Raw genomic sequence first — 72,089 nt, forward strand, 5'->3', positions numbered from 1 at the left:
AAACACTTAGACTACACATATCACACATATGTAAATAAATTAGTAAAACACATATTACGGCAAATCCCTTCACATAGGGGTTGCCACATGCACAACAATCATGTATTTACAATCAATAATCATGGCGAGTACAAATCCAAATTCCATGTTCATTCAAGCATTTCAACAAACACATGGAATGCGTTATAAATCAACATAGTCTATATATAAGCATATGTACGAAAAACCTCGTATCTAAGCACATGTGATAGCAATCAAGCCAGTCATAAATCATTACTGACATTGAAAGCCTTGAAAACCATAACCTAAACATTTATAGTCCGCACCTTTCGCCGGTAGACTCGTAACGAATTCAGTTTAAACACTAAGTCTCGCCTACGGCACAACGGCAACCTATAGCATGAAATAGGTTAGCTACTTCAACACTTACTCTATTTGAATCCCTAAAACAGATTTGGGGTTAGGATTTCTTACCCAAGAACGGAGTCGGAATCACCGGGATAGCGATACAGACAGCCTGATTCGGCACGTGGAGCGATGGGATCGAGTCCCAGGAACTAACTCTCACTCTCTCTCTTCTCCTCACTTTCTCCCTTTCTTTTCTCTCTTCTCTCTCCTAGGGTTTATAGAATTCGTATGGCAAGGGAGAGAGAGGGTTTAAGGCCCTTATATAGGCCCAAAACTGATGGGAATGGCCCCAGGGCCATGGTATACTTAGGTTATAGTCAAAGACTGGCCGCTTCGGTCCAACAGATCTGTTTTGGAGGCCCCTTTTCTACATGCGGTCGGACTTAAGCTCCCTGACATTGGATCTAGGTCAGGTTAAGATCTCGGCCCGATCGGATTTACGGAACAACCGCAGTGGACCAGTTTCAGTTCAACTGTCACCGCCACTCGATCAGGGCCACAAGTACACTGACCTGCGTATGAAATTTTTCCTGATCTGAGGGTGTATTTGGGTCAAATTCTGACGGTCTAAAACCTTAGAATTGGCCCGCTAGCGAACGACCCAGTTTACTTAAATCTGAGTACATTTTCTAAAGATATTCGCGTTTCTCACACACTTCGCTTCGGGCTAAAGTTGTGCGTTTCTGGATACTATCTAGACTTGATTTCAAAGATGGTCGTCAAGCCCAGTAAGGCGGTCGTATTTGTATAGCCTCGTGATAATCGGACTTTCGACGTGAGGTACAGGTCTGATACGGAGTTTCGGTGTGCTCCCGAGAGCAACCGAGTTTCGAGATTGATTCTAAGTTTTTAGGCAATGTAGCGTTAGCGATCCTGCAGATTTTGGGTCATACAGATCGTATTTAAAATGATTGGTGCTAATTTCATAGATAATCTAGTTTAGCACCTAATTAATCCACATCTAATTTCTAAAGGATTTGGTCCTTAGTGATTTCTGTCTGAAGTGGTACTCGGGTTTTTGTACGAATTTTTTCAAGACATTACACTTATCTTATAGGAGTTGTATTTGGGTGCGACTTTATTTTGGTGTTGGTTGTGTGCCAAATTCAGGCCCCGATCCATCGTATCAGATTGTGATTCATCCTAATTAAGGTAGGTAAACATCTAATCCCTTAATTTACATTTAATTATGGTCATATTCAAGTCATTAACCGTATGCTTGCACTTTAATTTAGGCTTGGAGCATTTTCTCAGAATTTCAACGCTAGGGTCATGCTCGAGTCGAGGAATCCCGACTCTAATATGATGAAACAACCTTCAAGCTTTTCTTTAATATTTTTTATCTTACAAAAGTCTTTATATTTGTATAATTATTGTAAGACCCGTGTCCTAGTCCGTACCGTTCCGTTAGCTTCCGCAGTCCTTCCGGTCAAATTCCGGCAACCTTCGCACCGTATCCAACGATTGCGCGCAATCCTAAGCTGAGTCCTACATACTGAAGTCAGCTTGAACCAAAACTTATATCTTAGCGACCGCGCCGTTGCCGTTGGAGCTCGCACACCGAACTGATACCCAGGTTGGAAGATGTGGGCCCACGTTCAATTTGAAGAAAAAGCCGTGCGTACGAATTCCGAGAGAATCTCTACTACATATCCCATCAATCAAGTACACATCACACATCAAGTCAAGTACAAGCAACCCATACCCTATCCCTACCTCTCTCTTACACAAGCTACCTAAAGTCAACCCTCACATCACTTCATCCATCACTCAACCCATCACTCCATCACCTCTTATCATTCCCATCACCTCACACTCTCTCTCATTTCTCAGTCTCCCAAGCAACTCAAAGCTTCACACGTCCAAGCATTCCCAAGTTTTTTCAAAAACATCAAGTGTGGCCCACCCTCTCATCTCTCATCCACACCATCAAAATTCCATCAACCACCATCAAAAGAGAAGGCAAGGAGCATAGAAGGCTAAGGGAGCAAGGAAGGAGGCCTAGAGGTGGGTGATCCTTGAGTTTCTACCGTTGATTTCATGATTTATGTGGGACCCAATTTGATGTATGTGTTGCAATCATATGAGGGACCCATAGTGGTGGGGTACCTCCATCTACACCGCTCATTTCTCTCTCTCTCTCTCTCTCTCTCTCTTTCTTTAGTGTGATGTCTTGTGGCTACCATGTGCAAGGTGATCTTGGCCGCCCGATCGTGAGGCCCACCTTGTAGTGGGTCCGTTGAACGGCTAAGATGAAGGAAGACACAAATATCATGTTGATCCAACCGGTGGGCCACGTTTATGTGGGACCCACCTTGATGTGTGGGTCAAGTACAGGTGGGACCCACCACAATGATGTGTTTACCTATGCCGTCCAGCGTCCCTAGACGCTGGACGTGGCTAATATGGAGTGTGTAAACTGACATAGGAGTGTACTAACGAGCTAGCCAAAAAGAGAAGGAAGTGGTGGGCCACTTATGCAGGCCCCACCTTGATGTATGTAATCAATCCAAGCCGTCCATCCTTTTCTTCAGGCCATTTTTGGCGTTGAGCCAAAAATTTGAGGCCAATCTGACTTCCTGATGGGCCATAGTATGGACAAAAGAACTCTCACCATTAAAATACCTCCCTGATGTTCTTGTATATCAAAAATCATCCAATATTAGTCTTGATAGGTTTGTATCGAGCCACATAGACCATTGGCTGGGTTGGATTTGTCTGAGGCGGGCCCCACCTACCAAAAACACAGGAATTATGATTTCAAAAAAGAAAAAAATAAATAACAAGCTGTCAGTGGGCGGGCGGACGGCTTGGCAGGGCCCTCACGGCCCCAGTTGTGGGCCCCACCGTGATGCGTTTCGAACATCAACACCATGCATTTGATGGGTTCCCTCGGACCAAGGGGCCACCCCAAAATCAGCCGTTTACGAAACTCAGGTGGACCACACCATCTAAAATCATGTAAAGACATGCCTAAAACATATAAAATCACTTGGTGGGGCCTGTCTGAAATTTGGATGCTGCTGAAACTTGGTTTGAACCCCCAGTCAAGTGGGACACACATAATGGGTGGGCTGGATTTGCGAACCACATTCTAGTGGGCCCAGTTTTCCCAGGTCCATATGAACTTTTTAAATAGGTTGGATGTCAGATAAATATCATGGTGGGCCCAGGTCACATGTAACCTTATCAAAGGGTTTGATGGAAAATAAACATTACGGTGGGCCCCAGTCCCACCCCAGGTCCACGTGACTTTATGAATAGTTTGGATGGCATGAACATCACAGCGGGCCCTACCCAAGGTCCACGTGACCTTATGAATAGATTGGATTGCAAATAAATATTGCAGTGGGCCCAGTTTCTCCCCTGGTCCACGTGGCCTTGTGAACAGATTGGATGTAAATAAACGTTATGGTGGGCCCTGGTCCATGTGACCTTATGCACAGATTGGATGTAAATAACATTACAGTGGGCCAGGTTGGGTGGAAAATAAACATTACTGTGGGCCCCAGGTCTGAGTGACCTTATCAATGGGTTGGATGGAAAATAAATATTATGGTAAGCCCCACATGGGACCCACTTATGTATGTATTGTAATCCACACCCTCCATTAGTGTGGGCTCCACCATGATGCATGAGTTTCACCCCAACCGTCCAACCATTTTGGAGATTATTTTAAGGCCATTGATGAGGCCCATCTTAATGTATTTGTGGACTGCCCACTAAGGCCCACTTGAGATATATGAGTCCATGGTTTGAGACCCATTTGATGTATTTGGGCCCTTAGGTCGAGGCCCAACAAGATCTATATAAGGCCCATTGCAATATGTGATTCACGACAGGCCGTGCCTTGGGAGCAATGATGGTTTGATGTCCACATTGTAAGGATGATGTCGATTAAATGTCTGCATTATCACTCTCTCCCTAGGGCCCATTAATAGGCCCATGCCTGTAGCATATAGGCCGTCTAGGCCCATCTTTGTTTTGATGAGAGCCCATCACCACATAACATGTATAGTAAAGATCCATGATTCATGATCATACGCATCATATGTATGCCTGATATAAGAAGTGACTGATCATAGCATATGCCTTTGGGCAAATCATTTATGGGCTCCTTGACAGGTGGAATTGCCCCACATGAGCGCTCGATATGCGCAGGATTGTTGCATGTCTGATAGTATGATTCATGCACTTGCATTAGTGTGATTACTGTATGCCCTAGTGACATCAGGGCCTTAGCCTCCACAGACACATCGTGGGTGGCTGGATTGGATACCGGAAATATTGTTACTAAGCATCGGGGCGCCATAGATGTCCCTGGGTGAAAATTTCTAAACCTGATGGTACCAGAGGATGACTCCGATGTCGAGACCGAATGGATATATGAGCGCACGAGGGCCGAATACCAGAAGGCCGCGTCTCCCACTGTGTCGTGGTCAGTTGGAAAGAGGTGTGGCCTTACTTGCCCAAGGGTAGGAGGCAATATTAGGCTGAGTTCGACCAGCTCGTGAATAGGTCCTCTATCGACATGCCGGATATGTGTTGGCAGACTATTGGCCAGACAGATAGTGAGGTTTCTTACGCTCACTTGGACTGTACGGCTAGGAGAGCGGTAGTGCCACTTGGAGTGTACTAAACCTCGGTGATTATCCAGAATGAGAACTGTACTGATACATGATGAGGATTGACATGCTTGAGTTGCATCTCGCATCGCACGACTGTGTTATGGCCGATAGCATTCATATCTTGCACCACATAGCCTTGGTACGGCTGATTGCATTCATGTACTCATCACCATGATTCCACATTACTCTGACCTTGCATTCTGAGCACACCTATATTGCGTATACACTTACACCACCTTCTAAGCTTTTTATAAGCTTATGCACGATTGATGTGTGCAGGTGACGTCAGGACGTAGCGGTAGCCTTGTCAGAGTTGGAGCGTGCAGTCGAGCTTTTGGAGTTCCTGTTATTATCGTCATCTTGTATTTTCCTTTTTCACGCCTTGTACTCAAAAGTTCTTTTATCATAGTGGATTTTGTGATTGTATTTTTGTGGTTATTATTCGTGCGTTATGCTTGGTTATGCTCATTACAAATCAAACTGATGATTAGAAATCCTCCTTGTAGCATTCCAGGATTGGAACCTGGTGTATGGGTGTCGGGAGCCGAGAATGGGGTACTACGGAGGCTGTCGGCGCTGGATTCGGCGATCGAAAATTTTGTGAGCCCGGTTTCCGAGTTCGGGGTGTGACAATCATGCTTATTAAACACTGAATTATGTGATAACCCTTTTGATTTATGCTACATGTGTTAATCCTAGGATTGTTGGGTATGAATCATGTGATAGCTTGTATACTTTCGTTAATTTTAACATTTATTACTAGAATCCTTAATTTTAGAAATCCGTGTATAGGCACATAGCATGTTCAATCATTTATATAGGTTAATCCACACACGCTCACTTTTTATAATGCTAAAATCATTTTGATATAACTTACTCCACATGATTTATGTGATTGTGAATTTTCAACATGCCTAGCATAGTTATATGGGTTGTATGTTAGTATGTTTGGAATTATGAAGTCGGCAATTGGAATACATTGGTGAAGTCCAGAGGAATTATGGCGATTGCGAATTAACCCTTGTGACTCGGACTACCCCTTTTGTGATTCATATGTTTGAACACATATGAGATTGTACCTTGAACTATTGGCCTTCATGTGTTTGGATTAAATAAAATTGGTTGTAGACTTATCATCGTTGCGAATGATCATACCTTTTTGGCTTGTCTTGCTGGCTTTGTTGGGAAGAACCCTTTTTGTTAGATGTGCATATCTTGCAATAATATGATCTACGTGTTGAATCATGGTTAGCCACTAGTTGTCAAGTCTTATTAAATGGTTGTTTGCAAATTAGACTAATAAATATTAGATTAATCATGCATTTATGTCACTTGTGCATTATCTAGTGTCCGGTTGACTGTTTGAAAGACCAGAGTATTGTTTAAACGACCCTCAAGCTGGGTCAATTGTTTAAAAGACTCCGTCTTTTATATTTATATAATGGGTCGACTATTTAAAAGAATCATTCTCTTGCATTGAATGGGCTAACTATTTGAAAGGTCCATTATTGGTCCGACTAGATGTGCATCCCTATAGCGAAGAATATGTGCTTGCATCCATGCAATTAAATGAGATATATGATAAACCATGACTATTTTGTAATTTTCCTTCAAAACTATACTTGAATAATATGTCGACCGAGTAATATTGATGGTATTTATCACTGAGTTAGCCACTCACAATCAATATTATACATTACACCAACTAGGTAGTGCAAGGGTAGATTGAGGAGGAGTTAGCAATCGAGGAGCCCATGCTTTAGTGGCCAAATCTTGGAAGCTCCTCTTTAACCTTCCAGTTTTCTCTTTCCATTTATATCTTATGACTTTGACTAATGTGGGTTTATGATTCCCTGCTTTGGGACCCTTGTGAATGTTACATTTACCTTGTGAAAATTGCTTTTGTTGACAATGTCATGATTATCTTTACTTATCTCTAATTATGCTATTAACTACATGCTACTTCGATTTGTTTTGAATGATGGGATGAATATTAATTTGACTAAGTACACGTGTGGGAGGTTTTCCCCACGTGTGGCATTCCTAGACGACATTCCGATTTATGCAGCCAGAGCATCATACTCCAACGTCGAAAATCGGGGCATTGTCCACATAAGTGCCAATGCACTCAACTGTTTTAGTGTTAAACCCCTTAGACACAGGATCCAAGTCATCGTACTCGGGTGCTAGGTTCTAGGGCTTTACAACAACCCCATGCAAAGAGGTGATTAATACTTGGTTTTCTTTCCATCCACAATTTAAATAGTATCTACTGACAGCCTTAGTCAGAACACGATTAGAGATGCAAACCATTGTCTTTAAGGCATCACCCCATAGTGACTCTTAAAGAGTTAAATTACTAATTATGGGCCTAACAACGTACGTCCTTTAGGGTCTTGTTTTGTCTCTCAGGTACACTATTATGTTCTGACATTCCATGCATGGTATATTAAGCGATGATGCCATGTTCTTTTAAAAATCTAGTGAATGCCCTTGGATTTTGTCTTGATTCGTCATGATTGTCAGGGTATTCACCACCATGGTCAAATCTGACGACTTTAATCTGTTTGTCAAATTGATTCTTGACCTCGGCTTTAAAGATTTTAAACATATGCAAGGCATATATTTATCATGTATTAAGTATGGGTACATATAATGATAAAAGTCATTTATAAATGTGATAAAATACTTTTGTCTATTACAAGAAGTCATAGGGAATGGACCGCATATATCTACATGTATCACTTCCAAGATACCAATACTCCTAATGGCATCCAACGTTTTTATTCTTGTCTGCTTTATCTTTATGCAATTTACACAGATTGTAAAGTCTGTGAAGTCCAATGCACTTATATATTTTTTTTAATAAGCCTCTTAATTCTCTCGAAAAAATGCAATCGAGTTGCTTGTGCCATAACACGGAGGAACTCTCTTTAATCAATTTTCTTTTCTTATGTCAACATTCATTTTCCCATTCACGTGCACAAGCCTTGATTGAAGGTTCGAATTGTCGAGGTGTAACTGGTACATGTTATTTACTAATGAGCCAAGGCCAATGATATCTGAACTACGTGATAACATAAACTTTCTATTCTCATATAAGAATATATATCGAATAGCATCGAGACGCAGTATGGAAATCAGACTGCGCTGTATGGACAACACATAAAAAGTGTTGTCCAGGTCCAACTAATGCCCTAATTGCAACCTCAACCTATAGACCCCTGCAACCTTAACCTCCGCTTGAGTACCATTGGCTATGAGAAAAAAGTGTTCTCTATCTATTGGATGATGACTCCTAATGAATTTATGCATGGAATTGCAAACATGAGTCGTGACACCTGAATTGATTTAACACGATTTTTTTAGTGCCTCAATTAAATTTGATTCCATGCCAATAAAATTTTTCTTCTCTAATAGTTCATCTTTCATTTTTTTTTTTTAAATCATAAAAATACATATAAGAGAATTGCAATGTAATTGTTGGCCCTTGTGGCTTCCTTGGACGGGGCCTTTCCGTCCTTGAATCCTGAAGGTGAGGAAGAGAGGAATCGATGTAGGGGCGTTTTCACATGCTCATTACTATGCTTAGGTTACGGTATGACATGTTTATAATTTGTTTGACCATGCCTGGTTTCTTTGGCTGTGTAATACCTTTCCAATGTGACTAGAATAGAGTATTTGAATGTTTTGGAGTTGTCACCAGCGGACTAGGCATAATGTCATTACCATTGGCTAGGTTAGAAATCATCTCCATTCTTAATTCAAGTGGGCTACAAAATTAGAAACAGTACGTGATAATATACTTACTCTCTTAACCATTCCCCTTGGTATGGCCCACCTGGATCATAAATAGGCCTGATATTTTTGTCCATTTACCTAAATCTTTGTGTGACATCCCTTGGATAAAGTGGCTTTTATAGAATCATCATTGTGGTCCATGTAAGAATCAATGGTGGACATCTCTCTCAATTGTTTCCTTTTATGTCGCCCTTGTGAATTACAAGTCAGCCTGATTTTTTAACCCGTGGCTTAAGGTAGGATTTCATGTGTAATGGTAAGAGTAGATCTCACACACATCATATTTCATCCTATAAAATTCAAGACCGCACCTTCATGTTTTTTTTTCCCCTAAAGCTCTCCATGGGAAGAGGGACGGACATCATTGATTTCTATGGGACCCATTATAATGATACAAGTAAAATCCACTCTGATCATTAGATGTATACTACTACACTGTGCTTGTGGAAAAACTATCAAGCTAACCAGTGATTTAGGTGGGCCACTGAAAGGAAAAGAGTTGGGAGAGATATGTCCACGCTTTATATTTATAGGCCGTTATTATTATATAAAATCCACTCCAACTATCCGATAGAAAACCAAAAATTAGGCCTGAGTACCAAACATCAGTCCTATACATTATTCAGGTGGCCACACAAAGGAAAACATTTTGGAGTTTAAGCATTGCCCTATATACTGTTTTTTCAATCGTGTGATAAACCTGAAACACGAATGGGAGTGATGTTTCGGGACCTAGGTCTGAAATGAGTTGACACATCTTGTGGTCGGAGTGGATTTAATATAGACACAATGGTGGGACCCACTTGAGTCGGAAACCCTAATCGGTTGGCACATTACTCGAAATACTAAACCAAAGTACAATACAGGAGCATCCACCACTACACTGTAAAACACAAAAAGAACCCTAACCGCCGCGGGGCCTCATTTCTTTCTCTCTCTCAGCAGCCGCTCGTCTCGTGTGCGAACGTCTCTCTCTCTCTCTCTCTCACTGTCAAGGTCGCCGGTGATTGCAACTTTTCCCGCCCTTCCGCCGCCGCCCCTGTTTCACAGCCCACGCTGTCGAGATCCCTTCTCCCATCACCGTGATTCCGGCACCGTAACCCTCTCTCTCTCTAATATATAATAATCAAACCCTTTCCGTTCTCCTGTTTTCTTCCTTTCGAAAGAGCTCTGTTTTTTCATATCTGCAAATCTCTTTCCATCTCTCTATTTTAGGAGGTCTGAATCTTACGCCTACCTTTTCAAGTATATAATCATCGGAGATACTGGTCAATTTTTTTTTAATCGGTATTTTTATTATTATTTTTGAATATTTTTTTCTGCATTGTTCTCATTCATTGAATTGGATGGAGTTGCAGTATATGCATTTGGGATTGGGTTTTTATCATGAAGATAATTGATGAGTTTTTTGTGGGTTTTCTAATTGATGGGATTGAATGGCTTTTCATGTAATAAATGACTGGTCTATGTTGATGGATTTTAATTTTTGGCAATGTTATGAATCTGGCATTGTTTTTAATTCAATTTTTTTTTTTTTTTTTTTTTTTTTTGTTTTAAATTTTGGGGAGAATTTTCTTGGTATTCGTTGAATTTTCTGCAATCTTGGAATTTGAAGGAAGTTTATGAATGTAAGCGTGTTTTTAGTGTGGAAACATTAGTAGGTTTTCCTCTGTTTTTTTTTTTTTTTATCTGAATGAGTAATTTTATTGGATATTTATTGAATTGGCATAGCTGTGAGATCTAAGCATGATATCTTACTTCAAGGCCGTGATGTGTTTTAAGTTTTTTTTTTTTTTTTGCATTAATTATATGGAAGTTTGCATTGTATATGTGTTGAATTTTAATGCAATGTTGGGATCTAAACAGGTGTTTTCCAACCCCTATGGAAGCCTTGGTAGGTTTTCCAAGTTTGTAATTACTGTGCAAGTTAAATTGGTTAAAGATCCAATGGAATCTTTAGGGCTGTAGAATGTCAACAAAATACATAAGAGAATTCCATATATTTTGTTTTTTTTTTCTCTTCTCTTTTTTAAATACAGGAACTTATGTTCTCCAATTCTTTTTACCTTTCACGAAAAAAATGCATTTTTTTGACTGAATAGTTTGTTGCTGGTATCGTTTCTAGAATTTTGCCCCTTGTTTGATTAGGACTTCTATTAAGCTAGGTATTTGGGGTAAGTGATATGAATCGTTTTCCACCAATTATTATCACTGGTTTTATTAATGCCAAAGCTTTCTTGACTCCTCATGCTCAGTTCTCACTTTAACCCATGTGCTCAAGTCTTAAGACAAGTTTTTTTTTTTTTTTTTTTGTTTCTTCCAGTGCTTGCTTGTTGATAAGTTTATTATTTCCTTCTTTCCAATTGAACAAGCAAAGATACTCGGCTCATTATTATAGTCTTTTGTTTCTTGCTTTCTTTTTTATCCACCTATTATTGCACTTTTCGAACACATTTGCAAAATATGATATGATCAGATGATTCTATTCTGTTTTGTCACGGTTATCTCTTTTGTAATTATATTTCTCTTGATTTTATGGGGTTGAACTTTTTTTTCTTTATGCAATTAACCTTGTGCAAGAGGAAAGTTACATCCAAGTTTTACCGTTTGGCTTGACACTGTTGCGTTTCATTTTCTATTTCATAAGAGTGGGAAAATCATGCCTTCTACTACAATTCACTGACAAGTGGTTCCAACCAGTGCATGACTTAACCTTTGGCGTTGAATTTGGAGCCAGAATGATTACAATCAACAACAAACATAGAAAGCTGCAAATATGAGATATGGTCCGTAATCTCATCTCTTTTTATGGAAGATGGTTGCAGGATGAATCTTTGAATGTATTTTCTTTTAGAGATTTTCAATTCAATGTCCTTGCTTCATTGAACTGTAGTAAATCAACAACTTTTTTTAAAAATCTATTTTTGTTCTTTATGTTGATTTGTCTAAGTGGTTCTTGTTGAGATATATTTATTCTACCCCTTTCTTGCTATGCAAATAGGGATATTTCCCTATTTGCTCAAACTTTGTAAAAGGTATTAGAACATGCCTTATGGTGGCTGAATCAACCAAAATGCCCATGTCTACCTTTTCTTTCTAAATAATGGTGGAGTTGAGCATTCTAGGGTTCATGCAGTGTGTAGGACATCCATCAATTCCTATGGGTGCAACCCACCATGATGACCAGACAAACAAAAAATTAGGCTGATCCAATTATTAGGTGGGCCCCTTCATCCAAATGCAAACTAGTAGCATCCATGGACAACCCCGTCCATGCACCCTTGGCCCCAAACGTGGATGGAACATAACCCAACAATCCTCCCAAAATGGAAAGATGACACCATCAAGACAGTTGTCCTACAAAGAGAAAGATAAGAGAAGTGGACCAGCAATCCATGTTCAATGGGAGAGAAGCCAAAGATTTTATGGCTAGAATCTCCAACCATGGAGCCTTTTGGGGAATTGTCCATCCAAGGTGAGGGCCATTAGATCAATGTGGTACAAAAAGTTCATCAGCAAAGAGGTTAACCTGTTTCAAATATACAACATGGATTCTGATAATGCAATGGATTATGTGGTTCGTCAAATGCTTCTTTAGAATGCTAAATGCCTCTTTAATCAAATGAACCACATACTTGTTTTGTTTCAATATGGCTTGAATTGAAAGATAGTGCTTGTTTTGTTTCAGGAATATAATCCTATTCGTTAAAAGTCCACTTCTCCTATTGCAGATAACAACCTGCTGAATCAGGTATAGTTGTGTGCCTACCTACAGTCTTGCTTAATTTATATTTCTATTGCTTTATTTATATTCTTTCGTAGAATTCCAACTTGTAACTCCACCGAACCCGCTCCGTCGTAAGATATTACGGTGCATGATGGTTCCCAGTAGGTTAAGTTGGAAGTTGTTATATAAAGTTGGTTAGATATCTTTTATTTTTATAAATGTTGTTAATAATTAGTTGGATAATGAATGGTACTTGTGATTGAGAGAACTCACAACATTGACTTTGATTCTACTCGCGGAAATGGTTAAATGCATTTTTAATCGTGAATTGACTTGATTATCTCATTTGTTACAGAATGTCGTCATTAAGTAACAAAGCATGGATGAACAAACGTAGGTTAAGTCCAGAATATTTGGATGGACTAGTGCATTTTATTGACTTTACAAAGAACAACGGTAGTAGATTTGATCATTATTCGTGTACGTGTGTGAAATTGGAGTGGGATGTTCACTTTTGGAGAGGTTCATGAGCATTTGCTCATTAACGGTATTGATAAGTCATACACATTGGATTTTTCACCGAGAAAGTCTTGCGAAAAGTAAAGAGAAACCATCATAATGATGTTTGATGATCAATTTGATGATGTATATCCTAGAATGGATGAACTTGTTAATGATGCATTTAGAAAAATTGGAGAACATGCTCATACTCTTATGAATGATCTTAGAAGTACTGAAGATTATCATGAAGACTTTGATGTATAAAGATATAAGGGTTTATTCAATGATGCAAGACAGTCTTTGTACTCTTCTTGCACTAGAGAACTCACAAAATTATTGGTTACTGTCGAGTTGTATAGTTTAAAGGCTCGTAATGGTTGGTCGGATAATAGTTTTAATGCTCTTCTTCAAATGGTTAAGAAGTTACCAGTAGGAAACACGTTGTCAGGGAGCACATATCAAGCTAAAAAGATGATCAACTCATTGGGAATAAGTTATGAGACTATACATGCATGTTCAAATGATTGTATTCTTTATTGGAAATAGTACAGATATAAACAAAATTGTCCAATATGTCATACATCGATATGAAGGTCAAATTATTTGGCAAAAAAGGGTGGAGTTCCATTGAAGGTTTTGAGATATTTTTCTCTGGCACCAAGGCTACAGAGGCTATACATGTTAACATTAATGTTAAATATAATTTTAATATTATCCTATATATCTTTGGCTAAGAAAATTAATAAATAATCATATTTTTTTAAACTTTATTTTGTAGTGTGCTATGGATAGCGGATCAAATGACTCGGTATTCCCAATCGAAAGAATACAGTGGTGTTATGCGGCATCCATCTGATTCATCAAGTTGGATGGTAATAAATACCAAGTGGCCAAGTTTTGTTGATGAATGTCGCAATGTGCATTTAGTGTTTGCGACTGATAGATTTAACCCATTTGGACATCTCAATAGTGTTTACAGTTGTTGGCCTGTCACTATAGTGTCCTATAATCTCCCCCTTTGATGTATATGAAAAGAGAATTTTCAATGTTAACAGTATTGATAACAAGTATGAAATGATCGGACATTAATGTTTACCTACAACCGCTGATTAACGAGTTGAAGGATTTGTAGCTTAATAGAGTATCAACGTATGATTCTTATTCAAAGACAAATTTTAATTTGAAAGCTATATTAATGTGGGGAATTCATGATTTTCTTGCATATGAGAATTTATCAGGATGCGTTACACATGTACAATATGCTTGCCCTGCTCGTGTCAAGGGTTTTGGTTTGTCCAAAATCTTATTGGAATGTGCTAGGCACCTTAGATAGGACAAGACATCAAGAGAATTCTCCCTCTAGAGGAAGGTGTTCTAAAAATACAAAAGGTGGAGGCGACCTTCAAGAGTGTAGGAGGATAAATTGAGGTGCTAGGAAGGATAATTAATATGAGAGTAAGCTTTTGGGAGATCTCCTAAAGGTTCAGGTTTGAAAGGATGGGATTTGTTGAAACGTTAAAATCCTATGGTTTCTTAAGGGTAGAGGATTAGTCATGTCATAAATAAGGGTTAGGTTTTTTTTTTTTTTTTTTTAATTTTAGTTTTTAATTTTTATAAAAAATGTTAGGTTTGTTCTGATTAAGGTGCCTAGGTGCAATTTTGTTAAGATTGGGTCAAAGAAAAAGGAATTTGGGTTTTTTGATTTTCATGCAAGGACATTAATGTCATTTTTGAATTGTCCTCAATATGCAGACCCACTCGTTAGTATTTTGATAAGATCTTGGCACTCAGTTGTTGGTTTTTGGGGATCTTTGGCTTGTTGGAAGGAAACTTGATAGACTAGTGATTTTGGTTTGAGGTAAGCAATTTTCTGAGATCTCAGTCCAGTTGGTCTTCCCCACTCCTTTTGGTAATTCAGTTGTATGTCGAAGTTTAGAGATCAGATTGGGCTGATTTTGGGCTTGATGTATGGATCACTAGATGGATTTCGCAATGTTATGAGGAATTTTAAGAATTAGGTTGGGGGAGTTGGAGCAATTGGAGTTTGAAGGTCTAGAGTTTAGGGAACAGGGTTTATCGAAATCGCGTAAATGGGATTTTCGCTTCGCGAAATCATGTATATAGAAAAAAGTTGAGCTCACCAGGGTGCTTAAATTGGATTTTCGTGCCCTAGCGAAGCCAAAAATCAGAATGATGTGCAACCTAGACCTAGGTAAGGTTGGATTTGAACCACTTGACACTTATTCGGTAGGCTTTTGAGGGTTCTATGGGGTCTATAGGAAGTTGGGTCCAAGGTGAGGGGCTCCTAAGCTCAATTCTTGAAGAAATCCAAGCAAATGCAAGATCAACCACTAGATCACTGGTGGTAGGATTGAAACAAATGCTATAGACCCCCCCACGAGGTAGGGTGTCTACATGAATACAAATGATGCTTCAGATCTTTCTACTGCTAGAAGGGAATCGAGTCACCAAATCTCCCTTTGCAAGACATGTAGTCTAGTCAAATGATAAATATCCTTCTACAATCAATGGCCTTGGCAAAAGAAGAAAAAAGTTGCAAGCCTATGTGAAGTGCCATTACTTTAGCTTCAATGTAGTCTTTGATCTTAAAGGTCTTGAGTGCCCCACAGAGAGCTCTCATCATCCCCACATCATTTCTCCCCCAATTTACACACGTGCACGCGAAGGCCTCGAGTTTCCAAGGGAGCTACCATCAAATGAGTTCTAATATTTCTAAGATGAGTAAAGACAGTGCTCTTTGTGCAGGGTGAGAATAATGCAAGCACCTTCCCTTGTCATTGAGGCACTTCACTAGATTATATGAAAATGGACTTGTTATGTGGTGTCAATGTTGATTGAATGGTTATCGTCTATGTGGGATCAATATTGAAAATTAAAATTTCAAGGCTAGATTATAGGATTTGCAGTAGCCCTTTAAAAAGTGCTGGTTGTTCCATCAATGTGGGATCAATATTGAAAATTAAAATTTCAAGACTAGATAATAGGATTTGCAGTCGCCCTTCAAAAAGTGCTGGCTGTTCCTTTTTGAGTTACCAAGCTTCTAGTGGTATGGCTGAAAATAGCTTGCTAGGCTTTAGGGCCCAATTTGATAGGGTTCAAGCTTGATGAACGCTTGGGACAGAGCTTAAGGCCATGATTGGGCCTAGGTCTGAATTTTGGAGCTGATTAGTAAATGGGCGCAGCCAGGGTCAGGGCAATGGCTAGGGTCAAGGTTTATCAACATTTTCTATTGGGGCCAGGGTTGACTTCGGTTCGAGTTCGTTTGTTAATGTTATTTGCAGGGTCAGGACTTAATTGCAGGCCCCTAAATGATTTGGGCTCTGGAGTTAATTCCAATTCCAATCAGTAAATGGGTTGGGTTCGAGTGACACTAATGTGGCCTAGACTTTGTCGGGCTAGGTAATCTATCCACTTTGGGTTCATTCCAGTGGTCTAGTTGGTTGCTTACATTTGTAATGAAAAAAGAAGAAGAGACTAAAGGAAGATTTTGAGGTGAAAGGGATCAAATTTTGTATTCTTCAATAGGACTTGATGCCCCTATAAAAAATATTACAATGAGACATGAGATGACCAAACTACTTTTGGTCAGCTTAATAGTAAAAAAGTAAAAAAAGGCAAAAAGAAGTAAACCTCACATGTATAGGGAACAAATGGATCAGGTTGATTACTTGTCCTTTTCGGGGGATAACCCTTATACTTCCCTTCTTTGTTCAAAATCCCAGTAGAGGTGGGCTAGGTGGCAACTAGAATTGTAAATATTCATGGACAGTTTTGATGGGAGATACATCAGAACAAAAAGGGTCCACATGGTGAAGATAATGCAGGGGCATTTTCACACTGGGCTCGAGTGGGGTCTCCTGTTGGATGCAGGGGCACACTCTGGGTGGGTGACCCATGCGATTTGGGGCCCACGGGGGAGGTCTCGTGTTCGAGACTCCTTACCAGGGGTGAGTAATGCGCATTTCACACCGGGCTCGAGTTGGGTAGCCCGTGGGATGCGGGGACACTCTCGGGGTGGGCAGCCCATGTGATTTGGGGCCCACAAAGGGGGTTCGGCCGAGGTCCTAACCCATGAGATGTGGGGCCTGGGCTATGAGATAAAGAGATTAATTCGTCATACTCTAACAGTTCGAGCTTTTAGAGCAAGTGGTTAATTGTCCTACATCAAATTGGTATTAGAACGGGAGATCTCGTGTTCGAAACTCCTCACCGGGGGTGATTAATGCAGGGGCATTTTCACACTGGGCTCGAGTGGGGTCGCCTGTTGGATGCAGGGGCATACTCGGGGTGGGCGAGGCACACGGGGGAAATCTTGTGTTCGAGACTCCTCACCGTGGGTGATTAATGCGCATTTCGCACCGGGCTCGAGTGGGGTAGCCTGTGGGATGTGGGGATATACTCGGGGTGGGCGGCCCATGTGAAGCAGTACCCATATGATTTGGGGCCCACGAGGGGAGTTCGGCCGAAGTCCTAACCTATGAGATGTGGGGCTTGGGCTATGAGATAAAGGGATTAATTCGCCATACTCTAACAGTTCGAGCTTTTAGAGCAAGTGGTTAATTGTCCTACATCAGAAGAGGGATGAATAAAAGGTGAAGGAAGTGGGGGGATAACCCTTATACTTCTTTTCTTTGTTCAAAATCCCAGTAGAGGTGGGCTAGGATGCAACTAGAATTGTAAATTTTCATGTACAGTTTTTATGGGGGAGATACATTGGAACAAAAAAGGGTCCACATGGTGAAGAGGGAGGAATAAAAGGTGAAGGAAATGGAGGGTGTTGACCTCTTGGTAAGATTAGAAAGACTAGCCTTTTTAGTAACTGGTGGTGGTGATTTGGAAAGGAAAGCTTTGTGGCGAACCCTGGGTTTGGCTGTAGATCCCGTGTCTAGAATCTGGAAGGGAGAGGGGGGCATAACCTTATAAAATCCACCACGGCGAACCTCCTAAAATACTTTCTTTGTTCAAAATCCTAGTAAAGGTGGGCCAGGTGGCAACTAGAAATGAAATGATTCATAGATTATTTTTATGGGGAGATTCTTCAGAATAAAAGAGGTTCCACTTGGTGAAATGGGAGGAAATTTAAAAGGTGAAAGAAGTGGAGTGTTGGCCTCCAGGTAATATTAGAGAGAAAAATAACAACATTCTTAATAAATGGCAGTGACAGTTGGGGCAGTAAAGCTTTGTGGCACAAAGTAGTGGTTGAGAAGTATGGTGTGACTAATAAAGGATGGGGCCTTGGGTTTAGCCATAGATCCCTTGTGCAATGTTTTTAGTATTGGTATTGACGGATGTATCACACCCTTGGGATACAAAAACATATTAGGTTTCACAGGGGAAATGTTGGGTGTATCGTGTAATGTTTCGTTGTTTTTGGGAAACATTGGGAAATTGGTTCAAATTTTCAATAAAAGTTTAAGGGATGTTAAAAAAGACACCATTATACACTTAGAAATCAAAAGACCACAAAATAAATGCACATAAGTTTCCTTTGTATAGGGTCCTAACCTATGTGTTGTCTGACAAAAGTGATGCAACTATATTCAAAATCAATTTATTTAATTTATAAATCATTGAAGACATGGATGAAAACACAACTAGTAAATTATTTTTAAGAATTGCACACATGGCATATAAGTAATTATAATTAAATTGTTCAAATTATGTCTTATAACCCAAAAATTAGGTTTATTTCCTTATCTGATGATGAGGTTGGTAGATATTTATTGGAAAGTTAAGAATGGAAAATATTTATTGGTCCATCCATTGACTATAAGAGTATAACCATAGGTTTCCCACGATTCTTTATATTTGGCTATGAAACTTTTTATAAAACCAACCTTTATTTTGAGGCATGTTTCCCTCCCTTTGTGATATGAAGGAGGCTTAAGCATAGGTCTAAATTGACCTATTGCTTCCACCATAACTTTGAAGCTTTTCAACTTAACAGTGTTGAAAGCAACACTAGACCGCAACGTTAAATATTTACTGTTTAAAAGGATACATCCACAGAATTCTAACTGGACCACCTGCTAATGCTTCTTCAGCTAGATATACCAGAAGGTGAACGCTAATAACAAAGAATGAAGGATGGAAAAATTTCTCTAGAACACACATTGCCACAACAAGACGCTGTTTGATGACAATGCTATTATCTGCACTTATCGTCTTCGAGCATAGGACATTAAAGAAGCAGCAGATGTGCTGAATAGCAGTTTGTAACGTCTTATGCTATGAGAAAGCACGTTGTAGCAACTGACACATAATGACGTGATAATCATGTGATTTTAGTTCCTTAATCTTGAGAGTTTGTAAATTCACAAGATGTTTAAATTTGGAACTATGCTCTATTGGAACCTTCAAGTCGTGCCATGTTTGACAGAACAATTCTTTCTCTTTGCGACTTAAAGTAAATGGTGCCTTTGGTTTAATAGTTCTGCCATCTGCTTCTTGCAACCATAATTCTTTCATTATGTTCATTGTTTTCAAATCTTCGCGTGCACTTGTACCATCCTTAGTTTTATCTTTGACTTATAAAATCGTCGACAAAAGATGGTCACTAACATTCTTTGCAACATGCATTACATCCAGGTTATGGCAAATTGACAACTATCAAAACACAATTATGATGGACTACGTTTTTATTCACTGACATACATGTATACGAAAGTTAGTAACAAGTTAAGAAAATCACATTCCAATATGGCAGGTTGAATAAAATCAATCTTTTATATCAGGCGGTTATATTCCCAGTCGACTCATCACCATAACTTTTTTGTTTATTCCCCTTCGATTTACCGATATCATTCTGAATACCGATTACATTCGCTTCGACCTCTGAACCACTTAACTGAGGAGAAGGTCTTCATTCTTCTGCTTTATTATTGAATGCACTTTTTGAGTCCTAAAAACATGATTATTAGGAAGAAATCTTCGGTGGACCTAATAGGAGTACTTCTTCCCTCTCTTAAGCCATTCAACAATGGTTCCCTCCACACAAACAGGGCAAGCATATTATGTGTAACACATTCTTATAAATTCCCATATGCAGGAAAATTATGAATTCCCCACATTAATATAGCTTTCAAATTAAAAATTGTCTTTGAATGAGAATCATATGTTGACACTCCATTAAGCCACAAATCCTTCAACTCATCAATCAATGGTTGTATGTAAACATTAATGTCCTTACTCGGTCATTTCGTACTTGTTATCAATATTGTTAATATTTTTTTTTAAAAAAAGCAACTTCATTAAAAGGAGAACGGGAACTACAGAAGGAGGAAAAAAATAAAGAACAACAAAACGGGAAAAAAGAAAAAAAGCTGCCGAGATGGCAAGCCGCCCCTAACAACTTAGAAAAGATGAATCAAAAGAAATAAAAGAAGTTACATTAGAAGCCCATTCAATCACCAACTTTTTAGCCATGGTTCCAACCACGAAGGCAGAAGAGTAGACATTGTTGAAGCAGCAATTGTTTCTGTCCTCCCAAATAGCCCACCAAATGGCGATGATGGCCATACGTCAAATTATCGTTTTGACCTTCCCTACTTTCTGCCCTTTCCAACTGGATAGCAAACTGCCCGCTGACAGAGGAGCACACCAAGTAATCGAAAAATGCTGACAGAAGTCTGCTTGAATTTTAGACATGAAAGGGCAGTGGACGAGTAAATGATCGACCGATTCAGCATCGCTCATGCAGCAGAGACATTAACTATCTGCAAACCTCTCTTAACGAGATTATCCACTGTGAGTATTCTATTGCGGCTAGCTAACCAAGCACAGATAAACTTAGGTGGGACTTGAAACTTCCATATGAATGGAGCCGCGACTTGAACGTGGGGATTCTCAGAACAGGAGGCAGTGTATAGCGATTTCACGGAGAATTTGCCTGACTTCTCCAGCCTCCAAATGGGACCATCTTGCTGATTAGAAAGGGGAACCGATCGCAGGAGGCAGTCCAGAAGAGCTTCGTACTCCAAAGTCTCGCAATCGTTCAGATTTCTGAAAGTTTTGATGTCCCAGACAATGCGACCATCGAAAGCATTGTAGCAGTTGATGATAGGGGAGTCTTTCGTAGGAGACGGTAGATTTGCGGAAATTGGACTTTGAAGGGCTGATCTCGAAGCCATAGATTTTCCCAAAATCGAATAGAAGTGCCATCGCCCAGCTCGAACGAAGTGTGTCGAATGACATTATTTTTTTGCTTGAGAACCCCTTTCCAAATATGGGAGACTTTATAAAGGGGGGCTTCTTTAGGCCACCAATCACCTTGAGAAGAGCCATACTTTCCTTTGATTTTCCTAGCCCACAGAGCCGCCTTCCCTGTAGCGAATCTCCAAACCCATTTCCCAAGCAGCGCAAAGTTCATCATTTTCAGGTTTTTTACATTAGCCCCTCCTTCCTTGAAGCCCTTACAGATGTCGTTCCAGTCTTGCAAGTGAAACTTCTTTTTATTTTCGATGCCGCACCACAGAAAATCTCTTCTGGCTTTATCAATAGCCTTAAGCACCTTGCTAGGACATTTGAAGAGAGACATGAAATATAAGGGAAGGCTAGACAGAGCCGCTTTGATGAGCGTAAGGCGACCACCCATAGATAAGTATCGACATTTCCAGGTAGCGAGGAGCTTGTGAAACTTGCTAGTAATCTTGTCCCACATGGTTATCGGCAGCCGCCCCACAGAGAGAGGAAGACCAATGAAGGAGGTTGGGAATGCGGGAACCTGACAAACAAGAATGTTAGCATTGATATGAAGAGAGGAGGAAAGGACATTAACACCCAAGATCTTCGTTTTGGACATATTGATCCTAAGCCCAGAAACCGCTTCTCTTTTCATACACATCAAATGAGGGAGATTATAGGACACTATAACGAGCGACCAACAACTGTAGACACTTTGAGATGTCCAAATGGGTTAAATCTATTAGTCACAAGCCCTAAACGCACATTACGATATTTCTCAACAAAACTTGGCCACTTAGTATTTATTACCATCTAAGTTGATGAATTAAATGGATGCCGCATAACACTACAATATTCTTTTGGTTGAGAATGCCAATTCATTTGATCCGCTATCCATAACACACTACAAAATAAAGTTTAAAAAATGATTACTTATTAATATTCTTAGCAAAAGGTATATGGGATAATATTAAAATTATATTTAACATTAAATGTTAACCCGTATAGCCTTTGTAGCCTTCATGTCAAAGGAAAATATCTTAAAACTTTCAATGGAACAATAACACCTTTTTTTTTCCTGCCAAGTAATCTTACTTCCATCTCGATGTATGACATATTGGACAATTTTGTCTTTGTACTATTTTCAATAAAAAATACAATTATTCGAACATACATGTATAGTCTCATAAATCATTCACAATGAGTTGATTATCTTTTTAGCTTGATATGTGCTCCATAGCAACGTGTTTCCTACTGGTAACAACTTCTTAACCAATTGAAGAAGATCATTAAAGCTGTTATCTGAAAAACCATTACGTGCCTTTAAACTATACAACTTGACAGTAATCAATAATTTTGTGAATTCTCTATGGCAAGAAGGGTACAAAGATTGTCTTGCATCATCAAATAAAGCCTTATCTTTCTGCATCAAGGTCTTCATGACAATCTTCATTCCTTCTAAGATCATCCATAAGAGTATCAACATGTTCTCAAAGTTTTCTAAATGCATTATTAACAAGTCCATCCATTGTAAGATACGCATCATCTGATTGATAATCTAACATCGATGATGATGGTTTCTCATTACTTTTTGCAAGACTTTCTCCGTGAAAAATCCAATGTGTGTATGACTTAATTTGTGATTTCTGCTTGATTTTAAAGAGATTAAAGGTGAAAAGGCAAGCTTAAGAAGTCCTAATTGTAAGTGCTATAATGTTTAAAACACATTTTATACCTTGTTTGTCAAATTTCGTCTTATCAAAACATCTTAGCAAATGATCTTCAAGTTGGTTCAAGATTAAGGTTCAAACCTATCTCAAGTTGAAGATCAAACTCGATCTACTAAAGTTCTAGTAGAAGTTCAAGCTCTTTTGAGAAGTTCAAGTGTCTAATATACTTCTATTCTATGAAGTTCAATCCATATAGGTATTATAAACCCTAGAAAGACCTTAGGTTTAGGCGCTTTCAAAATATATTTAAAATTGGGTTTTTATGCTTGTATTAGGTTGAGTTTCGACCAGTCTAAGTTTTGGCTCGACTAGCCTAAGAATTTCTCGACTAGTCCTAGTTCTAGCCGAAGTGAAACAAAAATTTTGTTACTCCTTCGACTAGTCGAGTGGTCTCCTCGACCAGTCAAAGATCACTCTTCGACTAGTCGAGCGTTTCTCGACTCATAGTCTAGCAACTAAAACCGTTTAGATTTTGACATCCTTGATCAATTGAAGACCACCTTTGACCAGGGCCTTCGACCAGTCGAAGATCTATTAAATCTTATCCCGCTCAAATATGAAAATCCGTTGGAACAAAATCCGGTGCTTAGACGAGTCGAAGCAACAACTTCTTTGTTGATAAATTGAGGTTCTTTCTCAATTCGAAAATGCATTCAGGTTTATCAAAATCCTTCTACAAGAGAGAGAGAGAGAGAGAGAGAGAGAGAGGAGCCTCAGTTATTGTCAAGCTATTGACCGGTAATTATAAATCAATTTTATAGCTTCTTTTGTTTAATTCCTTAATATCTAATTCTATCATTCTGATTTTAAAAAGAGATGAAATACTCTTCTTTTTGAGATTTAAAGGAATTAATACAAGTAGCCTTTGGTTTAAATTTAATTAAAATCAATAGAACCCTGAACTTTTTCTATCGGACTGAACATTGAACATTCGTCATTCAAGAAAAAGCAGTTCTACTGCTACAAGCATCTTCTACGGTGAAGACAAGTATACATTTACATTTTATATTTGATTTTTCTGAGATAGCTAGAAAATCTTAGTGTTGGTTTTTTTAAGATAAGCCAGAAAATCTCAGTGAGGGTTTGTGTTTGTGATAGCCTAGTAAAATCACAACTGTATCAGGTTTTAAGGCGACCCTGTGAAAACCCTATTCATAGTGAAAGCCAAAATTGCGTGGTTAGTAATTTTGGGAGTGGAGTAGGTGTGACTGTTTGAAAACAGTTGTTGACACACCGAACCACTATAATTCTTGGTGTTGTGGTGAATGCTTTTATTATTTTTGTGGTGAATGGTTGTAATTTCTTTTATGCTAAAGTGGTGAATGTTTGTAACAGATAGTTTTATTTACTCTTGCTCAGTTTGAAATTTTGATTCTGATCACATTCGTGAAATAAGGTTGTCCTGCCTAAACTTGTTTGGGTGAAGGTGGTCCTACGAATCAGTTTGAATCAACGTTTCAATACTAGTGCAATTGAGATTTCTTATTTATTTACTTATTCAGCATTTTATTCGATCATTTGGCGTAGTCCTATTCAAACCCCCTTTTCAAGGACTTCTTAAGCTCTCCTTTTCAAGTGGTATCAGAGCAAGGTTGCTCATTTTTTTGGGATCAATTTCCTTGAGTTAAAGATCTAGAGCTTTGTTATGTCAAATTTCGATAGATTATCTATTACCAGGCCACCTCCTTTTGATGGCTGTAACTATTCTTACTGGAAGGCCAAAATGAGAATTTTTCTAAAGATGAAAGCGTGTGGCAAACCACTGTGACTAAATGGAAACCTCTTATGACTGAAGTATTAGGCAGTGATAGAACTAAATCTATGAGAGAAACTGCATTCTATTTATGGATTGCAACTCAGAAAAGTGAAAGCAGTGCTAATGCTAAAGTCTTAAATGCCATAACTTGCGCTATATTGTTTGATGAATTCAAAAGAATTATTTCATGCGATACAACTAAGCAAGCATGGAATATTCTCGAAATGACACATGAAGGAACTTATATAGTCAAGAAATCAAAAGTTCAAGTCCTCACTATCAAATTTGAGGAAATCTGTATGAAAGAAAATGATACTTTCATGAACTTTTATACGAAACTAAATGACATAGTAAAATTCCATGTGGGGTCTAAGAGATGGAATCTCAGAAAGCAAGGTTTGCGCAAAGATACTGCGATCTCTTCCTGAGAGATTCAATTATAAAGTTACTGCCATTCAGGAATTGAGAGATACTGTTCTAATGAGGGTGGAAGAGTTAGTTGGCTCTCTACAAACACATTAGTTGAATTTTAAAGCTCCTAAAGCTAAGTCTATTGCTCTTAAATCTTCTAAATCTATTTCAAATGAAAATAATTTTAATTCTGATGTTGAAAATGAAGATGATATGACAATGTTAGCTAAGAAATTTTATAGAATTTTCAAAAATAAGAAAAGATCAAAATTTCAAAAATCAACTGATAAAAGAAAAGGAAAATCTCCCGATACACGTGGTTGTGGGTGATTGCGTGTATCCGCAGGGATTAGTCTCACTTCAAAAATGAGGTGGGGATACCCTGTGTCTTAAAAAAAAAAAAAGAAAGGAAAGGAAAATCTAATTATTGAAAATCTAAAACCAAGGACAGTTAAATGTTTCAACTGTCATGAATATGGGCATTTGGCTAATAAATGTCCTAAAAGGAATAGGTCAAAAAGAAAGGGCGTGATAGCTACTTGTGATGAAAGCTCTTATGACTATAGCAAAACTTTCACATCATTTGCATTTGTATTTTCTTGTTCTGATTCATCAGACCCAGAAGTGCTTTCAGAGTCGGATGATTCATCCCAAGTAGTTATCATGCCCTTTCTTTTCGACCTATTCATTTTAGGACATTTATTAGCCAAATGCCTATATTCATGACAGTTGAAACATTGACTGTCCTTGGTTTTAGATTTTCAAGAATTAGATTTTCCTTTTCTTTTATCAGTTGATTTTTGAAAATATGATCTTTTCTTGTTTTTGAAAATTTTATAAAATTTTTTAGCTAACATTGTCATATCATCTTCATTTTCAACATCAGAATTAGAACTATTTTCTTTTGAAATAGATTTAGAAGATTTAAGAGCAATAGACTTAGCTTTAGGAGCTTTACAATTCAACTCATGTGTTTGTAGAGAGCCAACTAACTCTTCGACCTTCATTAGAACAGTATCTCTCAATTCTTGAATGACAGTAAGTTTAGAATTGAATCTCTCAGGAAGAGATCGCAGTATCTTTGCGCAAACCTTGCTTTCTGAGATTCCATCTCCTAGACCCCACATGGAATTTACTATGTCATTTAGTTTCGTATAGAAGTCTATGAAAGTTTCATTTTCTTCCATACAAATTTCCTCAAATTTGGTAGTGAGGTTTTGAACTTTTGATTTCTTGACTATAAACGTTCCTTCATGTGTCATTTCGAGAATATTCCATGCTTGCTTAGCTGTATCGCATGAAATAATTCTTTTGAATTCATCAGACGATAGAGCGCAAGTTATGACATTTAAGACTTTAGCATTAGCACTGCTTTCACTTTTCTAAGTTGTAGTCCATAAATAGAATGTGGTTTCTCTCATAGATTTAGTTCTATCACTGCCTAATACTTCAGTCATAAGAGATTTCCATTTAGTCACAGTGGTTTGCCACACACTTTCATCTAAGGATTTTAGAAAAATCCTCATTTTAGCCTTCCAGTATGAATAGTTAGAGCCATCAAAAGGAGGTGGCCTGGTAATAGATAAACTATCGAAATTTGCCATAATAAAGCTCTAGATCTTTAACTCAAGGAAATTAATCCCAAAAAAATGAGCAACCTCACTCCGATACCGCTTGAAAAGGAGAGCTTAAGAAGTCCTTGAGAGAGAGAGAGAGAGAGAGAGAGAGAGAGAGAGAATGAATAGGACTATGCCAAATGATCGAATAAAATTGAATAAGTAAATAAATAAGAAATCTCAATTACACCAGTATTGAAACGTTGATTCAAACTAATTTGTAGGACAACCTTCACCCAAACAAATTTAGGCTGGACAACCTTATTTCACGAATGTGATCAGAATCAAAATTCCAAACTGAGCAAGAGTAAATAAAACTATCTGTTACAAACATTCACCACTTTAGCATAAAAAAAATTACAACCATTCACCACAGAAATAATAAAAGTATTCACCACAACACCAAGAATTATAGTGGTTTGGTGTGTCAACAACTGTTCTCTAACAGCCACACCTATTCCACTCCCAAAATTACTAACTACGCAATTTTGGCTTTCACTATGAATAAGGTTTTCATAGGGTCACCTTAAAACCTGATACAATTGTGATTTTACTAGGCTATCACAAACATAAACCCTTACTGAGATTTTTTGGCGTATCTCAGAAAAACCAACACTGAGATTTCTAGCTATCTCAAAAAAATCAAATATAAAATGTAAATGTATACTTATCTTCACCGTTGAAGAAGCTTGTAGCCGTAGAACCGCTTTTCTTGAATGAAGAATGTTCAATGTTCAGTCCGATAGAAAAGGTCCAGGGTTCTATTGATTTTAATTACATTTAAACCAAAGGCTACTTGTATTAATTCCTTTAAATCTTAAAAAGAAGAGTATTCCATCTCTTTTTAGAATCAGAATGATAGAATTAGATATTAAGGAGTTAAACAAAAGAAGCTATAAAAATAATTTATAATTACCGGTCAATAGCTTGACAATAACTGAGGCTCCTCTCTCTCTCTTGCAGAACGATTTTGGTAGACTCGAATGCATTTTCGGATTGAGAAAGAACCTTAATTTATAGGCAAAAAAGTTGTTGCTTCGACTCGCCTAAGGCAGTCTTAGACTGGTCTAAGCACTGGATTTTGTTCCAACGGATTTTCAGATTTGAGCAGGATAAGATTTAACAGATCTTCGACTGGTCGATTGGTCGGAGGATGCCAAAATCTGAACGGTTTTAGTTACTGGACTTCGAGTCGAGAAATGCTCGATTGGTCGAAGAGTGACCTTCGTCTGGTTGAGGAGACCACTCGACTGGTCTAAGGAGTAACGAAATTTCTGTTTCACTTCGGATAGAACTAGGACTAGTTGAGAAATTCTTAGGCTGGTCGAAACTTAACCTAATACAAGTATAAAAACCTAATTTTAAATATATTTTGAAAGCGCCTAAACTTATGGTCTTTCTAGGGTTTATAATACCTGTATGGACTGAACTTCATAGAATTGAAGTATATTAGAGACTTGAACTTCTCAAAAGAACTTGATCTTCTACTAGAACTTTAGTAGATTAAGCTTGATCTTCAACTTGAGCTAGGCTTTAACCTTGATCTTGAACCAACTTGAAAATCATTTGCTAAGATGTTTTGACAAGATGAAATTTGACAAACAAGGTATAAAATGTGCTTTAAATATTATAGCACTAACAAAAGGTATGTTTACAGCTATTAACCTCAATTATTTATATTTATTTTAAATTCAATGATAAAATGATTGATATCTCTTAGATTTTGATATATATATATATATATGTATATATTCTCATTTTTTAACTGTTTGGTTGCCTTCTTCTTCTTCTTCTTCTTCTTTTTTCTTTCTTTCTTTCTTTCTTTTTTTTGTTGTTGTTGTTGTTGTCCCTTTTTTACAATTTTTTGTTTCACTGGAAAGTTTTAGGACTGACTGACTAAGCTCTTATGTGTTTGGTTTTCTACTTAACTTCTAAAGTTGGCTTTTTAGCCCGTACTTTTAGTTAGTGATACTTGTTTCAGACCAACTGACTATTCAATTAGTAGTTGTTACTTGTTAGTGTTACTTGTTACTTGTTACTTGTTAGTGTTACTTGTTAGTTGCATGTATATTTGTTGGATGTTATTCGTCATGTTACTTGCATGTAGCATAAATACGTAGCGTGTAGTGTAAGCTACACAATATTTCTATTTTTTAATTTAAAAATAGGACAAATATAATAAATAGTGAAAAAAGGGAAAAAATATAAAAATGCCTAAAAGATGATTCATTTTATCAATTATAAGCATGGTTATTAGTTATCATTTATCAAAAGCCAATCCACATATATAAGCCAAATCAAATAATTATCACATCAACAACTTCCTAAGCAAACCACTTTAATTAATAGTGTCTAATCACAAGTCGCAATTATGAAAAGAAATAAAAATCTCATGGGTTAAAAGTAAGTACAATACAAGTGTCACATTCCTCAACATTAGTAGTTGTTACTTGTTAGTGTTACTTGTTACTTGTTACTTGTTAGTGTTACTTGTTAGTTGCATGTATATTTGTTGGATGTTATTCGTCATGTTACTTGGGACTTGAGATTGTATAATCTCTTTTTTCTTTTTGTACTTTTGTTAGTGATTTATTTAACATCATATGCCTTTTTCTTTAATATTTTTTCTTTTTTAATATTTATATTATTTATCATATTTTTATATTATTTTAATTTAAAAAAATAAAAGTATCGTGTAGATTATGCTACACGCTATAGTGAGCCGAACGCTACACTACACGCTATTTAAAACACTCGATGAGAGAGAGAGAGAGAGAGAGAGAGAGAGAGAGAGAGAGAGGTAATAGATGTTAAAAATGAAAAGAAAAAGTCCCACGGTTGGATTTCTGACCGTTGGGACATTATGTGATGGCATGATGTCGCATTATAGAATATGTGATCGCATATATGCATGGGTTGCATAGATCACATATGCGCATATGCGATCCCATTTGTCAACAATGGTAACTACTGCATTCATTACATCCGATCCAGGAAGGCCTTGTTAAGCCCGATTTGAACTCTTTTTGTCTTGACACATAGGGTGCTCTTTTAGTCAACAAGGTGTAGAGAATAGGGATTCCAGTTTTTGGAGCTGCATTATTTGAGATTTCATTTAGATTATGGAAATCCCATCCTTGAATGCTAGTTTTCTGTATTTACTTATTTGTGTAAATAGGAAAGCTTTGAAAGAAAGGAAAGATTGGTAGGGTTGGACGTTCGACCCTATTGTATTTATCAAACAAAATGTGCAAACTACATAAAATACCTCTCAAGTAAAAGGGCAAAATTGGAAACAGGAAAAAACTAAGAAATAAGATGAAACTAATGGGCCCAAAGGCTCACAACCCAAACCAGGGGCCTATGGCAGGCCCATATATACTATAACATTCCCTCTCAAGCAGAGGCATGGATATAAATCATGCCTAGCTTGCCTTGAATGCGTCTTCCAACTTCACTTGAAAGGGCCTTAGTGAATATATCAACGAGTTGATTTGTAGTAGTTGAATTAGTAGAAGTAGTAGTTGAATTAGTAGAACGACCTTGAGGTGGTCTAACATGAACTATCCTGCTGTAATCAACAATATTGGTGATATCGACCATAACGAGTACACAAACAATCTTCTCCACAACCAACATCACGACCACGTGCCTGCATCTTGGCCTCCTTGTCCTATAGCTCTGCCTCTTTCAGTACCGACATCATCAAAATTTCTAAGCTTGGTCCCAAGAGTAGATTTCCAGTGTAGGTCCCGTCGCTACACAACGCCTCTCATCTCTTAAGAGCAAAGCATAAGCACTATTTAGAAAAGGTAGAGTAGGGGAACCAAGAATATGAGCTTGCACATGTTCAAAGTTGGAACTAAGACCTGCTAACAACTCAAATATTATCTTTTTCACAATTATTCATTTATACGCCTCTTCATTGATGGTACAAGCAAAGTGGAGATCATTCAGGAAAGATAATTCCCGCCACAAACCACACATCTTAGGGGTCGTTTGGCACCATGGATTTGCCGGGATTTGAGGGGTTTCGAATCCCATGTGTTGTTTGGCAACATAAAGTAACTGGGGGTTTCAAATCCCCTCGATCAGGGGGTTTGAAATCCAAGGTGAGACCTTGGATTACATCTAAAATCATTCCCACAGTTGCATGTGTAACATGTGTATCACAAGACTATTAATCTATTGGACACATGGCCCACTAATGATATCCTAAAATAATTAGATTATCAATTGCATCACTATAATTACTTTAATACAATGATCAGCACCGTCCAAACATTGTCCATGTAAATCAACGGTTAAAAATTGTTGGTTAGTCACTCAGACGTGATCTTGTGCTTGTGGCCCATCCGAGACTTGGAATTTCATCATTTTTTGGCAAAGTATATATTTCAGCGGGCTTATTACAACCATTGTGTCAAAAATTACATAAGTTCACTAATTAGAGATATTAAAGTTGATTTAGTAATTAAATTCAAACCACTGCAAATATACTATGAATAACTACTTTTGGATTAAAGTTGATTCTCAATCTAGGGTGCCAACACAACAAGAGGATTTCAAATCTAGGGGGTTCCGAATCCAGGGGGTTTCAAATCCACGCTCCCAAACAGGCCATTAGCATAATAATCAGAAACCGAACGTTCCCTATCTCAAAATCCCAATCTTCTGGTAAATATTGTAAATCCAAGCCATATTATTTCGAACGGTATACAATTCATGAGCAGTCAACCAAATCTCACAGACAAGGTGTTCCGTTGCGGTAATGGTGGGGCGTAATGGTGCCCACCGTTACCGATACAGTGTAATGGTTTAACGGTTTAACGGCTGATACGGGGGAGTAATGGCCGTTACGCCCCAAAAAAAAATCTAAAAAAAATTCATTAAATCCAGAAAAATTGAAATATTCCAAATATGGATTCATTTATGATTTTGAACATGTTTATGTTAGTGTAACGGTGCACTCTTTGGTGAGAAAGCTGTATCGAATAGAGCATAGCCCACCTTGCTGTATGTGTTGTATATCCACGTCGTCAATCTGTTTTGCTAACTCATTTTAAGGCATGGTCTAAAAAAATGAGGCAGATTCAAATCTCAGATGGACCACACAATAAGAAATAGTTGTGATTGAATGTCCACTATTAAAAACTTCCTATGGTCCATTGTAATATTTTATTGGCCATCCAACCTGTTGATTACGTTATACAGACCTGGATGAAGGGAAAACACAAATCTCAGCTTGATCCAAAACTTTTGTGGCCCCCAAAAAGTTTTTAACGATTGGCATTCAATCACCACTGTTTCCTGTGATGTGGTCCACCAGCCTCATTTTTTAGTTCATGCCAAAAAATGACCTGGCAAAATGGATGGGCGGCGTGGATAAAACCCATACATCGTGATGCGGCCCAGATAGCACTGTCCAGTAGCGATTGCGTCTAGGCAATCTCTGTGGGTGAGGCCGTTAGCATAGGGCCCACCTCAATGTATGTGTTGTATATCCATGCTGTACATCTGTTTTGCCATCTCATTTTATGGCATGGTCCAAAAAATGAAGCGGATGCACATCTCAGGTGGACCATACCACATGAAAAGGTGGTCGTAGAACACCCACCATTAAAACTTGTCAAGGTCCAATGTAATGTTTATTTGCCAGCCAACGTGTTGATAAGGTCCAATGGACATGGATGAAAGGGACTACGCAAATAGCAGCTTGATGCAAACCTGTGGCCCCCAAGAAGTTTTTAACGGTGGAAATTCAATCCATGTGGTCACTTGAGATTTGGCTTTGCTTGTCTAGGGATCATGCCCTAAAACTACCTGGAAAAATTGATGGATGACATGGATATACAACACGTACATCAAGGTGGGTCCCACAAAACAGTGCGTGCACTAAGCATGAAATACCACTGTAGTATTGATATTATTTTTTTTAAAAAACATGGCTGTGAAACAGTCACGTAGCCTCTCGTTTAAAGAGGGGAGAGAGAGAGGATCCGCAGCTGCAGCAGCATGCACAACCACAACAGCTGCAAATCAGAAATTTTCAACACTAGATATTTCTAGTGTTGAAAATTTCTGATTTGCTTGATGGCAATTTAAATGTTGAAAAGGTATAAATGAAGATTTAGCTACTTTAGCCAACCAACCCGGCTATGCCTTGTTGCCCACGCCGAATTTGCGAGATTCCATCATGTTGACAGTCAAATTCCAAGTTTAATTCCGTTTTTACTATAAACAGTAAGTTTTAGTTTGATTATAACTCTTCATCTGTTGGGCTTTAGGAATTGCGCCCAACATGAAAAGCGTTTAGAAAAATTAGGAGAATAACGTGGTTAAGCCACATAGGACACTAGCTAAGTTATGAATTTTAGGGAGTTTTTGTTATAGTTTAATTCCTAAACTTATTCCAAGTCTTGGTATCCCTATTTAAAGGGTTGTAGACTCATTTATAGTTATCCCCCCTGAGGAAGACGGTGATTGACCTCATCACGTTCATCCCTGCATCAGTTTATCAGCCTCATTGTTGCTTTCACTTTTAGTTTTCATTTTTAGTATGGGCTTGGATGGTGTTTGAATTGCATTGCAGTTACTAATCTGATAAAACAGAAATAACCAAATCGTAGTTTCCTTAGCATTCTTATGGACAGTCTGGTGCCAACAAATTGAAATTATGTCATTTTCCAGTTTGATGTTGGAAGAAGCACAACTGCATTTAAACGACCACTTCCTCATTGTGATACTAGGAAACATAACTACCTTTTTTCATTTATTCTTGATTGAACTGAATGTCTGCAATTTGATTAACTTGTGCGTCTAAACGCAGCTAAGCTAGTATATCTTGAATGTCAATTTGGAAGTTACAATCTAGTTCTGATAGTAAACTGCATTTACTGTTTTAACGATTTAAATTCAGTTGTAGTTTGGTTCCAGGAGATGGTTAAAATCAGTCGGATCCAGGTCCTATAGACATGGATACTATAGGACCTGACTTGAACCTGACCTGAGAGCGTCTGTTCATTTCTCGGAGAGGACTTCTGTTCATTTCCACTTGTTTCTTTAATTTCACTGCTGTTATTAATTTCTCATATGTTTGAGATTTTAGCAGAGATAATGTTGTAACGATATAATGTTTCCCTTTTAACTTTTGCCACCTGCTGTGGTCTTCTAGGTTTTTATCTGACATGGAGAGCTCAACCCAGACTTTTCAGAACCGGGCCTTTTCAATCAAGCTGTGGCCTCCTAGCCAGAGTACACGGCTGATGCTTGTGGAGCGAATGACGAAGAACCTTTCCTCTCCTTCCCTTTTTTCCAGGAAGTATGGTCTCCTGAGCAAAGAAGAAGCTGAGGAGAATGCCAAACAGATAGAAGATGTTGCTTTTGCTGCTGCAAACGAGCACCATGAGAATGAGCCTGACGGCGATGGAAGTTCTGCAGTGCAGCTGTACGCCAAGGAATCCAGCAAGCTCATGCTGGAAGTGCTTAAAAGAGGCCCAAGACTCAAGGAAGATGGAGAAGTGCCAGTGTTTGGTAAAGCTCCTGTACCCCAGACAAATGTTTTTGATATATCTGGGGGCCGTAGGGCCTTTATTGAGGCAGAAGAGGCCAAGGAGCTGCTGAGGCCACTAACAGAAACAGGTAACTTATACACTAAGATATGCTTCAGCAATAGGAGCTTTGGCATCAATGCCGCTCGTGTTGCAGAACCTATCTTGGCATCCATTAGGGATCAGCTAGCAGAGGTAGACCTTTCTGATTTCATTGCTGGAAGACCGGAGGCGGAGGCTCTTGAAGTCATGACCATATTCTCATTGGCCCTGGAAGGCTGCATATTGAAATCTCTCGACCTGTCAAACAATGCCTTGGGTGAGAAGGGCGTCCGGGCATTTGGTGCGCTTCTGAAGTCTCAGACAAGCTTGGAAAGACTGTACCTGATCAATGATGGCATATCTGAGGAAGCTGCACGGGCTGTCTGTGAGCTCGTGCCATCTACTGAGAAGCTTCAGGTCCTTCATTTCCACAATAACATGACAGGAGATGAAGGCGCCATTGCTATTTCCGAGGTTGTGGGACGGTCCCCAGCTTTGGAGGATTTCAGATGCTCTTCTACAAGAGTAGGCTCTGATGGAGGTGTTGCGTTAGCCAATGCATTGGGTTCTTGCACACATTTGAAGAAGCTTGACCTGCGTGACAACATGTTTGGTGTTGATGCCGGCTTAGCTCTGAGTAAAGCTCTTTCGGGACTTGTGGGTCTTACCGAAGCTTACCTCAGCTACTTGAATTTGGAAGATGCGGGCACAATAGCGCTTGCCAATGCCCTCAAGGAATCTGCTCCAAGGCTTGAAGTCTTGGAGATGGCTGGGAATGACATCACTGTTGAAGCTGCAACTGCATTAGCTGAGTGTATTGCAGCGAAGCAGTTCCTCACCAAGTTGAACTTGTCCGAGAACGAACTGAAGGATCAGGGTTCAATTGTGATCAGCAAGGCATTGCAAGAGGGCCATGCCCATTTGAAGGAAGTTGATTTCAGCGCGAACTCCATTAGAAGGGTGGGTGCTAGGGTCTTGGTTCAGGCTGTTGCAGGTAAGCCAGATTTTGTTTTGGTGAACATCAATGGGAACTACATATCTGACGAAGGAATCGATGAAGTGAAGGATATACTGAAAGCTAGTAAGAAATCGGTCGATGTCCTCGGGCCGTTGGATGATAATGATCCTGAAGGGGAAGACGAGGATGCAAAATCCGAAGCAGATGAGGAGGGCGCTGAAGAGAATGAATTGGAGTCAAAGATTCAGGATCTCAAAGTGGCCCAGGAGTAGAAGGCTCCATCTGGTGTTTTCTCACCATTATGACATGAGCTGGGTTAGTCATTTTCTTTTTGGTTGTCTAACCATTCTAGGTTAGGGCATCTTGGAAAACATGGTTAGTTATTTGACGGATCTGCATTTGACTATGTATTCAACCCTTGCAACACTAACGGCTGTAGCTTTTAAGTAGAAACAGATAGGATGGTGTGCTTGTTGTAGCTTAGGGTTTTATGATAGGCCGGATTTATCAGTAGTTTACTTGTTTTAGCGTTTGTTCATGACATGCTTGCATTGGTGATTGTGTTGTGCTCTGCACTGGATTCTCTTTTCTTTGAAAGGTGCACTAGATTTTCTTCTTCTTCCTTTGAAAAATTGAACTTTTATTTCTTCTTTCTTTCTTTTCTTGAATCAATCTGGCTCTTGGTCCTTCCATAGGGCATTTGGTCTGCCACAGGCACCTCTGTATGTTGACAAATGCTTGTGGGACACTCCAGCTATATATCAGGTGGCCCCATCACAGTCATTTCGGCTAATAATCGGACTGATTTCTCATTAGGTGGGCTATACATAATGAATGTGGATCATTGCCAATACCTTTTTGAACCATTCATTGTCTTTTCATACATATGCAACTGATCTGAATCTTGGGTTAGGTCAGCCACACACCCGTGGGCTTGCGAAGCCCTTTTTAAAGGGTGTTGGGTTCTTAGGGCCTTTTTGGTGGACGCCTGAAAATGGGTCCCCCCCATTTTAGTTAACCATAATTTCTAATAGATATTGATTATTTTCTCAAATACATTTATTAGTTACTGAGATGTATCGTGTTAGAGACCATGATCTCTAATACATAAATCGCTAGTGGTATCTTGAGGTGATAAAGAGAGACGGGTGAGATTTGGAGGGGGGAAAATGTAGAGGCAAAGAGCGGCCGCAGTCAGTCCTCTACAACACTTGTACAGTGTAAAATACCCGCCTGTGGGGCCCACGTTCTACTCTTGATGTAAAAAAAATCAGCTAGATACACAACTCAGATAGCCCATATCACATGGAACAGTGGGAATGGGATGCCTGCCATGGATTTGTATGTGAACCATCATATGGTGTATCTTTAATCAAACCTGTTAATTAGGTTTAACGGAACAAGATGAAGAGAAGATACGAAAATCAGCCTGTAAAAAACTTAGTTGGGCCACACCAAGCGTGTCCCATGTGAGTTTTTAGTCGGGCAAAATCTCAACTGTTCCTTGTCAAGCAGCTACATTTCTACGGGGAATTCATCCTCTTAAGCAATGTTGTGAAGGCAATAAGTGTGTGATGGCAAAAATGTCCATAGTAAAAGCGTTTTATATACTAGAGATGATTAACTAAGAGGAGATGAACTTAGTTTTCAGAAGCCTACCAAGCACGCCTCTTTAAGGGCCCGTTTCGATACCACTTAATAAGTAACTTTTTTAACTCATGTAAATTAAAAAGTTACCTTTTTAACTTAGGTTGGTAAGAAATATTTTAAAAGCAACTTATGTGATGAAAGTTACTTTTATCTCCATGAGTATTTTTTTTTTCAACTTTTAGCTTTTCTACTTCTCTATCTATGAAATGGATGGTCCATATCAAAGGAGGCCCCACAAGATGGGCAATCCCCATCATAGGTGGGGCCCACACAATGAACTATCCATGTTAAAGGTGGGCCGTACATTATAGATGACTGACGGCAAGGTGAGTCCATAAAAATGAATTGTCCGTGCCACTAATGATGAATGGCCCACATCCAGAGTGGGCCTTTCATGATGGACGAACCACATTGAAGGTGGGGCCCACATGATGTACTGTCCGTATCAGAGGTGGGCTCCACATGAGGGGCAGTGGATATTGAAGGTGGCCTCACATGGACAATACCATTGGTGGCTCCCTTATAATAGACAATCCACATTGAAGGTCGGCCCCTAATGATGAATGGTGCACATCCAAGGTAGGCCCCACACGATGGACAATGCCATTGAAGGTGGGCCCCATATAATGAATGGTCCACATCAAAGGTTGGCCCCTATGATGAATAGCCCACATTCAAGGCAGGCCTTGTATGATGGACAACCTACATCAAAGGTGGGGCCCATACAATGGACCATCTACATCAAAGGTGGGCTTCACATAATGGGTGGTGGACATTGAAGGTGGGCCCTACATGATGGAGAATTTATTTTGATGGTGGGCTCCGCATGATGGGTGGTGGACATTGAAGGTGTGCCCTACATGATGAAGAATTTATTTTGATGGTAGGCTCCGCATTATGAACGATCCACAACAAAGGTATCGATGATTAATGGCCCACATCCAAGGTGGCCCCGCATGATGGACAACCCACATTGAAGGTGGTGCCCACATGATGGACAGTCCACATCAAAGGAGGACTCCACATTTACCGTGGATATTAACGGTGGGCCCCACATGATGGACAATAATATTGATGGTAGGTCCCATCCAAGGCAGGCCTGCTTGATGTACAACCCCCATTGAAGTTAGGTGCTGCATGATGGACAATCCACATTAAAGGTGGGCATGCATGATGGATGACCCACATCCAAGGTGGACCTCATGCTCACATTGAAGGTGGGCCTTGCAAGGTGGATGGCCCACATTGATGGTAGGCCCCACATGCTAGACTGTTCACATTGAAGATAAGGCGAAGGTGGGCCTCACATAATAAATGGTCCATGTCAAAAGTTGGCCCACATGATAGACGGTAGAAATTAAGGGTGAATTGAACAAACTTGAGGGATAATTATTCATGTCATGTTGGAAATTAAACATCCTTTTTTACTTTTTGGCTGATAAGTATGTTGTTTACTTATCTGCTAATTAAGAAGAACCCATATAAGCTACCTGATTCATAAATATCTCATGTAAAGTAACTTTCCATCCAAACGCTCCAAAAGTTGTGAACTGCTGATTCTTGGTCACCACATAGCCCACCTGCTGGACAGTTTGATCTTGCATAAGCACTTGTGAGATTTGAGCCAATCCCATCCATGAACATCTCATCGGGTTCGCTGCACTTGTAGGAGGAAAATGGAGGCTAAAGAAAATCACAAATGGTCTATGTTCAATGTATGCGTGGCCTAAGCGGGCCACGCCGGCAATGCTTCGTGGACATGGAATGAACACGTGCCTGGTTACATGTTTGGATGGCGATCAAAGTTAGAATTTTGGCCCACTTAATTGGATAGATGGGTCCACCATTGATTACTCGTGGCAATCACACTATGAACTTAGGTGGGCCCATTTGGGTTCGAAAAAGGATTCCTAATTAGAGGGGTTGGATCTTTCTTAGCACATCAATGCATTCAACAAATTGATTTGTAAACTGACAAGTTTGAATGTGAAGATCAATGAATAAGAAAAAGCTGTAATTTTGTTGATGTCTCTTTTAGATTCCTATGAGAATCTGGTGGATACTCTGTGCCATGTTAGGAATACCTTGAACGTTTATATCATTATCTCGGCTATTCAGTCGAAGTAACAAAGAAGGAATAACGATGGAAAATGTACTTTTGCGGAGCACTGGTTGTCAGGGGGGAGATCGTCTAAGCGAGAGGAGAAGTCACGATTGAGATTCAAGTCGAAGGGCAAAGGGAAGTTGAAATGTTGGAATTGTGGAAGGACATGACATATGAACGACCGTACAAACTCTAAAACCTAGAAGGATGATAAATAAGATGATTAGTTGAAGGAAGCCAATTCAGTGGAATCCAGTGAGGGGATGAGTGGTTGTGAAGTATTGTCTGTGTCCAAGGTTGGGCACTTGTATAACAAGTGGATTTTGGATACGGGGGTATCGTATCACATGTGTCCTCATCGGAGTTGGTTCACCACATACAACGAGTATGATGGTGGCCTGGTTCTTATGAGCAATGATCATGCCTGTAAGATTATTTTAATTAGTTCAGTACGCATCAGAGCGTATGGTAGGGTGGAGCATACTTTGATCGATGTGAAACACGTTCTGGACTTAAAGAAGAATCTGGTATCTTTGGGAGGTCTTAGGGCGCTCGGATATAAATTCGTCGGCTACGAAGGTGTTTTGAAAGTTTCATAAGGGGAACTCACTATTATGAAGGGATATATGAGTGAAAACCTTTACAGGTTGATCAAGAGCACTATATTGGGTAGAGCTATAATATCTGTAGCAGAATCCACATCAGCAAGTGTGTGGCATGCACGCCTAGGCCGCATGAGCGAGTGCAGCATGAAGGTATTTCTCGATCGTGGTTTGATTCATAAGTTTAAAAGTTTTGATTTAGATATATGTAAGCATTACATATATATGAAACAATCAATGTTATTTTTTAAAATTGAGAAACATCTTAGTAAAGGACAACTAGATTATGTGCACTCGGATGTGTGGGGGCCTTCGCCCGTTGTTTATGGAGGATGATTATCATTCTTTATTACATTCATTGATGACTTCTATATGAAGTGTATGTTTATTTCATAAAATATAAATCCGATATTTTCACCACTTTAAAAGCATTAAATGCAATAAAAAAAAAATAAACATGGTAAAATATAAAATTCTGAGGATCAATAACAACGGAGAATTTACTTCTAAGGAATTTAGTTGATTTTGTAAGAATGAATGGATCGTGAGGAATAACATAGTGAGGCATATACTAGAGCAGAATGGTGTGGTTGAACGTATAAATTATACTCTTTTGAAAAGAGCCCAAAGTATGTTGAGTAATTTTAGGTTAGGCAAGGAACTATGGGCTGAGGCCGTTAACATGACTTGTTATTTGATGAATCAATATCTGTTTATACAAATTGATTGTAAAATTTTAGAGGAAGTATAAAGTGGTTATGAAGTTGACTACTCGGGGTTCTGAATATTTGGTTGTAATGTTTACTTTAATGTACCATCAATTGAGAGAGATAAGCTATACCAAAGGAAAAAAAAGTATATTTTTGTCGGCCATGGTAATGGTGTGAAAGGATATAGATTGTATGATCGGGTTTCATGCAATATCATATTTAGTTGGGTGTTAAGTTTAATGAAGGTTCTTTGTTCCGGAAGGATGAGAATAAGAAAAAGGGAAAAAAAAATCAATGATTGACATTAAAATACTTGTAGAAGTTGAACCATGGGAAGAGGTACCAGAAGATGTGGCTACATCACCTGTCAGGAGAAATCCACAGAGGAATCGCATGTTATTGTTAAAATATAAGGATAACTCAAATATTGCATTTGCTTTCATTACGGATGGGGGGGATCCATCTACATCTTAGGAAGCATTAAATGACACAGATGCTGAGAAGTGGATGACAGTGATGCATGATGAAATGGACTCTCTGAATAAGAACGAAATGTGAGAGTTGGTGGAGCTACTTGTTAGGTGGAAAATGATTGGGTGTAAGTGATTTTTTCATAAGAAATTGGATAGGTAAAAAGGTGCGACTGCTTGCAAAAGGCTATGCTCAAAAAGAAGCTATCAACTTCAGTAAGATATTTGCGCCTATGGTTAAGTATCTATTAGATTCATATTAGCATTGGTTGCCCAATGCAATATAAAATTATAACAGTTAGATGTGACGATTACATTTCTACATGGGAAACTGAAAGAGCAAATTTTGCATGAAGTAACTTGGAGGGTTCAAGGTACAGGGAGCAGAGAATACTTTTGCAGGTTAAATATGTTATTATATGGTCTGAAACAGTCACCTAGGTAGTGGTACAAAAAAGTTTGATTCTTTCTGTCACGCCCCAAACTCGGGAACAGAACTCACAAAATTTTCATTCGCTGAATCCGATGCTGACAGCCTCCATAGTACCCCATTCTCGGCTCCCAGTTCCCATGTGCCAGGTTTCGATCCTGAGATCTTACAAGGAGGATTTTCAGGGTGATTTTTTTTTAAAAATCATTAAAGGAACATAACCACAAGTGTTCACAAAACATCATCACCATATATCCACTAATATAATCTTTGAGTACAATGTTGAAAGGAAAATACATGATATAACAAAAATTCAAAAGATTGGGCACATGCTCTTGCCTCAATGTTGCTACGGTCTAGCATAACCTGCACGTAACGAATGTGTATAAGCTTACTATGAAGCTTAGAGAGTGCGTGCGTGTGTGCGCAATGCATGTGCCAAACATATAAATATCAGAGTAATCAGAAAGATAGATGCCAAACTAGCAAGTCCATAAATACCATCAGCCTTATCCAGGCCATGTGATGCAAAAGGAATGACAAAGCTGGTGTGTGTAGTCGGGATGATAGTACTTGGTATTGCAAGCTATGAGGTTCATCACAAGGGACTTCTATCCAAACTAGTGCCATACCTGATTTAGATAACTAGTTTCAATGTGGTAAACTCCTGATCTTAGGTTAGTCGCGTACCTAATCGAAATCATGGCCATTGCAAAAGTGCACATAATGACTTAGTTGCACACCATCAGCCTGAGTGGATAGTGAATGAATGAGTCAAAGTTGAACATGTAACTCTTACTCAGTAAGTCCACATTTCAGTACATTTATCATCACTGAAATCATCACCGGGGTCTAGTACACTCCACACTGACTGTCGCCCCATCGTGCGCATGACCAAGTGAGTGGAAGAGACCTCACTATCTGCCTTACTAGTGGTATGCTAATGCCCACCCGGCTCGTCGATAGTGGACTCGTTTACAAACTGGTTAAACTTAACCTAGCTTACAACCCCCTACCCTTGGGCAGATAAGGTCACACTCTTTTCCAACCAACTACGACACAGTAGGAGACACAGCCTACTGGTATTTGGCACTCAAGCGCTCATGTTATCCACTCGGTTTCGAAGTTGAAGCATCCTGTTGGCCCACAGGGTTTAAGGACTTTCACCCAAGGACATCCTTAGTGCCCTAATATTAGAACATATATTTCCGGTGTCCAGTCCGGCCATCCATGATATGCTTGTGGAGCTACAACCCTGATGTGGCTATGGTGTAATGCAAATGCATCATATAATGCATGAATGCATGAGTCCATCATCTGAGTCATGCAACCATGTCATGCAAGCCATACATACATGCAGGATGACCCAATCTCTTATGGGTTTCCTGAAAGTGTCCCAAGCTTGTAAAGTTGTCAACGCGGCCTTGCCACGCATAGGCAAAACAAAAAGCATGAATTAGCCATCATCCAAGTCATGCACACATGATACAAATGAGATATGATAACATACGATCATAACCACTATGCATGAGGTGTGTAATACCATATCAAGCATAAATCAAGGCTAAATCAATATAAAGGAATGTTAACTCGAATGTAAAAGCAATGTTATATCTAATATAAAATAGTGTCGCATCAATATAAAGAAAGCACCATGTCAACATAAAGGAAGTGTTATAACAATCATGAGTGTAAACATCACATAAATCACTAAGGTAATACTACATAAATATTGTAGAACATGTAAAATATTGTTATCAAGGAAGTATTGTACCAACACACATGTAAAATATCGCACCACATGGAAATTCATCATCCATAATGGGTAGAACCTACTTGGAAACCAAGTTTATCAAGGCCTATAGGGCTGCACTTAAGCGGTCTTTCAAGCCAATGGGCCCACTCAACAAGCTCGCACCTAAGCGGCCAAAACATATAACTATCGGCATCCAAACGGGATAACAAATTATAGGATCCACAAAAAATCATAGTGGGCCCAAAATGGTCATCAAAATGGGCCCTACAACTATCCCCAAGCAAGGCCCAAGAGGGCAACTCGCGACCAACCAAACATAGGCCTACAATGGGCTCAATACATGCAATGTGTGGAACCTAAACGGTGGTTCAATGGTGGAAACACGACATAAACCACAGGGTTGGCCTATGGTACGACCACTACATATAAATACAAGCAGGCTTAATGGGTAGTCATAACATGAACAACAAGGCAACCCATGGTGTGGGCATCATTTATTCACTAAAGAAGATCCACAATTAAGTTGGATTGCAAATAAAATCACTATAGGCTCTACAAATCTAACATGAATATGACTAGGTGAGATCCACTCAAATCTACCCCTAATGGGCCCCGCATGCTCCTACATAGGTGGGCCTATAGTCGAAAGGCCCGCTCATAGGGAGCCATGTGGGCACATAAAGAGTCCAAGATGGGTGCCAGTCGTAGTCTCTAGTTACAACCTAAGCATGCTCATAACAGCCTAGAAAGGCGCAACATGTGGGGTTCACTGACAATCATGGTGGGTCCCCTAAGTATCTCAGCCCAAAGGCATATGCTACGATCAATTATCACCCCACAACATGCATACAAATGATGTGTATGGGCATATGTCTGGGCATGATGTCATTATACTAAGCATATTCTTAGTGTGTCCTATTAAGCTAACTGTAACGTCCCAGAAAAATCCATACAAAGACCCGAGTACCACCTCAGGTAGAAATCACTAAGGACCAAACCCTTTAGAAATTAGACGAAAATTATTAAGTTCTAAACTAGATTACCTGTGAAATTAGTACTAATCACTTTAAATACGATATATAAGACCCAAAATGAGTAGATACGTTAACGCTATATCACGTAAAAACTTAGGATCAATCTCAAAACCCAGTTGCTCTTGGGAGCGCGTTGAAATTCCGTATCGGACCTAAACTATGCGTCGAAAGTCCGATGACCGCGAAACTATACGGTTATGACTGCCTTACTGGGCTTGACTACCACCTCAGAAAACAAATCAAGATAGTGTCCAGAAACGTACAACTTGAGCCCGGAGCGAAGTGTGTGAGAAACAAGAATATCCTTTGGATATGATCTGAAACTTAAGTGAATTGAGCCGTTCGCTTACAGGCCAATTTTAAGGTTTCAGACCGTTAGATTTTGACCCAATTACACTCTTGAATCAGGAAAAATTTTTAATACATGTTAGTACACTTGTGGCCTTGATCGAGTATCGGTGACCATTGAACTGAAATTGGTCTGCCACGGTCGATCTGTAAATTCGATCAGACCAAAAACTTAACTCGACCTAGATCCAATGTCTGGGAGCTTAAGTCCGACTGCACGTAGAAAAGGGGCCTCCAGAAGTGCTCCATCTTTAGCTATAACCTAAGTATACCATGGCCCTGGGGCCATTCCCATCATTTTTGGGCCTATATAAGGGCCTTAAACCCTCTCTCTCTCATTCCATATGAATTTGAAAAACCCTAAGAGAGAGAAGAGAGAAAAGAGAAGGAAAGAGAGAGAAAGTGAGAGAGAGAGTCGGCATTTCTTCCTGGGATTCAATCCCATCACTCCACGTGCTTAACCACCACACCTATATTGCTTTTTTGGCGATTCCAACTCCGTACTTGGGTAAAAAAAACCTAACCCTAATATGTTTAAGGGTTTTCAATAGTGTAAGTGATGAAATAGCTAACCTATTTCATGCTGTAGGTTACCGTTGTGTCGTAGAAAAACGCTTAATGTTTAAATTGAGTTCGTTTCGAGTCTACCGGCGAAAGGTGCGGACTATAAACGTTTAGGTTATGGTTTTCAAGACTTTCAATGTCAGCAATGGTTTATGATTGACTTGATTGCTATCACATGTGCTTAGATACGATGTTTTCCATATATTACATATAGATATAAACTATGTTGAGTATAATGCATTCTATGTGTTTGTTGAAATGTTTGAACAACTATGGAAATATGACTTGTGCTTGTCATGCTTGTAAATTCAGAACATATGATCGTTGTATAAGTGACAGCTCCTTTATGAAAGGATTTGCCCTAATGTCTGTTGGAATTAGTATATTACACGTATGTGTAATATGTAGTCTAAGTGTTTGAAAAAATGCCTGTATGAGTAATTGGTTGATGCTTTGTATTTACGAGGGTTGTTGAGATAGCATTCTCAACTACTTAGATATATGTGTGTTTTTCTTCATGTAGCTTTAATTTCAAGTGCATGTTTGTGTAGTAAATGTTTATGTAGAATATCATGTTATATAATATGCTCAAATGATATGCACGTCGGAATTGGTTATTAAATGCCGTATGACTATCATGTATGCTTACTTCTTGCATTTGACTGTGATTGGGACTACGACGTATTCCAGGCAATCGGTAACAATTCCTGTTTGAGTGACCGAGCTAGTCTCACCACAATTGATGCGTTCGGGGAATCCGAGTAGTACGATGATTGTCGACAGTGGTTAGTGCTCCATGTCGATTAATTCAGCGTACGCTCGTACCAATCGAACTTGTTAAGTAACCCGATTTTCTCATTGTGTATTTACCATGTATGACCACTATTGCTTGAACCTAAGGTACTCTTTACCAATATAAAGACCCGTCTCAACCATGGTACCACGATTTGCTAAGACTCATGAGCCGGGCATGGTGGTATGAGACACCGTGGTCGAGCTGTTGGCCTATGCTGGGGCGACGAGCCTCCCCGTAGTGACCAGTGAGCAACCCAAACTCGTGAGCCAAATATGGTGGTATGGGATACTGTATTCAAGCTGTCGGCCTACACTGGAGCAGCCTGGCTGTGGTCCCCAGTTGGGTTGGTGACGAACCTTCGAAAATAGACTGCCAGTTGGTAGGGCGTTGGTGGAGTGACCTCGAGTATGAAATAGGCTTACCGCAGCGCAGCCTGACTGTGGTCCCCAGTTGGGTTGGTGACGAGCCTTCAAAAATAGATTGCCAGTTGGTAGGGCGTTGGCGGTAGTGACTTGAACTTGCCTATCGTATATGATTAACTAGGATTGACGACCCTAGATGGATCAATATTGAGCCAATGATATAAAGGATGGTACCTTAGCTTCCCAACCTGCTGTATGAATAAGACTAATTAAGAACTTGGCTAATCAAGTGCATGCACCGTATTTGCATGTGCCTTTGGCATTGGAGTTGAGCACAGAGGAAACGGTGCATGCCGCGACCGTGAGATGATGTCGCAGAGGGAGTGCAGGCGAGGGCATACATCATTAATACATATCATCCTTGTATTAACCAGAGTACTTAAGAATGCTTGTTGTATTGCTTTATCATTACTGGTTGACTGAATTGATAACATGTTAACCTTTGCCTTATAGCTCCACTGAGTTGATAACTCACTCCCACGTTCTGGGACGGTGTTTTGAAACACTAACCAGACCCAATTGTAGTTTCAGATGACGACGATACTTATGGGGCGGAGCCTGACCGTTATGATGATGATGAGGAGTTCTCCTACATGCAATTCTCTGACAGGTCTATGTAGACTTGGAGTTGCATCACCAGGGCTACAGGGACATGGATTAGAGGACATTACACTTCACCACTTTGTATATTTTGAAATTATACATGTAACTACTTAATCTGGTGACATTCATACTCTGGGGACTTACAATCACTTATATGCTTTATATACATATCACAGTCTTCAACTTGCGTAATTTAATTGTCTCTGGAGTATGATATGCTGATTTGGTATAATCCCACTTATGTTTAATGCACTAATACGGACAATATTTAATCATCATCATCTATGTTGCATAAGTGATGCGTTGGAACTCGGGAGTTGAGCTTTTGCTCGACCCCCGATTTTCAGGGCGTTACAGATTTCGACTCCACTTTTGTGTAAGGAATCCTAACCCTAATTTATTTTAGGTATTCAGATGGGTAGATCGGTGAAATAGCTAACCTATGTGGTATGGCCCACGTTAAACTAACATTAGCTTCTCCTGTAGCCTGCAAGGCATGAATAAAATATATATAATAAGGCAGGGTCCACTGGGAGTGACCCGGATGGACACCCACATGTACAACACATGTGTCATTAGGCTACCAATCCATTTGGGCACATGGCCTACTATGATGTCCCAAAAAAATCAGATTATCAATGACATCACTATAATTACTTTAGTAGAATGATCTGCACCGTCTAATCATTACTAATGTAAATTGACGGTTATAGATCATTGGTTAGTCACTAGGATGTGATCACATGTTAATGGCCCATCTGAGTCTTGGGATTTCATTAGTTCTGGCAAAGTACATGCTTAAATGGATTTAATAAAATCATATTTTCAACATTTACATGTTAACTAATTTTAAGGATTTGAATTTAAGATGCCAAATATAACCAAAGACCTAAGGGATCTCGATTCTAGAAATTTTCAAGTCCAATGGATCCCAAAACTAGGGATTCTTAAGTCCAAGAGATCCTAAAACTAAGGAATTCCAAGTCCAAGAGATTTCTACCCCCACATTGCTCTATGGTACGGCCCACCTAAGATCTGGGTCAACCTGGGTTTTGGGCCCATGGCCTAGCATGGTATGATAAGACGATGGATGGCGTGAATATAATAAATACATCATGTAGGTCCCACCTTTGGGGGCAGCCCAAGGAGGCTTCCTCCCTCGCGTCACTGGCAAATAATGCCAGGACACTTTTCTTTTCCTTCTTTTTCTTTTTCTTTTTTATTTTTTTATGCACCATTAGTACATGCCCCACATGGATTTTCTACTCCGTTCACCGCGTAGTCCATCTCGAGTGGGTCTAATGGGCTCTGGTTTGGGTTGATTTAGACAAACATGGACTCCACAGTGGGCCTTGAAAGATTTCAACAACAATGGTTTGTTTCCCTCATTGCGGCCTACTTGAGACCCGAATCTGTCTCATCTTTTAACCCAATGCCTAAAATGATCTTAAGAAGTCGGTGGATGGTGTGGATTCAATATAAACATTAGAATGGAGTCCCACTTGTGAAACTCATAATGGGTTACCGCCCACGTGCATGCATTTATAGATTTTTCATGTTATTATTATATTCGTTGTATGTTTTGCATATACTATTAATGTGGGCCTCAAGTGGATGATCTAATCTGTTCACCATCTTAGCCACCTCGAATAAGGTCAAATAGACTCTGACTAGGACTAGTTTGGATGACCAGAGACTCCAAAGCAGGCCCTAGAGTATTTCAACAGATGGACATTAATACCCTTAGTACACCCCACTCAAGACTCAGATTTGCCTCAAAATTTGGTACATGACCTAAAATTATATGGAGAAGATGGTGGACAATGTGGATTAAAAACAAACTCATTATAGTGGGGTTCACGTGTGTGGGGGTGCCCGCAGCCCAATGAGGCTTCCACTCTCACCGTAACTTGGCAATAATCGTCCATTTAGTGACATGCTTTTTTTTATTCTTCTCTTTCTTCCTTTATTTTTATTTATTCTACTGCGTGGTCCAGTAGTGGATAATCCATTCCATCCATTATATTGACCAACTCTATATGGACCAAAGGATTCTAATAATTGATAGGTCCACCACTTATACACACAATAGTAGGCTTTAGAAAGTTCCAACAGTGGGACTTTGTTTCCCTCTGTACGGTCCGCTAGGAACTCAGATTTATCTCATTTTTTTTGCATTATAGCCTAAAACAACATGGGGAAGGTGGTAGACAGCATGGATTAAACAAATACATTAAGGTGGGGTCCATTTTTTGGGACGCCCCCACCCGTCCACATGGTTGACGTGAGTGGGTGCTCCCACTACCACCATCGGTTGTGGTGTGGTCCACCTGATGGTTGGATCGGATAGATATTTAGGCTCTATGGCTAAAATGAGCAAGCGGATGGATGGATGGTGTGGATCTAAGAAATACATCAATATGGGTCCCACGAGTGAAAACTCACTCTAAACCTCCCATGTGAAGTAAGAAATGACGTGGGTAACCTAACCCCTTAGCATTTACAGTATGGCCCACCTGGGATTTGGATTAGCTTCATTTTTGAGCTCAACGCCTAAAATGAGAAGGGAAATCTGATTGATGGTGTGGATAATACACACACACACACATCGTGATGGGCCCACTAGTGAAGTCCAGATGGTGGCTTTGGAAGGTAATTGTGCGAGAGACATGTCTCTGGACTATCTCTCTCACTCTCTTGTGTTTTAAGGGTGAGGTAGGGCCCACCTAAGAAATCCACTCCATCCATTTGAATGGCCAACTCATTGTGGGGCCAAGAAACTTTGGATCACATTAATTTTTGGTATATTGTCACCATTCAAGTGTGCTTACACAATCAAGTGGTTTAAATGAAAATTAAACATCACGGTGGGCCACACAAGGTGGTCCATGCTATGATAGCATGCGGAACACGCTCTTTAATGGCGTGGCTCACTTGTGGGTCCCACAACTCCATGAGAATAAGAAAATAAAGGGATAGAAAAGGAAATAGATCCGGTCATCGGGGTGGCCCCCCGTCATTATGGGGTCCACCACATACTCAATACATGATCAAAGTGGGTCTCAACTTTATGGGCCCACCAAAATAGAGAAATCAAATAAAAGAGGAGGGTTTTAACCCTCCCATGCACTCACCTAGAAGGATGGACGGTTGAATCGTCTCGGATCGGCGATCGAATGGCCTACCAAGCTCCTCTCCACCCCTAACCTCTTTTAATCACTCTTTTCTCTATTCTCTTACTCTTACTCTCTTGATCTTTCCTAATATTCTCACAAGCTCTCTTTCTTTTCTCTTAATCTTTTCCTAATCTTTTTTTTTCTCTCTCTTTCTCTCTTAATTTCTTCATAATCTTTCTAATATTTCTCTCTCTCTCTCTCTCTCTCTCTCTCTCTCAATCCCTCTCTACTCTTGTTAGGAAAAATGGTAAAAATGAAAGGGAGTTAGGGAGTTATTATGGTAGAGATTTTAGCATAGGGAGGGAATAAGGGGAAGATGGAGGGGTAAAATGGGGAGAAAAAGAATAAGAGAATGATGGCTAGCATAGGTAGGGGTATGGGTTGCATGAGAATTACATGAGTGATGGATGAATTGATTGATGGATTGATTGATTTGACAACATAGGAATTTGTGCAAGTGGGGCCCGTGTGCATTACGCGGCCCACATCAGAATGTGCCAAAATTGTAACTTCTAATCCAAGGGTTGAAATGGGGTGTGCCACGTGGCGTTGGAAATGTAACGCCCACGCGATTGGTAGGGTACAAGTCTCGGGTTATTGCGATACAAAAATAGGGTAACGATCAAAACTCATAGACTCGGTCTGCTGAAAACATGCCGGCATTGAAAATGAAACATACAGAGGGTTAATTAAGGTACGGGTCTTACACTTCCATGATGAGTCAGAGGTTTATCAGAAGTGAGTTCTATCTTTATGTTTACTTTAGATCACTAAGTGATGCAGAATTCATTATTTTGATATTGTATGTTGATGATACGCTTATCGTCGGCCATAACATGTTTGAAATGAACATATTGAAGGCTCATTTATTTAGAACATTCAAGATGAAAGATCCGTGCTCTGTAAAAAAGATTCTCGTCATTGACTTACATAGAGACATGGAAAGGCGCATGCTATGATTGTCTCAAGAACCGTATCTTGAAAAGGTCTTAGTCAAGTTCGGATTTGAAAAGTCTAAATCGACTAATACACCGCACGCTGCTCACTTTTGGCTTTCTTCAAAACAATGTCCTGTGTCAGATGAAGAAAAGCAATATATGTCTTGTGTGCCATACTCGAGTGCAATTGATAGTTTTATGTATGCCATGGTTTGTATTAGACCGGATATTTCACATGCGGTGGGTGTTGTGAGCAAATACATGTCAAACCCTAGTAAGTAATATTAGGAGGTAGTGAAATGGTTACTTCGTTACGTATGAGATACGAGAGACTACGTCTTGGCATTTAGAAATTCTAAGGAGAAACTGTAGGCTATGTGGATTCGGATTATGCTAGTAATGTGGACAATAGAAGATCGGTTTCTGATTATTCATTTATGTTAGCAGATGGAGTGATCAGTTAGATGTTAAAGTTTCAGTTTGTGATTGCTCTTTACATAACCGAATCTCAATATATAGTAGTGACGAAAGCATTCAAGTAAGATGTTTGGTTGGAAGGAACGATGAATGAGTTAGGGCTTCGGCAGGAAGCCATACTTGTGCATTGTAATAGTGAAAGCGTCATCAATTTGGTAAAGAACTCAGTATACTATTCCCGGACTAAACACATTAATGTGCATCATCATTTTATTTGACAGATGCTAGAGGAAGACGTTGTTATTCTTGAAAAGATTCACATTAGTGAAAATCCGACGGACATGCTTACAAAGGTGGTTCATGTAGAGAAGTTCATGTTTTACTCAATTTCTCTAGGCTTGACGAATAATGAATGAAGACGGAGTGTACACAAGAAGCGATGATGGTGATTCTACTATGAAGAAATTTAGAGATAGTGATAACATCTTGGAATAACAAAGATGCAAGATTGAAGCCACGATGGAGATTGTTGATTGAATGCCTTCAATTTGGTAGGAGGGAGCTAGGAGTCTTCCCTTGAGTCTTCCATTCATGCCTTCATGGATGGCTTGGCTATTTCGATTTGATCAACAGGATAGTCTATTTGATAAAAAATTCTGAAAATATTAGTTTACTCTCTGAACACTTTCAGGCATGTTCGGGTGTCGATTTGATCAATGGGCCTCGATTAGAGTTGATTCGTTCGACGGTTCAATCAACGGTTCATGCAACTTCTGTATAAGTGCTTAGTTTTGTTTCTAATTCTGTATGTGGGTTATAAATAGCCTTGTTAATATGGGATTATGGTTAATGTAAGAGAGCAAAATGTGAGCCAAGGGTTTTAAAGGGAGAAACTGGAGTTTCGTATAAGGCTCGTATCCTAGTCCGTACCGTTCCTTAGACTCCCGTGATCTTCCTTGTCGAATTTCGACAACCCATGACCTGTAATCGGTGTTTGCACGCAACCCTAAGTCGCATCCCGTTGATCTAAGTCGACTTGACTCGAGATTTGTACTATTGCGACTGCGCCGTCGCCGCGGTTCCAACGCCACGACTTATGCACCGATGCGATACCCAAGTCAGGAGTTGTGGGCCCGCATTTATTTCAAGAAAAATGCTTCCTGAGAGAATCTCTACCATCCATCAGATCAATCAATCAAGTACTAGTCAAGTACACAACCCATCCCTCTCTTACACAAGCCATCCCCAAAGTCAACTCTCTCTCTCCACCTATCTCTTTCTTACACACACCCATCCCTCTTCATCCCATCACACCTCCTCTCCTTCTCATGCTCTCTACCATTACAAGCTACCAAAAGAGTGGACGTCCAAGCATTTCCCCAAGGAGAGCCAAGTGTGGACCACTTCCTATCCCCAAATCTCTCATCCCAGCCCTTCAATTTTCATCATCCTTCATCAAAGTTGAAGCCAAGAAGCTTAGCATTCCAAGGAGCCTAGAAGAAGTGGAATCAGTGGGTGTTTATAAAACTAAATTTGTGATTTTGATGATGGGCCAAGTGGGGCCTATCGATTGATGGTATGGATCTCACTTTGGACCCTAGGTGTAGCCGATGGCCCACCATGATTCATATGTTCATCCCATGATGGGGCCATTTTCCATGGATCCCATCATGATATTTATTTTTCTATTATAAAAAGGTCATCTAAACCTTGATCTTGTGGGTGGGAAAAGGATTTCCACCATTGGTTTTTATGATTCAAGGGCCCATATGTGATGGGACCCATTTGATGTATGTTTTGTAATCATAGGAGGGCTCATAGTGGCGAAGCCCTCCATCACACGTCTCTCTCTCTCTCTCTCTCTCTCTCTCTCTCTCTCTCCCTTTATTTGTGGCCCACCATGATGCATGTATTTTTATCCAAACCGTCCACCGAATGGACCACCTTGCTGTCCACTAGTGGGACCACCCACCTTGCTACCCTTTTGTTTGGAGGGTCCGGATGATGGAAAACAGAAAGATTAGTTAGATCCCAAGCTGGGTGGGCCACCTACATGGACCCCACCTTATCATACGTGTTACATCCAGACCGTCCAGACGCTGGGGTCTAGACGAAGGCAAAATATAAATATCAGCTTTATTTAAAGCTAGTATGCGTGGACCCATCATGTAAGACCCGTATCCTAGTTCGTACCATTTCGTAGGCTTCCGCGGTCCTCCTGGTCGAATTTCGGTAACCCTCGACCTGTATCCAACGTCTGCACGCGAACCTAAGCTAAGTCTTCATTACTAAAGTCGGCTTAACTCGGAATTTGCACCTTAGCGACAGCGTTGTCGCCTCGGTTCTAACTCCATGACTCACGCACCGAACCGATACCCAGGCTAGGAGATGTAGGTCCACGTTTATTCCGAAGAAACACTGCGCGTTGTGAATTTCGAGAGAATCTCTACAACATGTCCCATCAAATCAAGTCAAGTACACCACCTTACCCCAAGTACAACCAACCCACTCCTTCTTTTCCCACAAGTCAACCCTCTCTCTCCCCTCACCAGCCCTATTTTATACAATTTTCAACTAAGCCCATGCTTCCCCATCTACTTTCCTTACACCCACCATTCCATCCATCCTTTTATCTATTATTTTTCTCCCTTTCTCTCATTTCTCAAAAATCTCCCAAGCAACCCAAATACTACACATCCAAGCCCTCCCAAGCTCTCCCAAATCAACAAGTGTAGCCCACCCTCTCATCTATCATCCCCACCATCAAAACTCCATCATCCACCGTTAAAAGTTGAGCATATGAGCTAAGGAGGCTAAGGGATCAAGGAGGAGTGTAATAGGTGAGTGATCCACTATTGATTCTTACTTTAGGGCCCACTTATTGGTGGGACCCATTTTGATGTATGTCATGTAACCATGAGGGGCCCATAGTGGCGGGGTCCCTCTATCACCATCTCTCTCTCTCTCTCTCTCTCTGAATGATGATGATGATGATGAAGGGGTGTGTGGCCCATCTGGTGTGTGTGTGTCCCACGATGAAGCATATATTTTATCCATGCCATTCACCTACATGTGGGACCCTCCTGATGGATGTGTTGGATTTACACCATCCAGCCCTTTGGCGGGCCTAGAGGGAAGGAAAAAACACAAATATTAGGCCAATCCCATTAGGTGGGTCACATACATGTGGGACCCACCATGGTGCCTGTGTTGTATTCACACTGTCCAACGTCCAGGGACGCTGGACGTGACTCCACCGTGAAGTGTGAATGATGTGGTGTGTGTGTAACAGTGAGGTGTGATCTGACGTGGTGTGTGGACTGCTCATGCAAGCCCCACCTTGATGTATGGCTTTAATCCATGCCATCTATCATGTTCCCTAGCTCATTTTAGGCATTGAGCCGAAAAATGAAACTAATCTGACTTTCTGGCGGGCCATAGCATAAAGAATAGTATTTTTACTGTTAAAATACACCCTGACATTTCTGTACACCAAAACCCATCGAATATTGGGCTTGATGGCTTTGTATTAAGCCACAGAAACCAATGCCTGGGTTGAATTTTTCGGAGGTGGGCCCCACCTGGGAAAAACCATCGAAAAAAAATACATGAGGTAGCAGCACCAGAGGACGCAGCAACGTCCTGCTACTGCGTGGACGCTGGGCAAGCAGGGACCGTGGGTCCCAGCCATGGGCCCCACCATGTTGTGTATTGAACATCAACACCGTGCATTTGATGGGTCCCCTTTACATATGGGACGCCCCCGAAAATTAGCCGCTTACGGAGCTTAGGTGGCCCACGTCACAGGAAACAGTAGGGATTGGACATCTGCCATTGAAACCCTTTTTGGGTTTTCACAGAAGTTTTGGTTCATCATGAAATTTATTTTTCCTCTGCATCCAGGTCTGTGTGACCTTATTAATAGATTGGACGGCAGATAAACATTATGGTGGGCCCCACATGGGACCCAATGATATATGTGTTCTATCCACACCGACCACATCACTAGACGGTGGGACCCACCATGGTGCATGTGTTGTATCCAAGCTGTCCAACCACTTTGAAAGCTCATTTTTAGGCTTGAGATTAAAAAAATGAGACAGATCCAGTTGTTAGGTGGACCACACTACAGAAAATAGTGGAGTGAATGCCTACCATTGAAACCCCCTTTGGGTTACAGAAGCTTTGGATCAATATGATATTTGTTTCTCCCCAGGTCCTTGTGACAATGGAAATAGTCTGGATGGAAATTAAATGTTGTGGTGGGCCCACTTGAATTTGAAAGTGGGAAATTAATATCACCACTGTTAGTTGTAGTATGGTCTAGATGATCTTTGGATATGATTCATTTTATTTATTTATTTAATGGTCTATAATGATTTCTATTGATGGATGATTGGCGCGGCCCATTCGGTCGGCCAATTGATTCGGCCCATTTGACTTGGCCCAGTTGATTTAACCCATTGTCTCGGCCCATTTGATTAGGCCCAATGTGATATATGAGACCCGATGTTGAGGCCCACCTAGATATAAATGAGGCCCATGTGATTAGGCCCATCTCAATGTATTTGTGGCCCGTTGTTGAGGCCCACCTTGACATATATAAGGCCCATTTGAGGAGGCCCATCTTGATGTAGTTATGGCCCATCCGTTGAGGCCCACTTTGATATATATGAGGCCCATGTGATACGGCCCATTAGGTGTATTTGATGCCATGGGTTGAGGCCCAATGGGATATACACGAGGTCCATTGCAATGTGTGATTCTACCATGGTATATGTAATGATGTTTATGGCGGGCTATGCCTTAGGAGCAATGATGGTTTGATGTCCACATTGTAGAATGATGTTGGTGTTCGCATTGTCACTCTCCCTAGGGCCCATTGTTAGGCTCATACTTGTAGTGTGTAAGCCGTTTAGGCCTATCTTTGTTATGAACAGAGCTCATCACCACATAACATGTTTAGTATAATCCATGATTCATGATCATACGCATCATATGTATGCCTGATATGAGGAGTGACTGATTATAGCATGTGCCTTCGAGCAAATGTTTATGGGCTCCCTGATAGGCGGAGTTGCCCTACATGAGCGCTCGGTACGCTCAGGATTGTTGCATGTCTGGTAGAGTGATTCATGCACTTGCATGTGTGTGATTATAATTATTGTATGCCTAGCAACATCAAGGCCATAGCCTCCATAGACACATCGTGGATGGCTAGATTGGATACCTAAAATACTGTTTCTAGTATAGGGGCGCCATAGATGTCCCTGGGTGAAAATTTCTAAATCCGATGGTACCAGAGGATGACTCTAACGTCAAGACCGAGTGGATATATGAGCACACAAGGGCCGAATACCAGGAGGCCACGTTTCTCACTATGTTGTGGTCGGTTGGAAAGGAGTATGGCCTTACTCGCCCAAGGGTAAGGGGCATTGCTAGGCTGAGTTTGACCAGCTTGTGAATGGGTCTGCTATCGACGTGCCGGATAGGTATTGACAGACTATTGGCCAGGCGGATAGTGAGGTTTGTTACGCTCACTTGGACTGTGCGGCTGGGAGAGGGGTAGTGCCATTTGGAGTATACTAAACCCCGGTGATTATCAAGAATAAGAACTGTACTGATATTTGAAGAGCTGTATGTGGATTTGGATGAGGATTGGTATATTTAAGTTGCATCATGTATCGCATGGTCTTGATATGGCCGATAACATTCATATCTTGCACCGCATAGCCTTGGTACGGCTGCCTACATTCATGTACTCATCAGCATGATTCTGCATTACTCTGACCTTGTATTTTGAGCACGCTCATATTGCGCACACACTTACACCACCCTCTGAGCTTTCTATAAGCTTATGCATGATTAATACGTGCAGGTGACGCCAAGATGCAGCCATAGCCTCGTTGCAGTTGGAGTGTGCAGTCGAGCTTTTGGAGTTTCTGTTACTTTCATTATATTGTATTTTCCTTTCATACGCATTGTACTTAAAGTTTTTGAGCATAGTAAATTTTGTGATAGTGTTCTTGTGGTTATTGTTCATGGGTTATGCTTATATAGAATCAAAATCATATTTGAAACCCTCCTTATAGAATCCCAGGATCGGAACCTGGTATATGGATGCCGGGAGCCGAGAATGGGGTACTATGGAGGCTGTCAGTGCCAGGTTTGGCAATCGGGAATTTTGTGAGCTCGGTCTCTGAGTTTGGGGCGTGACACACCATGCTGTGGAAACGAATTGGCTGGTGTACCTTACAGCAGCTATATAGCTGTTGTATTGATGTCAGCAAGTTCTGTGGGTCTGATCACGAGATATGTGTTATATCTACACTGTCCACCTGACTGGACGGTGGAACCCACATACACGTGTGGAGTCCAGCACCATCCAGCAGTGACGGTGGGACCCCACCATGAGGTATATGTGTATATCCACACCGTCCAACCTGTTGGACGGTGGGACCCACCTCATGTGTGTTTCATACACGCTGTCCGTCCGTTTCTAGACGTGGGATGCACCCACACGTGTTGTACGTGTGGGGGTGGGGCCCACCTCGAGGTATGTGTTGTATCACGCAGTCCATTTTCTGGGATGTGCGACCCCCATGATGTATGTGTTGTACATCCACACTGTCCATCTGAAGCAGGGCCCACCTGCTAGACGTCTTTGGCCCACCTGCTGACTGTGTAGGGCCCACCTACTGTGTGGCCTATTGTGATGTATTTGAGGCCCAAGTATGAGGCCCATTTGATGTACATGAGGCCTATTTTGATGTCTATGAGGCCCTTGTGATGAGGCCCATTATGATGTATATGAGGCCCATTGTGAGGTGTATAAGGCCCATTGTGATGTATTTGAGGCCCATGGGATGTGGCCCATTCTGATGTATTGAGGCCTATGGGATGTGGCTCAATGTGATGTAATGCTTTGAAAATCAGGGGTCGAGTAAAAGTCCAACTCTCGAGTTCCAACGCATCACTTATGCAACATATTTAATGATAATTAAATGTTGTCTGTATTAGTGCATAAAACATGAATAAGATTAAGCCAAATCAGCAAAACATAATCTAGGGATAGTTGTAATATGCAAGCGGAAGACTAACTCTAATATGTATAACTCTACAAATCAGTATAAGTCCCCAAAGTATGTATGCATCGCCAGGTCAATAATTACATGTATTGTTTCAAATTTCAAAATATCAAAATGTGATAGGCCACTATAAGTGTAACGACCTTGGAATTTTTGTGCTAATCTTTCCTTAAGTAGTTGTTTTGGGGTAATTAGTGCTTTACTTGATTGCTTGTGAAATTCGCATCAATCACTTTAAATTGTATCTGCATGGCTCTAAACGTGCAGATTAGTGAGCGCTACGTTACTCTAAAATCTGGGATCCATCGCTAAATCCAGTTGTTCTGGGAATTTTTTGGAAGATCTGGATCGGACCTAGACCGCGCGTCGAAAGTCCGATGGCGATGATCTTAGGCTGTTGCGGTCACTGAGTTGGGCTTGGTCTTCACCTCAAAAATCAAGTCGATCTGATGTTCTGGGTCGATTTGGTTGAGTTCGGAGTGAAGAGTGTGAGAACGGTTGGAATTTAATAAGCTTTTTATGAAATCTGAGTCGTGTCGCTGAGCAATCTATCCGTTGGATTTCGACCCAATTTCACCCTCGATCGGGATGGTTGGCCCAGGCATATCCTAGTGCTTGTGGACTGATCGAGATTTAAGTGACCGTTGAATTGAGTGTGGTCCGCCACTACTGATCTGAAGAGCCGGTCGGCACGAAACTCGGCGACCTAGATCCATGGTCAGTGAGCTTAAGTCCGACCTTTCGTGGTTATAGGCCCACCAGAAGTGCTTCGTTGGATCGAGAAAGGCGTACTTTGGTTATTACCTAAGTATACCTTGACCCTGGGGTTATTTCCATCATTTTAAGGTCTATATATAGTCCTTAAGCCCTAGCTCTCATTTCCATACGAATTTCTCTAACCCTAGCTTGGAAAGAGAGTGGAAAAGAGAGAGTTAGTGAGAGAGATTGGTTGGTGATTCATCTTGATTCTTCCTTGTTCTTCTTCACCTTTGAATCTTCACTTTAAATCGTTCCTTTGGCGATTCTGAGTTCTTTTGGGGTAAGTTAAACTAACCCTAATCTGTGTTAGAGCTTAGATTAGACTTGGTATTGTTGTATCTCATTTCTATCCTTATTTTAGGGTATTCTTGCGCCGTTGACGAAGACAACTCGTCTAAATCAGTTCGGCGATTCTTTCTTTGCTTAAGGTGCGGACTTTAAGTGTATAGGTTATGGTTTTCAAGGCTTTCAATCCCAGTTAGTGATTTATTCTTGTTATGGATGAGATTTCACATGCCAAATGTTGTGTTTACATCGCTTTCCTGTTATGCATATGCTATATTGAGATTTGTGTATTCTAAGTGTATTTATAAAGTACCGTATACGTATAAAATACGCACTTGTGTTTGCCATGATTATTTGTCATGTATGTATGCTAGATGCATGTATGACAGCTCCTTGATAAAAGGAATTGTCTAAGTGCATGTATTTCAACATGCGTCATGTATGTTGTTCCATGTATGCTAAGTGTTTGTAGAAATGCATGAATGATCTAAGTGTAACTGATTACACTAAATGTGGGCGTTGAGGATTGATTCTCAATACTCCTATGGATGCGCATGATTTCTTTCTGCAGTTACATTCCAAGTTATTCCAATTCAAGCATCTCCTATGCTTACATTTATGTTAAGTTGATATTCTTCAAATGTGTATGCACCATGATTTGAGTGGTTGTTCCATTACTGTTTTACATTCCATATGAATACCTGTAGTAGTGTAATGTGTTTGGGACTATGCCTTAGTCCAGGAAATCGGTAATTGACCCTATGAATCGTGGTTGAGATTGCTTTCGCCACGTAGGACGTATTAGAAGAACCCGAGTCGTATTAGAGTTGTCGGCAGTGGTTCGACCACGCGGAGTGTTTGCGCACTCCATGTCGTTCAATTCAACGTGCGCTCGTGCTAGTCGAGTTCGTCAACTAACCCGATTGTCCGATGTATGTTAACCATCTATGGACGCTACTGCTTGAATCTAGGCTACCGAACTTACCAGTGAAATCCTAATAACCATGGTACCTGATCCGCTAAGACTCATGAGCCGGACATGGTGGTATGGGACACCGTGGTCGAGCTATCGGCCTACGCTGGGGTGACGAGCCTCCCCGTAGTGACCAGTGAGCAACTTAACTCGTGAGCCGATTATGGTGGTATGGGACACTATATTCGTGCTGTCGGCCTACATTGATTGGTGACGAGCCCTTTGTAGTGACCTCGAGCATACCTGGATACCACAAGGAGGTGACGAGCCGATCTGTGGTAGTAAGGGCATGAAAGGCGTGCATTGATTGGTGATGAGCCCTTTGCTACGACCTCAACTATATGATCGTATGAGATGTCTAGGATTGACGACCCTAGTATGGATCACTGTTTGGATGGTGATATGAGGAAGGTATCTTAGCTTCCCAATCCTGCTGTATGAATTGGACTAATAACAACTTGGTAATCATATCCATGCACCGCATTTGCATGTGCTTTGTAGATGTGGCGCACTTTGAGGCGATGTCATGCGTAACGTAAGATGAAGACGCTGAGGGTGTACGCGTGAGGGCACGCATCATATTGCATTCATACCTGCATTAACAAAAGTACTTAGGATTTATTTCCTTGTCCTGCTTTATCATTCTTGTTTGATTGAACGATAACATGTTAACCATTGCCTTATTGTTCCACCGAGTTGATCACTCACTCCCACGTTTGGCGGTGTTGCACACCCACCAGACTCTGTCTTAGGCCCCGATGTTGCAGATGTGGATGTGACGTCTGAGGAGAGCGGGAGCCGGATGACGACGAGGCTGCCTTCTCCTGTTTTCTGACGGGTTCTAGCGAGCCTCGATCCTATTGCGCGGGATCTATGGGATTACTATTTTGGGAACTGAAATGATGTAACTTGTACTTATAATTTTGATAAATAACACTTTTACACGATCTGGTTGTATATGTAATTCAGGGACTTACACTTGTACACATATTTTACTATAAGTCTTCCGCTTGCTTTATTCACTTATCCCTGAATCATATCTGCGTTTTGGCTTAATCTATCCCATGTTTATGTGCTAATACAGTCAACATACATCATTCATTAATTATGTTGCATAAGTGATGTTTTGGAACTCGGGAGCTGAGTTATGCTCGACCCCCGAATTTCAGGGCGTTACAACAAGTATAACCCTAAAGCCCCCATTGATTCAGAATGGTCTATGAGAACCCGCCTGAATACTGCATATATGAGAATGCCTCCTCATCGTCCTCAAAGTCCGGCTCCGCCTCATAGGCTACGCCATCATCTGAACCTACAACAAGGTCTAGTTGGTGTTTAAGACACCGTCCCGTAACGTGGGAGTGAGTGATCAACTCAGTGGAACAATAAAGCAAAGGTTAACATGGTATCAATTCAGTCAAACAGTAATGATAAAGTAATAAAATTGAACATCCCTAGATACTTTGATTAATGCAGGATGGTATGAATAAATGATGCATGCTCTCGCCTGCACTCCCTCAGCGATCTTCATCTAACGGTCGCGCATGTCAGTCACTTTCTCGTGCTCTCTACACATCGCTAAACGGCACATGCAATGTGGTGCATGAGCGTGCTTACCAAGTTCTTATTAGTCCTTTTCATACAGTAGGATTGGGAGGCTAAGGTACCTCCCTTATATCAATTCCCAAACGATGATCCAATCTAGGGTCGTCAATCCTATTAAATCTCATAAGATGTTACGATTCTAGGTCGTTGCAAAGGGCTCATCACCTTATCAGTGCAGGCTTAGTGTACTCCTGTTGCTACGTAAGGGCTCGTCGCCTTTATGCAGTCTTAGCGTACGCTCGAGGTCACTACAAAGGGCTCGTCACCTTATCAGTGTAGGCCGACAGCTCGAATACAGTGTCTCATACCACTGTATTCGGCTCATGAGTCTGGTTTGCTCACTGGTCACTACGGGGAGGCTCGTCACCCCAGCATAGGCTGATAGCTTGACCACGGTGTCCCATACCACCATGCCCGGCTCATGAGTCTTAGCGGATCAAGGTACTAAGGTTTTAGAGGGTTTTCACTGGTGAATTTGGTACCTTAGATTCAAGTAGTAGCGTCCATACATGGTGAACATACATCGGGTCAATCGGGTTACTTGACGAGCTCGACTAGTATGAGCGCACGTTGAATTGACCGACATGAAGTGCGTAAGCACACCGTGTCGCCTAACCACTGCCGACAACCAAGGTACGACTCAGGTTCATCGAACATGTCTTATGTGGTGAGACAACCTCAGCCACCTATTCAATGCCTGTTACCGATTGCTTGGACTATTCCGTAGTCCCAGACACATTCAGTTATAACAGATAATCATACAAGCTAATCAAAACAGTAATGGATCAACAATTCCAATGATACAAGCATGTGAGCATTTGATGGATTTCAACTAAAACATGAATTCACCAATATACAGTGTCTAAGTAAAGCAGACAAAAAATACAAATTACGTGGAGGAAATCATATACATCATTAAGGTAATTGAGAATCTTATCTCAACGCCCATGTAAAGTACAAATACTACATGCCTGATCATTCAGACATTTCTACAAACACTTAGACTACATATTCCAACATACATAGATTTATTTACTTAAAACGCATATTATAGCAAATCCCTTCACATGGGAGTTGCAATGCATACAACAATCATGTATTAACAAACATCTATCATAACAAGCATTAATCATGATTCCATGTTCACTCAGACATTTCGACAAACACTTAGTCTACACACTTCAACATACATGACGTATGTTGGCCGTAACACATCCTGGGCCAAATCCTTTCACCGGGGAGTTGTTACACATACAACTAGCATAACCACACGACAATTAATCATGGCAAACACGCGTTCAAATTCCATATGTATACGATACTTTCTACATATACATGGAATACACTAAACTCAATATAGTTCATATATATCAGAAACGCGATACAACCATTACATTTGGCATGTGAAATTGCACCCACATTAATAATAAACCATTAATCGACATTGAAAGCCTTGAAAACCATAACCTATACATTTATAGTCCGCACCTTTCGCCAGTAGACTCGTAACGAACTCAATTTTAAAGTTAAGTCTTTGTCTATGGTAGATTGGCAACCTATAGCATAAATTAGGTTAGCTATTTCATAACTTACACTATCTGAAACCCTAAAATAGATTAGGGTTAGATTTTCTTACCCAAGTATGTTGTCGAGAATGCCGTATTTGTGATACAGAGGGGGTGGCTAAATGCGTAGAGTAACAGGATCGAATCCCAGGAAGAACTTCCAACTCACTCTCTCACATCCACTCTTTTCCTTTCTCTTATCTCTTCTCTCTCTCTCCTAGGGTTTTCTCAAATTCGTATGGGGTGAGAGAGAGGGTTTAAGGTCCTTATATAGGCCCAGGTTTGATGGAAATGGCCCCAGGGCCAAGGTATACTTAGGTTATATCCAAATACGGACTGTTCCAGTCCAACGGAGCACTTTTAATGGCCCATTTTTCACGTGCAGTCGGACTTAAGCTCCCTGACCATTGATCTAGGTCAGGCTGAGTTTTTGTTCCAATCGGGTTTGTAAATTAGCCGTGGCAGACCAGTTTCAGTTTAACGGTCACAGTCACTCGATCAGGGCAACAAGTACATTGACATATGTGGGACATTTCTCCTGATCCGAGGGTGTATTTGGGTCAGATTCTGACGGTCTGAATCCTTATATTTGACCCGCAAGTGACATGACTCAGATTACTTAAATTCGGATTTTATTTCTAAATATTTTCACGTTTCTCACACACTTTGCTCCGGGCTCAAGTTGTATATTTCTAGACACAATTAGAACTTGATTTTCGAAGGGGTTGTCAAGTCCAGTAATGCGGTCATATCCGTATAGTTTTGAGGTAATCGGACTTTCGACGTACAGTCCAGGTCTGATACGGAGTTTCAAGATGCTCCCGAGAGCATTTGGGTTTTGAGATGGATTCTAGATTTCAGGGTAATGTAGCGTCAATGATTCTACACGTTTTGGGTCTTGCAGATCATATTTAAAGTGATTAATGCTAATTTCACAAGCACTCTAGTTTAGCACTTGCTAACATTAACCTAATTTTCTAAAGGTTTTGGTCTTGGGTAAATTCTGCCTGAGGTGGTACTCGGGTCCTTGTATGGATTTTTTTGAGACGTTACATGTGATGTACATGTAAGGCCCTTGTATGAGGCCCAATGTGATGCACGTGAGGCCCTTATGTGAGGCCCAATGAGACGTATATGAGGCCCTTATGACGAGGCCCATTGTGATGTATATGAGGCCCACGTGGTGAGGCCCAATATGATGTATATGAGGCCCTTGTGTGAGGTCCGATGTGATGTATATGAGGCCCATGTGGTGAGGCCCAATATGATGTATATGTGGCCCTTGTGTGAGGCCTAATGTGATATACATGAGGCCCTTGTGTGAGGCCCATTGTGGTGCATATGAGGACTATGTGATGAGGCCCAACTGTGATGTGTGATTCCACCATAATGTAGGTGATAACATTTATGATGATCATCCATTCCTAGCAAGTATTAGGATCATGGACCCCATTATAAGATAGATTCTAATGGGCCACACCTTGGGGGCAATGGTGGTTAAATGTTCACGTTGTAAACGGTGGTTAAATGTCCCCATCGTATATCTCCCTAGGGTCTGTTGTTAAGCTCATGACCATCTTACCTTATTGGGCTATCCTAAATCATTGGGCCCCCATAAGTGTTACCCATCTTACCCTAGAGGGCTAACCCAAACCATTGGGCCCCCATTCATGCTAGTGCTCTCCACCACCCTTGTAGGAATCACCATAACTTGTAGACTTACCTTGTTTGTATCGGGCCCCATAAGAAAGCCCAACTTACCATATGATAGAGTGGGTGAGAAAGCCCACTTAATATACTTAGGGTCATCATCTTGACTCCCACTGCGGAATGATTCACCCCATGAGGTTCATCCTTGATGTAGTATGGCATTTAGGCCGCCAATATATATATATATATATATATATATATATATATATATATATATATATATATATATATATGAGTACATCATTATCGTAGAATCATATATTAACCTTATGATTCTTGCCGATGCGCATCATATGTATTGTCGGGCTACCCCAAAACATTGGGTCCCATTTGATAATGATGCTCTCCACCACACCCTCTAGAACTACCCAAACCTTGGAGCCTCCTTGTGTTCTCACTAGGCCTTCCATAACAAATGTGGTCCACCTAGGTACATGTGTTTGCCTAAACTTAGTGACCCAAACTTAAGGCCCACTTAGATGATGAGCAGGACTGTTTGTAGGGTTATATAGTGCTAGATGTGTGGATCCTACCAAGACCCGCCTCGTGTTCGTATCGGGCCCTCATAGGAGAGCCCAATTGTTCCTGATAAAGAGAAAGCCCACTTGTTGTATACCTGCTTGACTCACCCCGTGTGATGTGTCCTACCTTTGAATCGATTGCTAGGACTTCGTGTTATGTATGTATCAACCACACCGTCCATCTACCTTCTTAGGCTGAGTGTGAGGCTCATCATTGATATTAATACATCATCATTATCCCCCTTGCCGTAGATGGAAGAATATATAATACCAGGTTAGGTATATTCACTATATAGGCCTATCTTGATGTTTGTGTTAGATACGTTGTCCTTCTGTGGACCTCGGCATGTATTGGGCTGATTAATGTTATATCTGTTAATCATGCTAGTGTGCTTAAGCTAGTAGGACACACTAAGTATATGTTAAGCATGACGTCATGATACATGCCCATGCGCATCATTTGTATGCTTGTTATGAGTGATTGATCATAGCATATGCTATTGGGCTACGTATTTATGGAACTCCCTGAGAGGTGGAGTTGCCCCACATGAGCGCACGGTACATACAAGTTTGATGCATGATTGGATAGTATAGCTCATGCATCTCGCATCTTATGTCATATGATCATGGAGTGCCCTAGCGACAACAGGGTTGTGGCTTCTATGGGCATATCGTGGTTGGCCAGCTGGGATATCGAAAATGTTTGGTTTGAGCATCTGGGTATGTTAGTTGTTCGTGGGTGAAAATCTTTAAACCTCCGTGGCCAGGAGATGCTCCAACGTTTAGACCGAGTGGATACATGAGCGCACGAATGCCGATTACCAGTAGGCCACGTCTCCCACTGTGTCATGGTCGGTTGGAAGGGGGTGTGGCCTTATCCGCCCGAGTGGGGGAGTTGTAAGCTAAGCTGAGTTTGACCAGCTTGTAAATGGGTCCGCTATCGATGAGTCAGGTAGGTATTGGTAGACTACTGGCCAGGCGGGTAGTGAGGTCTTTTCCACTCGCTCGGTTGTGCGGTTAGGGAGGCGGCAGCCAGTGTGAACTGTACTAGGCCCCAGTGATATCCCGGAGATGTACGACACTAATATTGTGATGCCCCGTCACTATTGCACACGTGAGCGGGCACACGTGGGCGAACGCTGATGTGGGCGGGGCCTAAGGGCTTGGGCGAGCTACCAGTGGTTGGCAGGCTACTGTGCATACAGTGAGGCAGAATCTTGTCCCTCATCGGAAGCACTGTGACGGTCATATGCGGACTTGCTAAGCAGGGTTGCATACTTAACACTTGACTCATTCATTCATTCATTCACTATCCACTCGGGCTGGTGGTGCGCAACCAAATCATTATGTGTACCTTCACAATGGCTAGGATTTCGGTTGGGCGTGCGACCAACTTGAGATCAAGAGTTTACCACATTGAGTCCAGCTATCCAAATTTAGGTATGAGCTAGTTTGGATAAAAGTTCCCTGTGATAAACCTCACAACTTATGATACCACTATCATCATCTTAATTACACACCTCAGCTTTATCATTTCTTTTGCATTACATATCGCATTGCATCTTCTGTATATGATATTTGGTTTACTATGTTTCTGCATTACATGGCCTAGATAAGGTTGATGATATTCATGGACTCCTCAGGATTTGCACATTGCGTTACATTCTCAGCATATGACATTTAGCATACTATGTCTTACTCACATAGCCTTGTTATGGTTGACAGTATTCATGGACTTATCAGTATTTCCGCTTACTCTGATATTTGTGTGCTTGGCACTTATCTTGCGCACACACTTACACCACCCTCTAAGCTTTCTATAAGCTTATGCACGACCATTGCATACAAGTGACATTAGGTCGCAACAGTATTGAGGCATGAGCTTGTGGCAGATCACTTTGGAGTTTTTGTTATTTATGTATTTTCCTTTCAGTATTGTACTCGAATGTTTATATTAGTGGATATGTAATGTTGATGTTGTTCTTGTGATTTGGGTACACTTGTAGTTATGCTTCTTTAAAAATTTTTTTTTACTAAAAAATCCTCCTTATAGAATCCCAGGATCGGAATCTGGTGTATGGGCGCTGGGAGCTGAGAATGGGGTACTACAGAGGCTATTAGCGCCGGATTCGGCGATCGAAAATTCTGTGAGCCCGGTTTCCAAGTTTGGGGCATGACATTTCAAATATGTAAGTTGTTTCATCTCTTATAACTTTCTGTTCATAGTAGATTGTTTGTCGCTTAGAGCCTATTTGGATTCGCGTATAGTATTGTAGTGCAATGTAAAACTGTTCCGTCATGGTATTCGTGACATTGTAGCAAGTTAGCGTGGGAATTGTGATTACCAATCACATTGTTTGGGTAAGAGTACACCTCTATACGTCAACATTTTGGATTTCCACACTCAATGTTTGGGAGTGGAGTCTTGGTCGTGCTACACTCAAGAACACAGACATCAAACAGAGCATCAAATGATGTATAAGCGTTGATCAAGAACAGAGATTTTCTACATGAAAATGTCTTCTTCTTGAAAAGGCCAAGCTATATGTCCTAGAGGGGGGGTGAATAGGACAATGCCAAATAAAACTTATAACAGCGGAATTAAAAAGAATATGATAGCCAAAGTAAATCACAATGCAGGAAAGTAAAACAGCCTCAAAATTCAGATCTTGAGAGGTTGATACAAATGTTGTTTTAAGGACAACCTTACACCAAAAACCAGAGTTTATGGTAGGACAACCTTATTTCTAGAAAGATCTTTGTATCAAATCTCAAACCGAAGAGGGATACAGAAATAAATACAAACTAAATTGAAATAAATTGCAATCACAAATGTATTGTTCTAGGGACAGCCATACACCATAAAAATGATAGGGCAACCTTGCTGGAACAACTTTCAAAAGTAATTAAATAGCAAGCTGATAAAGGAATAGCAGAAAATAAATTCTAAACTATTACAACATTCTCACAAAGCTTGAATTAAATGATTACAACATTCACCACCATACATACATCCCACAAAAGAATAATTAAAGATTAGAAGTATAAATCATTCAACCACAACACAAGGGATTATAGTGGTTCGCCTGTGTGTTCACCAACTGTTAAACAACAGCCACACAAAATGCTACTCCAATCCTAATATCCTCACACAGGGGATATTATCGTTCACTAACAAAATAGGTTTTCCCAGGTTCACCCAAAACCTTTACAATTGTGTCTTTGTCTGTGGGTTTACACAATTAAAAAACCCCACTTCTGAGTTTTCCTGGCTCTCCTCAGATAACCAATACAACAAGATTTTTCTGGCAAATCTTGAAAGAAACCAAAACAGAAAGGAATTTACAATTAAATGTAAAATACCTGATTATCTCCTTCGTTGTAGCAGCCCAGTAGAACTAAATCAGAGTAGATGATTGAATGTCCAAGTTCAATGTCCAGTACTCAATTAGAATGGTTCTAATTCTAATAGATTTTAAATTAAACCAAATAGGGCTTGCCTTAATTGATTTTGATTCCAAAGAAAGGGAATAACAATTCCTCTTATCAAATTAGATTGGAATAGCAGAAACAAAATCAATTAAATAAAGCTAAGCAAAGAGAATATTAAATAAGCACACTTAGCTTAGATGGAGCACAGAATTATCTCTCAGAAGTTCGACGAAGATTGGCTTGAATGGATTAATTAATTCGATGATTTCTTCTGAGATTCGTGCACTATTTATAGGTGAGCAGATCGTGTCTTCGACTAGTCTAGGGAGATCTTCGACTAGTCGAAGCACTAACAGATATTTGAAAAATCCGGCGGGATATGCTTTGACCATTCTACGACTGGTCGAAGGTCTCCTTCGACTGGTCGTAGGTCACCTACGACTGGTCGTAGGTTTCCTTCGACAGGTCGAAGAACCTATAACACATCGCTGGATTTCGAGTCGAAGATTTTCGACAGGTCGAAGATGCAGTCGACACTGTTCCTACGACTGGTCGAACAGATTCCTGGACTAGTCGAAGCCTAACAGATTTTATCCAAAATTTGTAACAAACTCACGACTGATCGAGGAATTTCTTAGACTGGTCGAGGCAACTCTAGGACTAGTCGAAGAACAGACCAAACTAATGTAAAATAAACATTCGGTTTATGTATCCGAAATGACCTACTTTTAAGGTCAACCTATGGTCAGTCAAACCTCAACCATGAAGTAAGGACATTGAAACATTAGGAACTAGTGACCTTGAAGTATGAGCCTTGAAGTCTTGATGTAGATCAAACTTTGAAATCTTGATGTAGCTCAATCTTGAAAGTGTCTCTTTACAAACTGCCTTGAACTCTTCTTGAAGTCTTGCAGCTTGAGTCTTGTCTTGTGAGCGTTGCTTGTTTATGAATGTTGATCCTTGAGAGAGCTTCACTTATGCAAGTTATATATAACAAAACAGTGATTTTGGCACCACAAATTTGACAACAGATAGGGATATAAACTATAGCACTAACACTTCTTCCCCTTGGATCTCTTCTCTTACATGTTAAAGCTCTTTTATTGAGTCATCAGATATTTTCAACATCACCCTCCCGCTTCAATGGTTAAGATTCATATTCCTCTCGTCGTCCCCACGATGAACTTTATTCTCCACCGTTGATATCTTCTTCTTGCTCGTTCTCGTTGGTTTTGCAATCTATAAGCTGAGTTTGCAATCTATAAGCTGAGTTTCAGAAATCAAACCTGTTATCAGAAACAACAGAAAGCATGTCAAAATCTCTCTTTCAAGCTCTCTCTAGTTCTAACAGTCCTTTTAGTAGTCTCTTACACTGTCCTCTACATTCTCTCCTTCGCTAGAAGTACCCAATTATCATGGAAGCTAATCGAAGCTCTGTTTCGGTTAATATAAGCTAGTACCCAAATCACAGTCTTGGTGATTGTTGCTCACGAGAGGAGATTCCAAGCCATTACTCATCCATTACCCAAATCACGGTCTGGATCTCTGTTCTATTTGCCATTTCCGCCATTATCCGAATCAGCATTCTTCACATGAGTGGGAATCAAGACCGTGATTTGAAAATCGATGATATATTTTCCTTAATTATACTTCCAATTTCCATCATTTTCCTCATCTTTTCCATTCTCGGATCGACTGGCATTACGGTAACGGAATCCAATTTGGATGAATCGGAATCCAAGCTGAAAGAACCTCTTTTGAACAAATCGAATGTGACTGCATATGCTTCTACAAATGCATTCGATTCCAGAATCAACTTCATGATCCATTCCACAGTTTTTTTTTGGAATTCAGCGACTGAAGGAGGGAACTGATTTGTGATGATGTCGAAGGAAAGTGTAGTTGAGACAGAGATCTTGCGGATCCTGAGCTTGTGGAGGGCAAGATTACATCTCTCTGATATGGCGGTGCAGTGCAATGAAAGCACTGCACTGCGGCCTGCATAGTCATCTGACTGATGAGACGCGTGGACGACGCAAAATGGTTCAGGCGACATACTCGGCCACCAGCGGACCACGTGTTGATGTTTGAATTCAAACCTTGCGTATAGTATATTTTATTAAGATATACAATGCTGTACCACCTGGGCCCGAAATCCAAACACGCCCTTAGTGTTTTGGTTTTTTTCTGCAATGGTTTCTCCATGTACGATTCATGTGTACTACGTGATTGCTTGAATTTTCTTTCCTTATTGCATTGTGTGATTCCGTCTGAAATTGTTCTACACCGAACATGTCATGTAATGACTTGTCGCATCACCAACATGGACGACACCACAGAAGACAATGGGGACGATGATTCCCACCATTGAAGCATTCTTAGGGCCCACCATGATGTTTATTTCTCTTTACATAACCGAAGCTGAATGTATGGTAGTGACAGAAGCATTCAAGCAAGATGTTTTGTTGAAATGAATAATGAATGAGTTATAGCTTCGGCAGGAAGCCTATACTTGTCTATGGTAACAGCGAAAGCGTAATCAGTTTGGTAAAGAACTCAATGTACCATTCCTGGACTAAAAACATTGATGTGCATCATCATTTTCTCTGACAGATGCTAGATGAAGACATTGTTACTCTTGAAAATATTCACACTAGTGAAAATTCGTCGGACATGCTTACAATGGTGGTTCTGTAACACCCTGAAAATCGCGAGTCGAGTAGAAGTCCAACTCCCGAGTTCCAATGCATTACTTATGCAACATATTTAATGATGATTAGATGTCGTCTGTATTAGTGCAT

At 40.4% G+C, this 72,089-nt stretch overlaps 1 protein-coding gene across 3 annotated transcripts; it reads left to right on the top strand.

Moving 5' to 3' along the window:
• Positions 1-9,730: 9,730 nt before the first annotated feature.
• LOC131226046 (RAN GTPase-activating protein 1-like) lies at positions 9,731-35,868 on the top strand. 3 transcript variants are annotated; one of them, XM_058221706.1, is made up of 4 exons: positions 9,731-9,933; positions 11,485-11,623; positions 12,526-12,588; positions 33,955-35,868. In XM_058221706.1, the coding sequence occupies exon 4, from the start codon at positions 33,968-33,970 to the stop codon at positions 35,600-35,602; it is 1,635 nt and encodes a 544-aa protein (XP_058077689.1). In that variant the 5' UTR covers positions 9,731-9,933; positions 11,485-11,623; positions 12,526-12,588; positions 33,955-33,967; the 3' UTR covers positions 35,603-35,868. The 3 variants fall into 3 exon arrangements, with proteins under 3 accessions (XP_058077689.1, XP_058077688.1, XP_058077690.1); XM_058221705.1 differs by having other exon boundaries at positions 11,538-11,623; XM_058221707.1 differs by lacking the exon at positions 11,485-11,623.
• Positions 35,869-72,089: the final 36,221 nt, after the last annotated feature.

Source organism: Magnolia sinica, chromosome 14 (genome assembly GCF_029962835.1).
Source record: "Magnolia sinica isolate HGM2019 chromosome 14, MsV1, whole genome shotgun sequence".
NCBI lineage: Eukaryota > Viridiplantae > Streptophyta > Magnoliopsida > Magnoliales > Magnoliaceae > Magnolia > Magnolia sinica.

Excerpts from the sequence above, each read along its gene's own strand:
- LOC131226046 (XM_058221706.1), top strand. The coding sequence starts at position 33,968 with ATGGAGAGCTCAACCCAGACTTTTCAGAACCGGGCCTTTTCAATCAAG.